Source organism: Cynoglossus semilaevis, chromosome 9, assembly GCF_000523025.1.
Source record: "Cynoglossus semilaevis isolate Cse_v1.0 chromosome 9, Cse_v1.0, whole genome shotgun sequence".
Classification (NCBI taxonomy): domain Eukaryota; kingdom Metazoa; phylum Chordata; class Actinopteri; order Pleuronectiformes; family Cynoglossidae; genus Cynoglossus; species Cynoglossus semilaevis.
The window spans coordinates 9,679,817-9,751,905 of record NC_024315.1 but is presented as its reverse complement, the minus strand read 5'-3'; the positions used below and the strand labels follow the sequence as shown (position 1 = coordinate 9,751,905).

At 40.1% G+C, this 72,089-nt stretch overlaps 3 protein-coding genes and 1 long non-coding RNA gene across 5 annotated transcripts in view; 1 reads left to right on the top strand and 3 right to left on the bottom strand.

Annotated features, from left to right (window-relative positions):
- Positions 1 to 30,407: 30,407 nt before the first annotated feature.
- Positions 30,408 to 47,320, bottom strand: ugt8 (UDP glycosyltransferase 8). Its single transcript, XM_025058511.1, has 7 exons — positions 47,194 to 47,320; positions 46,916 to 47,032; positions 40,459 to 41,288; positions 38,483 to 38,625; positions 35,198 to 35,274; positions 33,463 to 33,682; positions 30,408 to 33,181 (listed from the first exon to the last, which is right to left on the bottom strand). The coding sequence occupies exons 3-7, from the start codon at positions 41,284 to 41,286 to the stop codon at positions 32,800 to 32,802; spliced, it is 1,650 nt and encodes a 549-aa protein (XP_024914279.1). The 5' UTR covers positions 41,287 to 41,288; positions 46,916 to 47,032; positions 47,194 to 47,320; the 3' UTR covers positions 30,408 to 32,799.
- A 5,686-nt stretch (positions 47,321 to 53,006) lies between these two features.
- Positions 53,007 to 65,858, top strand: spock3 (SPARC (osteonectin), cwcv and kazal like domains proteoglycan 3). 2 transcript variants are annotated; one of them, XM_008317110.3, is made up of 12 exons: positions 53,007 to 53,117; positions 53,297 to 53,413; positions 58,972 to 58,980; positions 59,066 to 59,105; positions 59,951 to 60,059; positions 60,781 to 60,889; positions 61,027 to 61,135; positions 61,498 to 61,611; positions 61,717 to 61,938; positions 62,838 to 62,900; positions 63,356 to 63,493; positions 63,710 to 65,858. In XM_008317110.3, exons 2-12 carry the CDS (start codon positions 53,297 to 53,299, stop codon positions 63,865 to 63,867), a joined length of 1,188 nt encoding a protein of 395 aa, XP_008315332.1. In that variant the 5' UTR covers positions 53,007 to 53,117; the 3' UTR covers positions 63,868 to 65,858. The 2 variants fall into 2 exon arrangements, with proteins under 2 accessions (XP_008315332.1, XP_008315333.1); XM_008317111.3 differs by lacking the exon at positions 58,972 to 58,980.
- On the bottom strand, positions 59,140 to 59,995 carry LOC112487473 (uncharacterized). The gene is made up of 2 exons (XR_003050572.1): positions 59,910 to 59,995; positions 59,140 to 59,712 (listed from the first exon to the last, which is right to left on the bottom strand). It is a non-coding gene; the product is annotated as an uncharacterized LOC112487473 (long non-coding RNA).
- A 2,990-nt stretch (positions 65,859 to 68,848) lies between the features above and the next one.
- The window catches only part of slc44a1a (solute carrier family 44 member 1a), a 7,679-nt gene continuing 4,438 nt past the window's right edge, over positions 68,849 to 72,089 (bottom strand). The window contains exons 9-16 of the mRNA XM_008317113.3: positions 71,851 to 72,037; positions 71,069 to 71,237; positions 70,818 to 70,974; positions 70,637 to 70,720; positions 69,907 to 70,044; positions 69,594 to 69,830; positions 69,413 to 69,487; positions 68,849 to 69,320 (exon numbers count right to left, since the gene is read on the bottom strand). Coding sequence (XP_008315335.1) covers positions 69,300 to 69,320; positions 69,413 to 69,487; positions 69,594 to 69,830; positions 69,907 to 70,044; positions 70,637 to 70,720; positions 70,818 to 70,974; positions 71,069 to 71,237; positions 71,851 to 72,037 — 1,068 coding nt within the window. The 3' untranslated portion in view covers positions 68,849 to 69,299. The remainder of the gene's footprint in view (positions 69,321 to 69,412; positions 69,488 to 69,593; positions 69,831 to 69,906; positions 70,045 to 70,636; positions 70,721 to 70,817; positions 70,975 to 71,068; positions 71,238 to 71,850; positions 72,038 to 72,089) is intronic.

Below are 72,089 nucleotides of genomic sequence, written 5' to 3'. Positions count from 1 at the left end.
TACCCTGGGAAATAGGTGACAGAGTAATGGATCACCACTTGTACCAAACAAAAACACACTCACTCTCCCTCCCACTCATTCTCTCTCTCCTCTCCCTCGTACACCCACTGGCACACCAAAACCATCGGCCGTTTCACCGCCTCTGGGTTTTCCACTGTTTGATGTGTGTGTGTGTGCACGACTGTTTGCGCCCTCTCATATATGTAAACGCACAACGGCTTCTAATGAGTCAGTCGTCAAAGTCCAGCACTTCTTACACTGGCGAGACGGTGACAAAAGCACATATGGTTGGAAAAGAGTGAGTGCAGAAAAGCTGCACAGCGGTTGCTGTCTGTCTGGATGAAGACACTTGGCCTTCCAACATCACTAAATGGATGTGATGGAGTTTCAAAGCACCTTAAAGCTACTGTGTCAACCCCCTGAGGTGCAGCCTGAGGTGTGGAGCTGCAGACTTCGATCCCTCTCCGCACGATCCCTGTCTCTGCAGACTCATACGAATTGTCTTTAAATTGGAGATTATACGTGAGCAGATTCTGTAGCTCGGCAGAGTCAGCTCGCAGCAAGGTTTGAAACACAGCTTTCGTTTCATGTGTGTGTGTGTGTGTGAGGTTTGTATGTTTACACACTGAAAACATCACGCTGTGCTGATTTGAATTTGCTGCTGCTGTAGCTTTCAGTTTATCTGTTTGAATTAGCCTGCAGTGTAAACAGGACTGTCGGAGGTGTTTTTCCGCCTTCTTGAGAATTGGCTCAAGAGCCCCGGTGACCTTTAGAATGAATAAAACACTATGCAAAAATGATTGTTGCCTTGGACGGACTGTCGGGATGAACAGCTCTGGGCTGCGCTGTAATTGTTCACTCTGTGCTGTTGCTCTGTGTGGATACTTTTGACCTATTAGAAGGCCGGCAGCAAATATAGAACATACTGTAACTTTCTAAACAATGATAGCTGCTCACGGGCAAGATGTTTTCCTGTCTCTTTCACAGAGTTTCAGCTTTTACTACTTTAAAACAAGAGTGTTGTATTGTGCGTGTAACAAAACTTTTATATCCAAGTATCTAGTTGTATCCATTTAGTTTGAAAGCATAAACAAAAGGATATTTAAAAATTAGATTTTTACATATTTTCTAATATCAGAGTGCCTTCATGTTATGACAATTATTTATTGTCATTTTTTAAAAACATTTCTGTTGGTAAATCTCATTACACATGCAATGCAACAGTAGATGAACGTCTGTAGATCCACCTTATATTAATGAAGCACAACAACTGATATATGATATCATTTTGTGCATTTTCAATGTATGTTAAAATAACATCATGACCAAGTATTTTCTGTTGCTAAAGGTAAAAATGAATGATAATCATTTTTGACATGAGAATCTGACTGGTGATCATTGTGTAAGATTCCAATTTTTGTTTTGTATGTGTTGATATGTTCTACTTAATGATAATGATAAATAATGTAACACTTAATGTTAATTAATGTTTATGTTACGTAGGGCCCCAGAAATCCTGGCTCTTAAACCATAAAACCATCCAGTCCAAATAGAGATGGTCATGGTACACAATAGTTCCAGTTCCAGTCAGGCCACTGTGAAAAACTGATATGTTGGTGGTACACAATATTTCCAGTCAGGCCACTGTGAAAAACTGAAATTTGATTAAGATGATTAACATTAAGACGACGGTGAGGGGAAGAAATAAAAACAGTTGAGATGAAACAGAGCTAAAAATACCAACATAATGGAAATGTGCTTTGCTGCTTGATTGCTCGCATTATGTATATTTGATGTTGGGAAATCTAAGGCTGCTGTGGTATACCATTTGTTTCCTGATATGCTTTTATATCCATTGATACAGCAGCGGCGTTAACCACTATGCAATTAGTATAAGCTGGATGAAGTGGCTATTTATTCCATACGTCAGTGATTGATCTTTGAAAAAGTAAAAAACACCACAGAGAGCCATTTTTACTGGCCATATTTATCACGACGGTTTCTGGAAATAATTAATCCGAGGAAATAGGCTAAATTGGCAGCCGTGGTTGAAGAGTCATCCGTTAAAGTGAAAGTAATGTTGCCGACTGCAGCCGAGTCAGTGAATTCAATAAGATTAGTGTGTTTTATTTGAGTAAGAAAGTTGGCGATGAACCTCCTGCATCCTCGTGCAGACGTTAGTTTGTCCTCATTGCAGGGCCCGGCTAATACAACCCAGAGAATTGAGTCTTTTCAGCTCGGAGTGTCTGTGGGTTGTCAGCTACGTTTGCTGAGTGGGAGGGAGCAGCCACATATAGACAGCAACCAGAATACAGCATGTAACTGACTCAGACGTATCCATAGCAGTATGTGAAAGTGACACCATTTACTGCATCTGGTCGCTCTGAGTATTAAACCAACAATCACAGCACCGCTCCTCAGGCTGACATGTGTTAATACACAAATATCAACAGGATGATTCCTTGAAATGAACACCCTGATCTCTGGGTCTTTAAATATGATGGACAGGAAATCCAAAATGAGGAATGGGGATTGGCATTTAAATTTAAAGACACATCACCAAGAATGTTCCATACAGACTGCAGCCTGAGCTGAAGATGCTGGAGGCAGGAGGCACTCACCCACCTGCCTGCTGTGGACATTTGGACAAATGTTCCTGCTCAGATGTTCTGTGTATGTCCAGAAGAGAAGGCTGGCGTAAAAACATGCAGATTTCTACAGACCAGACAGATCTCATGGACCGAGGTTTTTATGAAACTGTCTGGACCAACATTTGTGTCTGAATCACAGGTGGAGTCTGTATAAAAGACGATTGTTCCCAAATGAGTTTGTCCACAGTTTAGATTGGGAACCAGCAGGTGTTGCAGTGCGTTGTGACTAGGTTTTAAATTGGTCCAAAGTAGTCGAGTCACATTAGTGTAAAGTGGTGAGAGAATGGTCCTTAAATGTGGCTCATTGAGAGACTCTGATATTCATGGAAGACCAACCTGTGTGTCTTCAAGAAGGACAAGACCTGACTTTAAAGACAGACAGAAAAAGTGAACAACGTGAGTTCCAACTAAGTTTTTCTCCACTGTGTGTCCGACGTTCAATACTGTGAACATCTGATATACAGTCAGTGGGTTGTGAGGAGACAGTTGATCGGTTAATATTGTCGAGGACAACAGCTTCACTGATGTTCTGAAAGGAACAGTCATGAAATTTAATTTTGGGTTTTCTAGGCATTTTTCCATTTTTCATCATTTGGATTGTTGATTGACCTAGAAAAATTATGACGCATAGGATTTTGCATATATATAAATATATATTTATATATTTATATATTTATGTACAGGAACCCCTGTATATAGTGCATAAACATACTGTATGTGTACATGCATATGAAAATGATTTGATAACACACACCATACCGGACAGAATGATGTAAAACACTGAAGCACAGAAGGACACAACAACCTGGACTCAGAAACCGAAGAGAGGGCAACAGAGAAGTGAACTGTGTATGTTCAGTCCAACCAACAGATGGACCAAGTTATAACAGGCGGACAGCTAAACACATGGTGCCTCTATTAGGGAAAGTGGTTTCAGGGAGATGGAATAGCATACTATCAGTCTGTCAGACAGAAGTGCAGCCGCTCTGGAGGGAGGCTGTACACAGGCACAGTCCTGACAGACTGATGGGGAAATGAGGCCGTGTGAGGAGAGGCTGTTGTATCTTTTAAGACCATCTACTGTATATCTGAAAGGTTACATCTTTCATGTGTGGGCGCTCATACACACACACACACACTCTCCCCCTCTGTGTGTGTGTGTGTGTGTGTTTTGTTTCTTTTTTCCTGTGTGTACTCTCTCTCTTATAGTGTTGCCATTACAGCAGCGCTGAATAAATGTAGTGAACACCAAGACCAAGACAAGGTGCTAAAAGAGTTAAAACAGCTAATGGAAAGGGATTCACTTACAAACATACACACGAATCACGTGCGTTTCCAACACAAACACTCACACAGCAGAGGGACGACTGGGACACCTGCCCGCCACTTTTAGTTTCTATCCAGCAGAATGCTGGAAACGGCGACGCTTTCCAAACGTTTTGCTGCTGAAATATCTCACCTGTTCACCGAGGAAATCTATAAAAGATGACAACACGCTGGTTTGTAACTTATTTATATACCGCCGCGGTATAAGCGTACACATGAAAACGGCGCTAAACGTATAACGAGTTTGTCTTCAGGGCAGAAATACGTTCACTCGTGACCTTGTGCATAAACATCCTTTTTAAAGAGAACGTTAGAGCTAAGTACGGTGTGTGGTGTGTTTCATGCAGGTGTGTGTGTGTGTGTGTGTGTGTGTGTGTGTGTGCCGTGCACCCCCCCACAGGCCCTTAAGTGGTGTGTATTTATAGAGAGTGTGTCTCTTCCAGTCCCAGCGGCTGGTTATATGAGCTTCTTCTAATGGCTAAGAGGAGAAGGAACATCTAAAGCCATGTTCCCAGCGAGCAGACACACGTGCGTGCACATGCACGGACGTCAACACAAATACTCAGGTATTAGAGGAGGAAATTGGAAGTGATGTCTCACTGTTCTCCCAGATAAACTTTACTCTCTGAGAGCTTAGCTCAGACCTTCTGATAGGATGAAAAATGCAAGCAGACAGGACAGGTCTGTGCGGCACAAAGATGCATCCGCAGCACACCGCGCAGCTGATAAGATGTAGAATTTAATTTAATATTATAATTTAATCGTGGACATTCTTTCCTCATCCAGAGCAGCCGGCATCAGGGAGGAAGTGGCTTTGAAAAGCAGGGGAGCAGTGGACTGGGTTGACTTCCTGCGTGCTGGCTCGCCATTTCTGAAAAGTCTTCACTTTTGAAGACAATAACAGTCTCCAGGTTTACGATCTGCTGACTTCTTCCTGTCACTCTTGTGACAATAGTTTTGTGTTTTCTGCCGTTTCATCCTGGTTCATTTTTAGCTGATGAACTCTCTCTTCATTCGGTCTTTGCAGACATTGGCTGGGGTTAAAATATTTTAAAAGTAATTCCAACAAAGTTGTAGTGGAACTGACACACACAGAGAGAGAGGAGCTTCGAGCACGTGTCAAACTCAGCTACAAGCATCCAAACATCTTTGGGGGTCCACAGAAACGAAGGCTCTGGGATTTTCACAGTGAGTAACCAAGATGGAAGGATGAGAAATGAGCAGATTTGGAGCAGATGTTGGAGGTAGAGTTAATCAGACAGGAGGAGACAAGGACGACCCCAGAGAAGATTTGTGGATTTTGAGAGAGGACATGGAGATAATTGGTGCAAAAGCGGCTGAGGAAAGGGTGAGATGGAGGCAGGTGATTCCATGAAAAACAGGAAGAAGAAGAATGAGGATAATGCCACTATGGAATTCCTGTACAAAAACAAATTATTGGCAGGGAGTGGACAGAGTTTTCTGTCTCGGCTGTAATAATGTCTGGGTGAAGGATTCAGTATTTTAGTAGCATGAAAGTATAAAGCTGCATACTGTAACCAAATTAAATCTGATTGGAAAACAGAAGAGGACTCACTCGGTTCTGACAAAACTGTTCTCGTTTCTCAGGACATGATACATCAGTAAACACAGAGCTCCACCCAGGGGAGAGCTGTTCCATCAGACACGTGGCTTTGTCTGGATCAGAAATGAAAGCATCGGAGATCCTGCCCCGACGTGGAACCACAGACGGAGGGAGAAATAAACGGCTGCAGCGTGGACCTCAGCTGGAGGCCAGGATTTGTAGCTTTGCAGCAGCTTCATAGGTAACAGTAAGTATTCAAACTACACACAGAAAAACACACAAACTCTTCTTAATGTCCCTCTCCAAGTGTGCAGACGTGTGTGTATGTAAATGAACGACGTGATGATCAGCACACTGACCGGAGAAAACTTACAGGGAAATACTCTTCAACTGTGTGTGTGTGTGTGTGTGTGTGTGTTTATAGTGTGTGCACATGCGCGCAAGGGTAGAGACATTCTGTGGGATTCAGCAATCTGGGTGATTTATGTTGTGAATACTGCAGTGTTTTAGGTGGGATCTCAGGGAATTCACAGCCATATGTCCTCATTTCCCATCCTCTCTCTTTTACACACACGTAAAGTCTCTCTTAAAAAATGCACTGACATTCACACTCACGCGCACACGCTACTATTTTCAGCTATAAAGGGCAAGGGCAAAAAAAGGGTTGTGAGCACATTTGGGAGTGCAAGGTAAGGGGGGAGAGAGGGCTGTAAGGCAAACAGTTTGAATTTTCTGCTCCATTTACAGTGAAATTCTCGGCCTCTGCTTTGGAAGTCAATGAACAAGTGGGTTGATGAAAGAGTGGAACACAGCATAATGGACCTGGTGGAGTGGCAGCAAAGTAGCCTGGCTACAGCTGTATGTACATGGATATGGAACTCTAGCTACAGCTGCAGCTACACCTAAAAATACAATAATAGACAATTGTACTTTGAAATGTGTTGTTTAGTACTTTCGGAGTAGTATTATTAAAACCCATTTGTACAGTTTTTATGTTTATATACAGACTTAATATTAAAAAGAAGTTATGTGAATAAAAGTGTTTGTTTGTTAACACTATTACCATATTGTAACAATGTTGTATTGAACAGTCAGCAGTGTCTCTTGGTGTGGGTGTGAGCTGACTGGAAATAAATAAAAAAAAAACTTATTACAGATTAACATTTATTCAATTCAAAATAATTAAATGATCCAAAAATTAGCACTAGGATTTTTTTCTTCTAATGCGATCTTGTGTTTTCTCAGCAGTGAAGGGTCTTTCTCTCCCACAGACAGACTGAGGTCTGTCTTCATCTAACGCCTCTCTCTGTCACAGTTCTCCTCATGCTCTCAGCAGTCAATGCCATCAAAACTATGGAAATTCCGCTCTCACATAACATTACATATTTAATGACATCCCTGTACTGTATTGTAATTTCCTCGTAGAGGAAACGAGGCAGCCATTAAGAAAATGGTTAGAAATAATAAGGTCTGTTTAATGTTGCAGTTGAAAGTTTTATTCGAAGCTTTATTAAAGTATTATTTTTGCCTCTGTTTTACTTTTAAGGAGTTCAAAGTAAATCTACACATATTGATAGAAACATGTTAGAGTACCAAAAGTTTTTACAGTTTACACTGAGTTACCGCAACAATCCCTTATGTCAGGGATTTCCAACTTTTTCCACAGCATGGAGTGACTTTTAAATTCTTAATACCAGTTTAGGACGAGTCAGGTCAAAGTTTATAGCTGATATATATAGTTAACTCCAGCAAACTAATATACCGTATTTCCCGGACTATAACTTTTTCACTTCTTTTGCTGGGTTTGCGACTTATATATTAAAATATATAATTTCACATGTTAGTCATTTTCACACTGACAGCCTTTAGATGGCAGTCTAGGCTTGTGTACCAGTATCTGCTAGTTTTTTACCACTGAAAATTTACGTTTGTTATTTTTACACTGACAGCCACTAGAGGGCACTCTAGCTGGCTGGTGCGACATACTCCAGATCGACTTATCCGGTAAATACAGTATTTTCAATTATTATATTTAAAACTGTTACTTATTGACTTTCCTTTGTGACATTCAGTTTTTCATTTACAAATCTGCAACACAGTACACACCTGTCTCCTCTGAACTGATACAAAGTCTCCAGACCTCGCCCACGGTGACAGCAAGCAAGGACTCAGCAGCGATGGGTCATAAAATGATTGCATTCCCAGCCGTGAGCGTCTTTATCTAAATTCTAAAATGTGTTGAAAACGATAGGTGACACGTTGTGTGAGTGTCTTGAGAGCAGAAAGATGGATTAGTCCCTCTTTTAACACATCCACAGCCAGAACACAACATGACAGAGGAAGAGCTTCCAGGTCAAATCCCATTACTGGTACTCCATCCTATTTTATTGAAACTGTATCTATGTCTGAGACCTATCATCTTCCATCTCCATCTCTTATTCTCTCTCATTCCCTCAGCCCTTTTGTTCTCTCTGAGTGCCATCTGGGTGCTGACAGAAAAAAATTAATCGCTGGATGTTGACAAGGATAAGGAAAGACGAGGACTTGGAGGCGCCGGAACAGGAGAGTGAGAAATAAAAATAAATAACACAGACGTAGATGTGTTTCTGCCCATCTATCTTTTTGTATTCCCCTCCTTTGGAGTTGGTTCCACTTCCTCCTGCCTCTTTACTTCTTAGGTCTGAAATCCCAAAGGAAGCTCTCTGGTAAGAACTAATTAATATGCTACCACCGCCACCACGGTTAAACACATCGTCATTAATCTGCTGCTGTCAATTTTATGAGACAATCTGGACCAGTTTATACATAAATATATATGTATATTCCAAAGACGTATTCACTACGATTACCATCATCCTGACCTCATATGTATTTAAATCACAGAGACTGTACAGCAGTTCTACTGTATTTGCCTCATTTGCTACAACAAACTACAGCCTGAGACTAATGTGTTATTTTAATTTGCCTAACAAACTAAGTGAGACGACTCTTCATGCACAGAGACAAATATAAATCTCACTGAGCAGGACTTTTTTTTCCCTCAGTTACAATTTGCATTTACTTTAACAAACTTGTATAACGCTCACACACATGCACGCTCCATACACAAACGAATCAGAGAAACAATGAATTGTAATTGCAGACTGTTCAGTTCAAGTGCAGTTACAGGTGATGAAGTCAGGAGGGCGCAGCAGAGAAGGTGAAAGTCTTTCATTTTCCATTGTCTAAATCTTCACAACTGTGTTGCAGCAGTGAAATTATTACAGTGGAATTTCATCAGTAGAATAATACACTGGTGCTGTGACTTAATGACTGAATCACTGCTGTGTTTTTTCACATCAGACACATGCATTTATGATAAAGGCTGCATTAAAAGTTAATAGTATGTTTTATGGGATATTAATGCCACCAGGGTCTGTTAACAATATCTTTAGTTTAGAAACAAAAGTCTGGTTTAGGTTTTAGGTGGTGATGAAAATATATTTAATATATATAATATATATTTAAAACACATTTAAAGAAGTTAATCAAGAGGCAATATGGTCCAATAAATGAGGCTGAAGTGGGAAGAGGTAAAGACTGAGATCTGCAGCAGCAAACATCCATCCATCCATCCATCCATCCATCCATCCATCCCCACCAATAATACATCCATCCACACCAATAATACATCCATCCAACCCTCAAATCGATCAATCCAACCACCGTCAAATCTACCCAACCATCAGTCCATTAGGCAATCATTCTATCCATCCATCCATCTTAATTTGTGAGTTTAAAGAATGGGGGAAGAGAAAAACAAACCAAAAGTTAATGAATGGATGTATGATTGGTACTAATTTTATTTTTGATCAAACCCCTCAGTGTATCAGTGTATCAGATTCACCTGTACGACGTCCTTTAACCACTGGTTCTTCATCCAGCAAAGACAGCTGGAAGGAGTTAAGTGTTTCCTGTCACATCATAAGATCAGGAGGAAGAAGAAGAAAAAGAAGATTTTGATAGATTTTTAAATTAAGACTTTATTATCAGTAGGTGTAAAAAGCCTACATTTACATAATCAAGAGACAATCAACAAATGAATTTAGGAGCTGTGCAAATTGTACTCCGTTGCCAGTCACCTGGCACAGTAGAAGATTAATACCAGTCACCTGGCACAGTAGAAGATTTGATTTTTTACAGTTGGTGTAAAACACACAGTTACAATCAACAAATTATTGTAGAAGAAGAAGAGGGAGGAGGAGGAGGAGGGAGAGGATTTGAACCATCACCTACTGCTTCAGACTGCATACATCTGCCTTTTGGTTTAAGCCAATAAAACCCGATACCAAAGATACTTTATGAATTTAAAATGATATATTATTAGTAAATGATTCCAGCTCAGGTTTTTTTATTTCCCATTTCTTGTTGCCTATGAAGCATTTCAAGTCAACAATGTATTGTTTCTTGATTTAAATATATACAATGTAGAGTAAACTGTAGTTAAACACATGGATACACCAAATAAACTGTGGTAAACACATTAAGTTGGCCTGTATCATCTTTGCTCACGAGATCATTTAGATTCTATTATCTCGTTACTGATGCCGTCGCATTTACTCCACGCTGAGAACGATACAACGGGGACCACCGTAGTCTATGGGCCGAACAGTCTGAAACAGCCCACAGCGTTACAGCTGCTGATGCTCTTTGTTTGTGTGCGTGTGCCTGTGTCTCTTGCACGCATGCAGCTGTAGGGCCAGAAATATTATTATCGCGGGAACATTACGTCCTCGTGGGGACATTTTGCACAACTCCCCACAGTCAGACGGAATTTCGAAGATTTACTGTAGTTTGGAGCTAGGATTAAAAACAAGGCCTGAATAGAGTTAGGATGAAGATTAGTCACACATTTGTAATACTCCAGGTTAGGCTAAGCGTACGCATTCAGACTTTGTACGAGTTTTCACAACACATGTTGCCCAGCACCTGGTACACACCATGGTCATCTCCTGCTTCCACTACTGCAACAGATGCAAATCACTAATATACAGTAAGCCTTCAAGTACTTAACAGGTCCTACCTACTTAAGTAAGAAAGATATCCATATAATTTACACACATGGGTCCTACCTACTTAAGTACTTTGAAAGATATCCATATAATTTACACACATATACACATATATGTACATATATGTGTATATGTATATACATGTGTATATATGTATATGGGTGTTAATTATATGCATATATTTTAGAGTACTTTATATAAATATATTTATATATCTATATGTGTATATATATGTATATATATATGGAGCATGTACAGTACCTATCAAACGTCTGCATCTATAGTTCTGTCTATAATTAAAAGGAAAAATCTCAAGAAGGAATGTGACAAATTAACTTAGCAGCAGACTGCATCAACAACCACGGTGGCGAGACTCCAGGGTCGGAACAGCAGAAAGAAAACCTCGTGTCTCTGTGTCGTCCTGTCCTTTACAGTCACTGTCACTACAACAGCAGTGAGAGACTAATTAAACCAGTCAATCGCAGCCGCGCTGTGGAGACGGCTCTTCTTCAAGGTCGCCGTTGTTTAGTTGATCACTCTGACAAATCACTCTTTTACCACTCAGGTTCTCGGTGCTGGAGTGTAATCTACAGTTTGTCTCAATCGTTAGATTTTACTCCTTGTTAAAGTACTGTGGTGTTTTATTTTATCATTTGTCAAGTTTCCTTTCCTTGATTCTGAACATCAACTCACGAAGCTGCTGCGGGCCGTCTGAGTGAGACAGCAGTCAATACAGCCAGGCACGTGTGTGTGTGTGTGTGTGTGTGTGTGTGTGTGTCACAGAGGTGATTTACATTGTTGAACAGTGTTGAACTGAGAACGAAGGAGCGCCAAAATCAACAGCAACACTTTTAGTACACACAGATAAAACAGAAATAGTCAAGGATACACACACACACACACACAAACACACACACCCAACCACAGTATTCAATAAATATATGCATTTTATTTAAAAAAATAAATGTGCTCAGATCTCTAGGGACTTTCTAAGGTTTAAGACAAAGTTTACATAAAGGTGAATAAAGGGATTAATAACGTTCCATCTATCATGTCCCTTCAGTTAAGTATGTAAAATGACTATGTCACAGCAATTAAAAAATGTTTTTAACCTCGGAATTTTGCTCTTTGTATATAGTATAACATTATGTATGTAAGTATGTGAATATGTATTAAAGTTATAATTAGTTCAGAAAGTGTCGTGCACACGTGTTAATTAACGGTTGCATTTTGTACAATCCCATCAGGAAAAGTGAATAAATAAAGATAATAATAATGAAGACTTTTAGTCCAAGTCTAAAGCTTGTCCTCTGAGCTCTTTCCATGTCCCCCCAACCCCCTTCCTTCGTGGTGGTTGTTGACTTGTTTGCCGTTTGCGTGCAAATGTGAGTGTAGGTGTCTGTGGAGCAGACAGACTGATGTTGATAACTTATTGTATTTGGCATTTTGACAGTGATAAAGGACATTTGTTGCCTCAAGCAAAAAAAGAAAAAAAAAAAGGAAACACACATTGGCATAGAAACAGATTTCAGGACTCGACGTACAGCAGGCTTCAGCTGATAGCATCAGCATATATGTAAATAAAACTGAAAATCAACAAATGGTTTAAAATGCCACTTTACTTTGTCCACGGTTTATTAAAATCAGGTTTGGGAAGACTTTGACTAAACAGACACCAGAGTGAGTCCTCTCTCCGTTTGCGTTGAGCTTTGACACGCACACATGCACACAAACACAAGTCACCAATATGGATGTGCCCAAACACTTCATGTGGTAGCACGCATAATCGTCACCTCCTCGGGGCACCAGAACAATTAAACACGAAGGGAAGCTTCGTAGATCACATCTGCTCCTGCAGGGCAGCAGGGATGGATGGAAATAAGGCTCGCAGCGTCAACAGTGCACGCTCGAATGTATGTGCAGTCGGTGGACATATTTGAATGCCACCGTGTGCAACAAGGAATTAATAACTAGTGGAAGAAGCAGAGCAGAGATCCCAGCGCTCCGTGGTGAAAACAGCACCACGAGCGACGGAGAACCTGCAGTCGCAGCCCACACATTCACTGTATGTTTAACCTGAAGCACCTACGAATAATGAAGGAGGAAAATGCAAATCAGAAATACAGAGGAATGGACTGGAAAGAGGGCAAATCAACGTGTAGGTGTAATTTGTTTTAATGCCATGTTTGTGTAAGCAAAATATATTTTTCATCTTTACTTTACTTCCTCGTTATTGCTTTTGCCTGCCCAGCTTTGATCGGTGTTCACAGGCGTCCTGACACCAGCGTTCAGCCTCTTGTACAGTCATTCTATCTCCATAAAATCTATTTAGGAATTCACTGTGGAGGAATTTCAGGGTGTGCGGTTGTCTTTTTTGCCCTTTCAGTGCTGGTGTGTCTGTGTGGTCCTCTTATCCACATCCGTGTTGATTCTGATCTGGGATGAACCCTTATCTGATTGGATCTTTCTTGCTCCCAGAGGTAAGAGTCTGGAAATAGGCTTATCCTCTGATTGGATCGTTTGCCCCTGAGGGAAGGATACAAGGGAGGTCAAAAAGAAAAGCGTGTCATCCTTTAGTTGGGGGAAAGAAATAAATAAATAAATCGGGGGTCCTGCATTTACATACACACATCCAGATACGTGCGCACAGATCCTCAACACACCACAGTCTCCGGGGAGGTGTTGACTTCACCAAGAGAGCAGCAGAAGCATTAATGTGAGATATCTTACTAAGACAACAACATCTACCGTATACCAATCAGCTGACTGATGGCCAAAATAAAGGAACAGTTGTAATCACGCTATGTATGAAAAGAAAGAGAAAAACACCTAGGGAACGAGATGTGCATGCACCAAAGAATGATGGTCCGGCCAGGAGCAGGACAGATGAAACCGCAACTATTTCTTGATATCAGAAATCTAGCTGTTGATGGGACTTCAGTAGAAACATTTGGTTTTCCACTCATTATTAGATTAGATTCATTACCAGATTAAAAAAGCCTAACGGACCGTATCCGGCCCCCGGACCGTAGCTTGCCTATACTTGCTCTTGGGGAATTTAGAATTAAATAAAGCACATTGAGGAGAAGACACTTCTTAGCATCAAAAGTTGTATTTTTGTGTTTCTACGGTTCAACCGATTCAAAAAACCAGCTCCAGCACCATGTTCACATCATCACTTTAATGGAATGCAGTCTGCACTGGATCTATTTACAGATATGTTGGGATGTTAAAACCAAGATTTTTTCAGCTAAAAATTCACCATTGGTGTCTTCATGTCAAGGACAAGCTGTCAAGTCACCATTATCAGAATCATCGTCTCCAAACAGGCTGTTGGTGTGTATGTAACACTTGTCAGTGAGTAGACAGAAATAGATCAAGCTGCCAGATTTCATAGCAGGAGTCGGCCATAATGACAGAAGGTGTTAGGGGTGGAGGAGACAGAGTGAAGAAAAGTGGAGAAAGTTAAAGCAGAAATGGTTTGGAAAACGTAGAATAAAGGGGGAAAGAGGAAGAGGGAACGTGTGGGAGAGGGACTGGGGTGTAGAACCAGAGATGACGCCAAGAAACGATGGTGAGAACGAGGTCTCGTCTGCAGGAAGTGAAAAGACAAGGAGCTATAAGAGAGACAAATATATATAAATATATCTACAGCCCCAAAAATAGTGGCATACATTTTCAAACTAGAAATAACACTTTTTTACTGATATATTTTGGCAGGTTTGAGCGGGGGGGGAAAAAGTAATAAATCACCAGACTAGTAGAGGAGGGATAAGCTGTTGTGAATAACAAATGATCAACATTTACACAAGGCCAACTCTTTGACTTCTGAATTATGTGAACTGTACTTTCACTCTTGGGAAACCCTTTAAATGTTCCCATTTATTTATATATCGATATCTGAATCAATACAATATATACATATACAGTACATGCATATATAACTATATATATACATATATATTTATAATAATATGTATATATATACAAATACACTAAAGGTCCAACAATGTAAAAAACTGTTTTGTTAACATAACCTTTGGAGTTTATCTAAAACAGACGTCCATATGTTTATGTTCTATTTACACCGTAGATCTGGCTGTAGTAGATGAGATCTGAATAAGGTGAACTGCTCACTGCAGGAAAACTTTCAATAGGTTCCTAACTGATACTTCTCTATGACTCATTCTTTCAAATCGAACGACGGTAAGAAGTGCAACGCAGTTTTTTTTATTTCCTTTTTTATGTAACCACAGGCGATTCGATGTCTCTCCTCTTACCTAGCTCTACTCATCCATTCTATGACTCCTTCTCCCACTATTGTCATTTGCAAAGATCTAATTAAACTCGTAGAATTGTGATAATGTTTGCTGCCATTGTAAAATAATGAGGTCGTCTCCTCCGTCCTACAGAGCTGTCATCAAACCACTTTCCCCTGACTTCACCTTAACAGTGGCACAGCTCTGTCCATTTGATATATGTGGTCAATGGTGGGATTTAATGATGGACTTTTTATTTATTTTTTTTAATTTATTATTTTTTTAATGAAGAATACTGCTGTATTACTCCATAAAAAGTAGACTGATGGCCTCCGTCTACTTCTCATTTCTCTCTGGTGTGAGACGTTGCCTAATTAGCGAATGAATGATTTAATACCGCAGCATCAAGGACGTGTTTATCCCCACTGTGATTTGTTCTTTAAGGGATAGACTATTCAGACTAGCTTTGACTGCTCTTACTTGAAGAAATAAACAGTCTTCGGCAATGAAGCCAACCATATTTCAGGCACATTTGCCCAGTCAGTTTGTTTACACCAGATTTCTCTCTTATTCTCCTAACATTTGCAAAGGATGTGTCAAGTTGGCCCCAGGCAGGCTGCCAGCTTACCTGGAGAAACTGTCTCCCTGTTCACTGAAATAAAAATAAATAGCCCTGGTGTGTGTACGGAAATGCACTGGTTTCTGTGATGGATATCTCCTTTACTGTGCTCTGCTGACCTTCCTGCTTAAACTGTTGTTCTGCTGTTTAGCATCCCTGCAATACACCCCCCCCCCCACCCCCACCCCGTGCTCAGCCAGGCGTATGTTGCCAATAACACAAATGCTAATGCGGGGGTGCAGACCCAGGTATGCAAAAACAGACACTACACAAAAAAAGGCCTGGTATAAACAAAGTCCTGCATAAGGCAATGTGCTGTGACAGTTCAGATGTGGAGGACACCAGGCTGGTAAAAATAATTCATATCTTAGAACAAAATGGGAGCAGAAAGAAAGCAACAGCTGACATCCTAATTGAACGGTCTGAAGTCTGACCCCAAAACAAATATTAGCCGAGCAGTGAAATCTCCAAAAAAACGCATTGGATTTGATGAAGACAAACAAAATACAGGCAGGAGATGAAAGACAGAGACAGAGAGCGCCCAGCGTTTGTTAACATGGGGAGACAAAAGTCCACCTTAAGGCCGGGTGACACTTAATCAATCTGGAGAACAGAAGAAAATATGATAACGTGACGGTACAAAAAGAGAGAGCAACCGCTGCAAGTGGAAAAAAAGGTAATGACATGCACACATGCACAGTGAACACACACACACACACACACACACACACACACACACAAATACAGATGACTCAAAGGTCATCGGCAAGTCTGTCTGTCCAGAAGACGACCGGCAATCAATACAGGAAATAAGCAGATGAAAGGAAAAAGTGACGCTGCTGCTGCTGTTGTTTGGCTCTTTGGAACATTTGTCCACTTTGAGATGCAAACAACTTATTTATTGTTGTTTCTGTTGACATTCAAATGGCATAATTACAATTTTGCGTGACTTTAAACTTTTATCAAAATAAGAATCCAACATCAAAGCACTAGAGACTACAACACAACTGATTGGTATGAGCTCCACCAGTACCACCGCAAACAACCTGTCACACAGCAGAATAGTTTGCGTCACTTTGTGTGTATTTGTGTGTATTTGTGTCCACGCTACAGTCACTTTAACTCCGTGGTGGAGCTCTTATCCAGTTTTTTCTGGTTGTATTCACCTCAGCATTTTTCAAATCACTTTTTCCCTCCAATGTTCTGGTGCATTTCCTTTAATGTTATGAAAACCAACATGTGCAGCGTGATTGTTGATTTGAACAGTTTACAGGCAGATCAACTGCTGTCACTGAGAACTATTTACAGGTAAGAACTTTAAAAGAAAAGTCAGGTTAAAAAAAAACCCCATATTTGTGCATATCCTTGGGCGATAAAAAACCCATATTTGTGCATATCCTTGGGCGATCTGTTACAGCTATAACCACACGGGCTTGGTACTATTTATACAGCGCTGTATGATGGAAAGGCTAATCATATTTATAAAAGTTTCAGAGGCCGAAGTCTCTCTTCAACAGAACCTCGTTCCCACAGAAAGACACGGACATAAAAGAAGGGCGGTTCTTCTTGTTGCTCCACTGGCCAGCCTGCAGGATCTGGAGAAATTACCGACATGAAAATGTGGTAACTACTAACCACAATTACATTAAAAAAAAAAAAAAGAAAGAAAAAAGGCCAAGAGGTAGGTCCTGATGGCTTCTGAAGGATTCAGGGGACGGAAACATTAGTTTGTTGCCGATATTTGACCCTGAGTGGCAAGGATTTAAGAAGTGTCTGCGGGGGATTAAAGCCTACTGCTGCAGCTGGTGGGGAACTCAGTTCTGCCTCCAGGTGCTGAGAAAAAGCTGGTGCAGATGCTGTTGCCGTCTAATTAGTCAGGCAACATAAATAAAGAAATAAACACAATTTGCTAAATTTGTTTTGCAGCATGATTCCAACTAATTATGTTCATATTATTCATTCCAGGAAGTAACACACACACACAGAGAAAAGTGCATTCAACCACTGTTCTCCAGAACCTTCTTATCCAGGGCAGCAGAGTCAATGGTCGTCTGTGTTCTGTGTATAACACAGAGAGAAAGACGTTCAGTCTAAAAGAACAGTCAGACGTATCACTCAACTGAGACGAGCGTCTTGACACGTGTCAGGAGGAACAGTATGATGTCATTTGGAGAGAATTCTGGGGTTTTTTTAAATGATCAAATAAAATGTTATTTATTTCTACTGTGGCCAAAGCCTGGTACTGGTCCTGGTCCTGGTCCTGGTCCTGATCCTGGTCCTGGTCCTGGTACTGGTACTGGTCCTGGTCCTGGTCCTGGTCCTGATCCTGGTCCTGGTCCTGGTACTGGTACTGGTCCTGGTCCTGGTCCTGGTACTGGTACTGGTCCTGGTCCTGGTCCTGGTACTGGTCCTGGTCCTGGTCCTGGTACTGGTACTGGTCCTGGACCCAGTGGTTGTGGAACTCCATCTCTAGTTTTACTCTTTTGATATTGTTGATGCGTCAGAGTCGACCTGAGACGATTCCATTCATGAAGTTTGAGCTGCAGTGGCTTCTACAGTAGTTCTACCATGTCATTATCTCAGCCAGACTGACAGAAATGAAAACGTGGTTCGTTCTACCATGTCATTATCTCAGACAGACTGACAGAAATGAAAACGTGGTTCGTGGTCGCATGAAACAGATGTTAGATTCTGAGAGGCTGAAAAAAAAAAAAAAAAAGAAAGAAAACTGATAGACAAATTGGAGGAAGCTCTGATTCACTGACTGGTTTGAAAAAAAAAATTAATTTAAGTTTTAATTTTACTTCGTTCATGCCTGATACCAGTGATGTCAAACAAGCGGCCCGCGGGCCAAAATAAACATTATAAAAAATAATGTTAGAGAAAATTGAATATATTAGGAATGTATGTAAAACATATAATATATATATATATATAACTATATTAGGAATGTATGTTAAACATATAATATATATATAATATTTATACAAATAATAATTGAAGAAAGCAGGATTTATAGAACTAATCTAATTATCTCTCTCTCTCAAATTTAATCTTAATTTCCTGCCTCGACTCCCTCTCTCTCTCTCTCTCTCTCTCCTGCCCTGTCTTCTCAGCGCTTGCACCAGCTAAGCCCTTTGCAGTCCGACGTTTCTCATATAACCAGAAATAGATTGGAGTCAAGAGTTTTTCACACAATGAGCCCATAATACAAGCTTCTCCACTCTGTGACACAGCAGTTTCATTTCTGCCTGTGTCCGAGTCCATATCTGTTCTCCCAGTTGGCATGCATGCACTATCTGGAATGATGCATACGTGTGTGTGTGTGTGTGTGTGTGTGTCAGTGTGTGCACCCACACTCATGCACGCACAACACAAACTGTCCATAAACAAAAGTGAGGCGTTCAGTGCTCCAGAGACCACGGTGAATTATTCCCAGCGGGACATTTAATGGCAGGCTTGACAGGAAAACGTTGAACCAGATGCTCTTAATCCTGTAAAAAGAGAAAGAGGCAGCCACGTATGTGGACAAACACACACACACACACACACACACATGTGTGTGTATTGATTAATATCACACAGCCACACTAATAATCCAGATCCTTTTCTCTGTCATAACACTAACAGTCTCACTCCCTCAAACACAGACTGTCTGTGTGGAGACGCCTGAGCCAAACAAATGCATTGCTGATCTGGGCTCTGACCACAGTTGTCAGGTCCAGGCTCTGGAAAGTTAGCGTCACATTCATTAATGTTTCCAGGCAACACACATATTCAGCACTGAATCTTTTAAAACCTGAGATACTAATGTCACTGTTGACACCGACGACGGCACATGTGAACCTCGCAGATCCCCGGGTGGAAAGTGTGACATACACAGACTGTAAACACAGCAGTTCTAAGCTGCCATTGTTTCTGGACATATTCTTTCCTAGACGTCCAGGAATAGGTCTTTGCTGAGACCGTGAACAGACCCAGAGATACTACATGGGTGCTAAGTGAAAGACTAAGTGGACCGAGAGGGACACGTGTGGAGAGAGGGGTGAGAAAGGGAGGTAATCATAGTTCCACCCAAACAGATCTTTCTCTGGCATGGTTGGAAAACAAAATCAATAACACCTCTCTCTCTCTCTCTCTCTCTCTCTCTCCCCCCCCCCCCCCCCCCCCCCTCTCTCAATCTGTCACTGCCCAGAGCAAACCTCTAGACACACACACACACACACATCCACACACTGTTGGCAGAGGGAGTTAAAGCACAAACACACAGGCAGAGTCATGCATACACAGCAGATGATGCACAGATCACATGAACACAGACTGAGGCTCGTGGACCATTTAACTGCCACTGGATATGAGAGTTTGATCAATACAGTAATATCAGTAATACCCAACAGTCGCACTGCTGCTGTTTGACTTTTTTTTTTTTTAACCACCTGTATATGGCTGCATTGTTGTGTTGTGTTGTTGTTGTTTTTTTATTAATACATTATGTCTCTTTGAATAAATGTGAACAAATTCAAAATCAGAAGTGGGTTTTTTTTTTAATGCATTATAAAATGGTGAATCTTAACATAACATTTTACACTGACCATTACTTCCTCTCTGTGTTTGCCCTGCTTTTTGTTTGCACGCAGCCTGTTGTGTATGTATGTCAGGATAATGGCTTGTTTGTTTATTTGCTGTTTGACACCAGTCCACCCTCTCCTATTGATCGGTGTTGCTGCCTCTTTCTTTATATCTCCTCCCAGTTGGCTGGTTAAGAAAACATTATTGTTGTGCTCTGCCTGAAGCCTTCGAATTCTCAGTGCAGTGATTTCACAGGTGGTTATAGAGAACCACATCCCATATCCATGGATGGAATCGACCACTAAACAACATTTGTGGACACGCTGAACCAGAACTGCTTTTCGCTCGGATGCATTAGCCGTTTGGATTGTTATTGCCTTGTCTTTTTCATTTTTATTTCTCGGCTGCATTTATGCCTGTGTGCGTCCTGGCCGTCAGTCTGACAGATCATGTGATAGGTCCGGCCTCCGTCGGCTGGTTGAGTAAGTGACATACGGCTACTTGTCTCCTGAGTCTGAAACAAAGCACCCTAGGTGCCGTCAATAAATCTATGGGAACCATTAGAAGGTAGCTTGGGACTCGATCTCATCATTTAGGAACATACACGTACACACCGCGCGCGCGCACACACACACTGGTGCCACCAAGATTTCTGTAGACATCTTTTCGCCTTATACTAACTTCCTCACTTTAACCTTTCCTTGAACCCAACCATAAAACATCTTCACCCTAAAAATTCATGATTTATGAGGGCGTGCAAGTGCCTACATTGTGACTATCTGCACAGCATGAGTAATATCTGGAAATACACGCACACACACACACACACTGGTCTCTTTGTAGTTGTGGAGATATTTATAGACATAATGGATTAGATTTCCATTATTGAGACGTTATCCATCTCCACTGCGTTCCAAATGCCTACAGATGACCTCTAACAGAACCCCAGGCTCAATCTGAGCCTCTAACCTTAAAAACATCTCCTGAAAAATCACCACAATATCTACAAAACTTCTTTACAACATTTTTTTTTACAGGAAAATAGAGTCACAAACACAGAACGACCGCAAATCCAACTACCGATGTTCCATACCAAGGTATGATTGCTGTTAGCAAAAGTTCCATCTTGGAATTTTTTTTATTTCATTTCATTTTTAATACTATGAACATAATTTGTTGAAATCATGCTCCAAAACAAATTTAGCTAATTGTGTTTATTTCGTTATTTATTTTGCCAGACTAATTAGGCTGCAACAGCATGTGCGCTAGCTTTTTCTCAGCACCTGGAGGCAGCAGTTGATAGAATTGCTCATTTACAATAGCAATAGTTCCTCTAGACCAGTACTTCTTAACTAGTGGGGCTGGCCCTCCTGGGTAGAGGGGGCCCTCGGGGGGGCGGGGGCGCAGGGAATATGGCACGCTAGACACAATTCCAGCAGTGGTACAACTGCTGTAATGCTTGACTGATAACAAGCCTCCAGTCACTAGGTGGCAGCAACTCATACAGTGGTTTGTACAGAAAAAAATATACGTTATTAGGTTCTCAATAGTATTTCAATTCGTGGGGGTGTGGGTCTTCTGGCGGGGGGGGCGTTTCTGTATGGAGGGGGCATGACAGAAAATGATTGAGAACCACTGCTCTAGACAAAGGTAAATAATGGAATTCCCCAGGGTGCAACATGTTTTTGTTAAATGTAAATGTGAATTTCAAATCAATAACATTTTTTAATGTTAATGTTAAAAAAAGTGAAAACACAAAAACCTGTACATGTCAACTCTTCCATCTCTTTGTCTTATTGATGTACTTGATATCCTCCAACCTGAACTCTGTGCTATCAACATCCCTGCATCTTTCCACGCGCCCTACACTCTTTATCTCCCTATCCACTAAGCATCCATCCTCTTGGGTAAGATATTATCATCACAGCACTCCCTCCTCCCCCTCAGATCCCCTTTTGACCCATGTGAAGGACAAACCACCCACAAATGTGAGAAGGCACAAACGCTTCGGGATAACCCCGTGGTGTTTGGTGCCCTTCTTTGAAACATGGCTGTTTCTAACAAACTCCCATCACTCTCTGTGCACCTCTGGGGGCTAATCTTTGGAAGTCATTAGCATGTATTACTGTCTGTGTTGCCAGGAGCATCAAGGGAAACTCATCTGCAGAACTCCCCTGTCTATCAATCAGCCCGCCGTAAACACTTTAAACTGTCGCATGCTCTACAGAGGGTCATAATAAGATAAAATCAAAAGGTAGAATTGAGTCTAACGACTCACAGAAATGTGCAGTGGAACAGTTCACCCTCTTTGAGGAAAGCCAAACTGGGTGAAATGACGATGTGAATACTCAAAGTGATGTAAGACAACATGAACGCTTTTGAATATTTTAGGGCACAAGTGAAGGAGACTAAGAGGTTAAATGAGGAACTGAACCCTGTGGGAAAATAACTAATAAATGTGTTTAATGTGCAGCAAAAGAAATCTGCACTCATATAAACCCATATGCAGCGTAACTACTGTACTCCCACACTTGAGTGCCAAATTAGATTCATGTGGAGGCACACACACACACAGAGAGAGAGAGACACGCACACCCAAGTCAAATCACACAGATAAACCACAGCAACTCAATACTGTGGAGGTGAGCACAGAATGGCAGCATTATCATTCAAAAGAAAAAAAAATCATTTGCAGCGATGTCGTTCTTCAGCTCTGGGTACAGTAGGTCAACTGCTTTATTACAGAAATCAGCCTGTTTAATATTTCATATATCCACCATGAATATTTCAGTCATAAGCAGTCATGTTTCTGTCCTGCCTGTAAGACTAAATCATTGATGGCCAACAGGGCGACTAAAAACAACACAGTAGAAACCGGCCTTCACTGTGTGTTTGAGTCCGGACACATGAGCTGCTGACCCGGGACACGACCGCGTCCCCTCATCACCGTATCTCATGCTCTCTCCCTCCTCCATGATTTGTGAGCTCCAATCCATAACAGTGATTTGACACTCGGCGCTGTGCAGTCCATGCTGCTGATTAAAAGTAAATTAGTCTTTATTTTTAAACTCCATCATCAGTTGAGACTTATCTCCAGGCCGTTGCTGGGATTCTCTGTGATTTCATGCCTAAATTGCTCTTTTGTCCAACTCTATGCTTTTCAAAGCAATTTCGAAGGGGAGTTAAATGACATTCTTCAGAAAGAAGGTCCGACCTGACTCAATGGCAAAGTATGTCCTAGAATCTTTTGCTTGTATCTCTAAATTCAGAGTACTTTCTACTCTCCAGGGGGCGCTACATGTCATTTGAATTTACTTGTCAGAGAACATTGACTGTACAATAAAAAGGTACACGTCCTGTCAGACTCTAAAAGCAAGTAGAAAAGCAAGGGTTTACTAAAAAAAAGGGGGGGGGGTATTTTTTTATATTTAGATATTTTTAATCATATCTGGGGCTGGACCAACTGTCTCAATAAATCAACAACAGTCTGGAGGTCATCTGAGGTTGGCTCCACCTCACAGGGCCTGGCAACTTCTCAACTGCCAGTACTGAAAACAAAGTAGAGATTTTAAAAAATCTGGGAATGTCTAAAAAAAATCTGTTGTAATTTCACCCCCGGTGAAAGGACCGGGTGACTACTGGACCACTCCTACCCACACTACTGGACCACTCCTACCTACACTACTGGACCACTCCTACCTACACTACTGGACCACTCCTACCTACACTACTGGACCACTCCTACCTACACTACTGGACCACTCCTACCTACACTACTGGACCACTCCTACCTACACTACTGGACCACTCCTACCTACACTACTGGACCACTCCTACCTACACTACTGGACCACTCCTACCTACACTACTGGACCACTCCTACCTACACTACTGGACCACTCCTACCTACACTACTGGACCACTCCTACCTACACTACTGGACCACTCCTACCTACACTACTGGACCACTCCTACCTATGTGAGGATGTGCAATAATGTACTAGTTACAATCTGTAAACACAAAAGGACGACCTTAGAAGTGTGTTGTCGTCTGTAACAACACAGGAGAGACTGTACAACTGTGGTTACTTTACATATTAACGTAAGAAATAATAAAAAAACAACAAAGTAACAAAGTTAACTATTAACCACTGTCACCAGGTCCATCTTGTTCCAATTCTGACTATGAATCAAACAGCAACAGGAATAACTGTTACCATGGTTATATGAAGCCATCCACCCCCTCCCCCCACCCCACCTCCTTATGGAAGAGGCAGGCAGAACACGTAGGGTCTAGAAAGTGAAATCACAGATCAGCGACCGGTTGTTCAGAACAGTGTTAAACAGGTGTTTCATGAAGATATTTGACATATTTGAGTAGGCAGTTATTCAAAACATGACTCATCAAGGTTAGTCAGCCACAAACCTACTTGATTACTACATGTACTCAGTGCCCTGTGATCTGTGTAGCTGTACACGCGTATAAGTATTTTTAGGTTTAAATCAAATATTTAAAATGTACATCTACATACCTGTCACGTGTCAGGTGCAAGGACGTTTGTTGAATCCGTTCAATTTATAATCCACCAGGTTTCCTTCAGTCCTAAGTCACAGAAACCACCGTCCAGGACAGGACGACCAGGAGAACAAGAACCATAATCCAACACAGAACAACACTGCCCAACAACGACCCAACAAAGTCAGAGTGAAGGAGACAGGTATTTTTACCCAGGGCACCAGGTGAGAGGATTGAAACTGATTAACAGAGTCACAGCACACAGGTGAGGGTGATTAAACTAATTACCCCAGGAGAGGCAGACAGAAGGGCAGACAGACCTGACAACACCAACATGCAGTCAACTTTAAACTTTGTTTTGCAATAAAAACTCCAGTGTGAGCTGATGCTGACCCTCCCAACAACTCTTGATTGTTCTTTGGATTTCAACAGCATCTTTTTTTATTTGTATTTTAACAACACCTACAGAGATGTGTCATTACACAAAATCAATTAATTTGAACAGGGCTATAATGTCCATTAATGGAAACGACGTAATGTCACACGTTTGTTAAATTCTTCTGGACAGTGAATTTACATTGCGTGAAAACCATACGAGTGTCACTAACACAAGAGCTTGCCAAATTTCTTCATAGCTCCCTGGTTTCATTGTCATCAGAATTCACTGACCAGAATGGATGGGAGTAATGGCTGGCAAAATGGCCTGACTGTCACGGAGCAAATTACTTCCATTTCGATGCAGCGCCATCAAGCAGAGAGAGACACTGACATGTAAATAGGAGACAAAAAAGAAAAAGGCACTTATGCAGAAATCATTGACATGTAAATACCAGAAAGATGAAAGAGAATGAGAAAGAGACAAAAACACACTCTCACACACACACACACACAGGGAGTGTGTGTGTGTGTTAGGAGAAAAAGCAGAAAAAGGCTTTTGAGTTCCAAAGTGCTGTAATGGTTGTCGCTCTCCTTCAGGTGTAATTTAAATGAATAGGCGGGCAGTTTGATTGATAGAATCTTAAATAAGGTTTTCACTCTGGACGTTTCTCATAAAGAATGGAAATAACATTCTGCTCTTCATAAGTATTCCTCTTCAAATCCCTATCTCTCCTCTCCAGCCGCGCGCCGCAGCCGTGACTTGAGACGGAGTTGAACATGAGTCACATAATATCCGTTCCTTGCTTTGAAATGGCTTCCTCAGTGCATCAGGCGTGAGGCTCTGTGCACCAATGGCTGTCTCCATTGCATCTCGGCCCCATGCTCTATGAGTGATGACAGGGAGCAACTGGCTTCCGTTGGGATCTAATCAAATGTGAGGCCTGTGCGGCTGCAGCCTGATAGAGGAGCACTTTAACAGAGATGCTCAAGGGAGGCTCATCCATCAACCTGCAACCAACCAAAGAGCACCAGGCTCCTGCTGGCAGTGATGGAGAGCTCACTGACTAACTCAATGGAGGTGTCTGTGGGTTACTGTCCATCCGCACGGGGACGTAGAACCTAAGATAAGCAGATGCAAGTGATACCTCTGGTAGGAGTTAACCATATTATCCTTCACTATAACCTGGAATTAAAACTGGGTTATGTCGGACAGCCTGGGTATCTGATATCTGACAAGTGTCCTAACAAAGTTATTGGACATCGGCTGAGGCTTTCAGGGAAATGCCTGCAGTCACTTTGACTCACTTATCACTGACTCTGTTACTTAATGAGACAGTTGTTCAACATTGTAGCCTCTCTCAGATCGCTGCCAGCATGACAACCATCATTGATTTTTTTTTTCTATTTGTTGTCCTTACAGTTGCACAAGAAAGTGACACCAACACAATGTTTTTCCACCACTGTTCCACATTTGCTAAAGGCAGAAATGACCAAAGATGTTTTAAAAATGTATCTAAATAAATGAAAATAATATTTGAGCAAGAGCAAGAAAGGAAATTGTGAACGATATTTGATTGTAAATTTGCTTCTAGGAAATAGTTCCAAAATTATTGAATCTTGAAAAATAAGTGTACGCTGCTCTCCCCCTTCTTCTTCTTCCCCCTCTTCTAACTGGTCATTCACAGTAGAGGTCAGGTATCTATCTTGACGCTAATGTATGCCCCACATCAATACATTAATAGACACACACACGTATAAAAGTAAGTTGGCTTTTCAGGATTGAATTATAGGTCAGCTGTAGGTGTTACCTTTCTAATCAGGCATGGCATTGGCTCTGTGTTTATTTGGGGCTTATTTATTGTTTACTTAGTCACATTACCTCAGTGCCCTGCAGCGACACAGCAATAATTCAATCCCATAATGAAATATCTGGCTGAAAAGTTAAAAGCCTGATTTTCCCCAATTGAATTTCCAATCCTGCACAGATATGCTGCATTACCTCACAGACTTCGGGTTGGACGATGTTTTTGGGGCATGTTGAAGTGAGAAAATCACAGTGTATCAGAGAGTGAGGGAGAGAGACTGAGAGAGAACCTGGAAGAGGTCGATTTTCATGCCAGAACAACATTTGGTCAACTTCTCCTCCTGGGTGTTGTCCAGGCATTTCAACATGGCCGACATGCACTGGCATCTGTCATTTGTGTGTCAGTGTGTCGTGCGTGTTTGAGTGTGAATGTGTGAATTTTTGTGTGGTCACTGCAGTTCAGAGATTACGGCAAGAGGCGAGGCCAGTCTGACAGCTGTTGACATGCACACCACATGACATTTATATTTGGGTCCAGCCTAATATCCTTTACTAACCCCATAACGTTATAAGTCAGTGTGATTGATATAAAAGCTGTCATTCTCTCTTCCTCACTGTCAGGTTTTCCTTATCTCCATGGAGACACAGTGACAAGACTCCATCTATCCTGAACAACACACACACAGATGCTAACACTTTAGGCCTGCATGCACAAATATAGCACATGTCACTGATTTATTTTATTTGTTTATTTATTTATTTTTTTGGTAATGCCTTATCTTAGTGGACTCTAGTGTTTTTAACCTAGTCAATATTTTGACAAAAATATTGAAAAAAAGGTCTGTGTCTCCCATAGGGTCCACAGGTAATGCAGGGGGTGGTGAGGGTTTTTAGTTGAGTAGACATGCATTCTTCTATTGCCGCGTCAACCTTTTCAAGGTTATAGCAGGGGAACTGGGGCAAATCACAGGGGCCATTTAGCAAGGGCACAATACACCATTGGCAGTTCAACAGTCCATTCACGGGGCCATTCAAACTCACATTCAAAAGTATAGTGAATTTAAATAGAACTGTTCACCTTACTGTGCATATTCATTTACACTGGGGAAAACACAGGGAGAACATCCAAACTCCATAGAGAAACATGGAGGCTCGGACTAGTAAACCGGGGATCTTCTGGTTCTACAGAGAGCAGAAAAAAGCTAAAGTATTGTTGTTTATTAGTGGCAGTAACAGGCCATCAGACGATGTTGATTGTGACACTACGTGTTCTTTATACAGGCCTCTAGGTCCTGTTTGATATAAAATAAAATAAAAATATATACCCCGTTCCATCTCTCCAACAGTTTGGAGTCTAAAATGATGAAATACCGCTGCTTTACGGTTTTGGTCACATCCGTCAGAGCGCAGACATTTTAAAGTGGGGAGGAGTTTGATTAGTTTTTATTTGCGCGAAATTAGAACTACATTAAAATAACCGATCGCGTTTGGACCGCAGGAAACCACAGACGCATATGAGCTTGTATTCGCTGTTATAACAAGCAAGACAACAAGTCAAAGAGATGTTGGTTTTAACAGCAGCACCGGGGGAAACTGGTGGAATAAAGACGAGCTGCAGCCACACTCTACCGCTGACTGTAAAACACTACTACCCTCTACTGGTCTTAAAAGTAAACTGCATGGTGATGTTTCTTTTTCCCCGTCAATTTGCAGACAAATAAAACACTTTATTATTTATATGGCCGTAATTCAATCTAACCGAAACTGTCTTTGTTTTTATCGATCTGCAACTTAAAACACGTGACTTGGAATAAACCACAGTAGTAGATTTCAGGGCCAGTGAGGGAGGAAGTGTAAAACTACGACATTAGTTTACTCTTATATCACTACGACAAAAAGGGGTTTGGTTAAGAGACTAAAACGTGGTAAGTTTAAAATGATAGAGTTTTAACATTACGAGTTTTAATATTATCACATAACTAAAAGTAAAACACGAATGTTAAAGAGGGTATTATTGGAATAAGAAAAGTAATAACAATTTAAAAAAGCAGTTCAATCAAGTCTGTTCAATGCCGTCCCTTATTTGAAAAAGCAGTTCAAAGTCTGTTCAATGCCGTCCCTTATTTGTTAAAAAGAATGCTAAAACGTCATTTCAGAAGATTCTCCAAATTTCGCATTTTACATAAATGTCTCTCTCCTTACTCCAAATGTGTCTCCTTGTAAATATGAGATTTTATTACAGTATTTTAAATATTTTCTAATAATATTTTTCGAATGACTTACACTTTATTCCATTTTATTTTCAAATGTCTTTCTGGCCTTAGTGATGTGGAACAGGTTCTTACCGGCCACACCTTTATGTTTGTCTCACTCTCACTTTGTGCACACTGCTGTCAAACTGTTAGCAGATGAATCTCTTGGATTTCAAGTGGGATGAGCCATGGTTAATGCAGTGAGCTCACGCAGTTCAACACAAAATGGATAATTGCCTCCTATAATTAACCTTTGCAGTGAAGGGGAGATGTAAATAATAGGCACTCACTAAGTCTGAGGAGGGAGTGGTTAAAGGGCCATGTAGACAGAGGATAACATGAGCGTTATCCGATGCAATATCACATTTCCTTATCAGCGCAGGCCTGTCCTCCATTTTCTACACCCTTGCTTGTCCCAGTGAGAGGATGGCTGCCCGATTTGGCCTCCAGCAACAACCTCCGGAGGAAAACAGCCCCAAGAATGTAAATTAAACATGGCATGGAGACGCTAGCAAGTCTCTGTGTCTGTGTTTAAACCAATGGGGAGTGTGGGATGGGGTTTTACAGACTCCCGCAGGCACCCTGAATAATTGAGAGGGCCACTAGCAGAGGTAGGACACAAACCTGGGTGTTGTGTTTCTCCAGCCGCACTCAACAAGTGCGGACAGCGTTAGATAACCCCATCTGTCCTCGCAGCGTGTGTTAATGTGTGCGTGCAGTTGGCTACTTTAGATGATTCCACCATCTGATACCTGCAAAACCTCTTGCTGCCTGGTAACAGTGCCCCACAGAAAGCCTATACATCCCCTATCAAAGTGAGGCCGGCAGCATCAGCTGCTGTAACCAGCGTCGGTTCCGTCAGGTCTCAGAACCTGCAGCAGACGTACTGTACTTTATGGTAACAAAGCAACAACCCTGTTCAAGCCACACCCCCACTGTTAAATTCAAATGCACCAGAAATGTCACACAGAATATAGGCCACATCCTGTTTTTAATATATTTAAATACATGTATATGTAGACATATTTATAGATTAAAAATTATTTTATATTAATATTAAATAGAATATAACTTATACACTTTTGCATATTGTTCAACACTTTTCTAAGCCATCACCAATAAAAACAGGTCTGTACCTGCTGTTATTTGCCTCTCTGACTCGAAAACATCGATCCAGATTAATAATGATTAATCCTGATTAATTGTTATCACAAAGAATTATGATTACTCCACAGCTAACCTGGGATTAACCCGATTTACTTTTAAACCGTTGGTTAAAACCGTTGATGATGACACCCCTGATCTCGCAACTGTAACGAAGTGTATGCCATGCATGTGTTTGTAAAAAGCAGTTCTTTCCCTGATAAAATACATGAGATTCAAAAAAAAAAAAAAAAAAAAAACATTTCTTGACATGTAATATCAGCTTTATTCAGCATTAGTGTTTTGTTTAGATTTTTTTTTATTTACAACATGGACACGCGTGACAAGAAAAATGAAGAATTTGTCATTTTAAAATCAAGTAAAAAAATTGACATGTCAAATGTTTAGGGGAGGAGGGGGCAAGATAAGAACATGCAAGGAGAGAGCAAGCAAGTTGACATTTACAGTTGACAGAGAACATAGAACATATTCAACAATATTCAAGCTAATTTAACAGAAGCGTGACAACATCACTGAGTGCACAGATAAGTACAGAAGACAATAACATAATTAAAGCCATGGATACATATTAATTTATGGGTTTAAAAGAGATTAATACTGAAAATTACAAATGGATATTTCCATGTCTTTTCTTTTACTTCCTCCTGACTCTGTTCATAGCTTGTGAAGCACATGTGGACCAGCCTGTATCTGACAGCTATGGTTTATTTATTTATTTTTTACTAAAGATGATGATTCAAGTATAAAAGTCACTGTTCAACCAAGGCTGGGTTGTGCTAAGTGCTGTGACAGCTCACAGAGACAGGATGATAATGAAACTTGAAAAAAAAAAAATCATGGATATTACATTATTGTTTCCTGTTAAATGTTGTGTTTAAACAAACTTTTGTTGTCTGTGTGAGATCATTAAATGGTTGGTAAACATTTTGTGACACAAATAAGACCTAAATTGCATCCAATGAAAACAACCCATAGAATCAATGCGACGGGAGGAGAAAGTTACATTTCACATCTCATGTCAAAGTGTCCCGGCCCTTCTGAAATGTCCATAACCAAGATATGTACCAAAGATTCAAACTTCACTGCTGGAAAGAGAAAAACGTTCATTTTGTATCATTATTCACTGAGAAAGTGATGGGTTTTAACTACTGTACTGTTCTGCAGGATGGAAAAAAAACACCTAACGAGAGCAAGTTCAGTCTTAATGGGGAAAAAACAACAACAAAAAAATAAGAGTCCTGTTTCTGGGCAGAGATATTGTTTGACGACTGAAGTCATCCTCAAGTGTGATGCTACTATTTTGTACTTTCATCTGCCCTTTTTTTTTTGTATACACTAAAATGTACAATTCACAAAAAGGCTAAAAACTACTAACCCTTTTGTGTACATTTACACTCACACACACTGATCACACACACACACTCACATTACAAAAAGGCCACATACAGAATGTGAATCATCCAAACTCAAATAGTTACGTTTTTTAAACTAGTTTTTACACAGAGCTAAAACCTATAGCAGTGTCGCTACAAACAAGCATATCGAACATGTTATAAATTATCTAACAAATAAAATCGCAGAGGTATGAGGTACAGAGTCACACTAAAATGGCAATCACGAGTTATTCGTTTTCAGCGGTAAATCGAGGGGAAAAAAACTAAAAGAAGCACTGATTTAACTGGTAACCGTTAATGGATAAAGTCCTGATCTGTTCTGGATCATATGACCGGATGGACAGGAGAACATTCCCATCTGGACTTGTCCAACCACAGCTAGGATTTTATATGTCATACTGGAACTGTCACACGGAGAAGCCCTACTGTCATAATCTGTATGAGAAACATCTGTTAGTCACAGGTTGGCGCCACTGTGTGGAAAAAAGAAGCATGACGTTGTGATTGGACATTGCAGATGAGGTTTTGGGAGGTTTTTTTATTGGTTTGTTTCACTAATATTAAGGACACAGTGTTGGTACTTTGCATATCAGATGTGTTTCAAACCACAATACTACCACAACCACCAACACAGATAAATCCTTGAACCTGGACAGACAGGTTCAAAAGGTTCTCTGTTAAAATGTTTACAGTAATAAATAGATTTGTCCTCCATTTCCATTTTATCAGACACATCTTGAAGCAGTTAAAAAAAATATTAATTTCTTAATAATTTAAAAGTTATTTCTTTACTTTCTTGCTTTGATGTCTGAGGATTGGACAGTTGGCGCTCAGGTTTTCTTCTTTGTCATCCTTCCATCGCTGAGGAAGACAGGAAGACCGCGAGGAACATGCAGCAGAGAAGATGCCCGTGTCCTCCCGTGTGTCTTTCCTGCGAGTCTTCCCCAGTGACACCAATTTGGTTTTGTGTTGTGCTAGCTGCGGTTGTTAAGTTCTCAGTAAATTTGCCTCAGTGCACAAATACACCTACACACACATCCATACGCACACAGATTCAGAGCACCAAATTCCTTCTTCTGTCCCCACAGTGTGTATTTGTGTATTCTTCCTGTCGCTCGCTCTGAGTAGCAGTTGCCTCGTGACGCAGACTTTTGAAAGCTTTAATTTTTTTAAGCTTGTGCAATATCGCTGAACCAAACCAAGAGCAGAGTCCTGAGGGCAACTTCCTCATCTATCCAGAGCATTTAAAATATTAATTTATCTTCTTATCGGTTTTCAAGGAGCCATTGCCTTTGTGCTTCCCATTGGCCATGGTCTCACTGTGGCAATGTCCGTTCGCCGTGACACCGTCATCCCTGGCGGCAGCAGCTTCTTTGCTCTGGTGCTTTGATTTCCCTCGCAACGACCGTACCAAGTGTCGCAGAGCAAAGACAGCCAGAGCCACGGCAGCCCCCACAGTGACGATCACGTCCAGCAGGAAGTACTGGTAGGTGGACACCTCGTAGACAGTGGAGCGCAGGTGGCTGGCACCATTGTGACGGAGGATGTAGCTGATCCAGTAGACAGCTCTGCTCACAGGATGGCCAGGCTGGTCTTTGTGAATGTTTGACAGCAGTTGTGCTTGTTGGCGGTACCTGTGCAAGGGTACAACCTTTGAATATCAGAAGAAGGACAACAGCGGCCCAGTACTACTAAAAGGTTAACGACATCACTGTTTTTTTGTATCAATCAGTAAGTCAGTTCTTACGAGGCAGTACTTTTGAGTTTAGTTTCCGTGTGCAAAGTAAAATGAGTTAACATCTAATGCATCTAATCTTCTCTGTAAAAAGCTGTATATGTAAAAACATATTCTTATATACTGCAATATAAAAAAAGCCAACATAAAGCACGGAGAAGAAACGTGAACAAATCTTACTTGCTGTCTTTGATGACACTGGTCAGGGCTGTGTACAGGTCTTCCTCTGTCATGTACCTCCAGTGGAGCATGACACCCATACCTTTGGCAGCCACACGTGTCATGGTGTCGTAATGGTCACCAAAGAGGGGGACACCTACCACCGGAACGCCATGGTACATGGCCTCATAGATGCTGTTCAGACCACCGTGACTCAGGAAGGCACGTGTGTTGGGATGTCCTGTGTGACAGTGAGATGAGAGGACGCTGTCTTTGTGAGCCAGGTGTAATGTGTGTTTGTCCCAAGATCAATCAACTCATGTAAAAGAATCAATTTATCCGAGGAATACCTCATGCTGGTTTAATGCTGTCCGTCGATACACTGAACCTATATGGATGAACAATGGAACGCCAAAGAAACTCCCAGATAAAACTAGGAAGTGCTGCGCTGCATTCAAAGATGACTTGGTACAGTATGTGAAAATCAAGATACATTAACTTTAATTGTTGTAAAATTACTTTTTACACAAAAATAATGTAATGTGAGCCTTGTTTCCTATACATGTACATTTTTTTATATATACAGAAAAATATTTATACATTTTTTTATATATTTTTTTATATATACAGAAAAATATTTATATACCTACCTTTGTATACCTAAAAATAATATACATTATTTTTTAGGTATGTGCCGACCAAATCTGTAAAAATTCTAGACTAATCCACCCTGCATGGACAGAGGCCTTGGAGATTACACTGCTAGTATTTCTTCAACACCAGTGTATTTAACAGTCAGCCTTGAGACACTTTGCTAAACCACTCTGCTGGATCTGCAATAACTACCTTCAACAGTTGAGGCTTTTCAGCCGTTGTTGCAGAAGAAGAAAAAGGCCTTGCCCTTTTTTTAGAAGTAGTTAACAGAGGTCAATGCTAATTCTCCAGCTATACGAGGTGACATCCTCAATGAAGCAATAACAGTACGATTTACAACAATTCTGTTTTATTGATAAAGTAGGATATAGTCAAGCTTATCAAGCTTATGATGCCCTGTTTAGTCAAAGAAAGGGAGGAAGAAGGACAAGGAAGAGAATAAGAAAGACCGAAAGAGGATAGGAGAAGAGAAAATGAAAAGATGGACAAAAAATAGAAAAAAATAAGAGAAGAAAAAGAGAGAAGGTAAAGATGGAGGAGGAGGAAAAAATTGAAGGTGATGATAAAGAGAAAAAGGAAAAAAAAATGTTTTTCTTCAGTGATGTAGAACCAGTGACAACAGAGATAAAGGTTAAATGTATCGTTGTTTTGTAACCTGTTTTGTAACACATCCAAAAGCAGGCAAGCGAAACGTTGTTGCTGTCCTGGTAAATGACAGTATTACTTAACTGTTGCAGAATACAATGGTATCTACCAATAGGAGTGTGTTGCTTAATATTTCTCATTCTTTACTGGAACAGAGTGGCCAACATGTCCACATTCTACCAACTGTCGTTGTTTTTTTTAATACTCTGGGTACGACAGAAACCCTCCTGCATAGAACCTGTCCTGCCACACCCAAGAGAACGACTTGCAACAGAAAAAACAACATGGGATCAGCAATGTGTCAAAACATGCCTTCAATCAGAGGGCTGAGACATTTCAGGTTACACGTGAAGACACATAATGGTGTTTGCAGTTATATATTGTGTAATAAATTTGGTTTCAAAAAAGCTATTGCTGCTGATGAGACAAATAGTCATAAAATATTTAATGTACCCACCTAATAAATCATTCTGTGGCATCCAATCAACGAGCTTGGTGTTGTTGCCAAGATTACTGGGAGGAATTCCAGAGAATCTAAGGAAAAAAGAAGAAGCAGAAAATTCAGATTTTTTTTTAAGTTGTGTTAAATTTGATTAAACCAGCTGGTCATGGACTACAGAAATGATACATGTATATTCAGCACATTTAGTATATTTACCTTTTCGGTGCTTATGCTGATGTTCTCAGTTTACAACTATTTGGTTTTAATCATTTAATGTGTTATAGATGTATGTGGGTCAGATTTCACACATCTATTAGTTCCTGAAAGTAGATACTACTCAAAATATGACTTGAGGAAGTCAATAACACTGGATAATGCCTCCTTTCATACATGCTAAACTATTTCTGCTTTTGCTTCAAAAAGTACTTTTCCACAAAGTCAACATAGCAGCAATACCTTGACCTGTTATTGGAAAACCTTACCACAAAACCCATAGAATCATGTGAAAAATGTTTTTTTAGAGTTTCACAGAGAGTGTATGGGCAGCGAACAGTGACAAGGCTTTCACCTTTACTCTATATTTCCTTGTTTTTCCAGAATGTCCTCTATGTTAAATATTTAACAGTGGGGAAAAAATGATCCAATAGGTGGCAGTAATGCAACCTACATGACTCAAATCTGCTGTTATAACCCAAAGACAAAGCAAGGAAGTAGGTTTTAGCAGGGTTAGATTTGCCTAGCGTTGGCTCTTGAATTAAAATGCTACATGCTAGTGCGTTACTATCACACTGTATACGTTGCACCTACTAGCTAACTACTTACATTCTTCTAATTTCGACATGCTAGTATGCTGCTAAAACAGGACTTTCCTGCTAAAGCTTCTATTGGTAACCCATTTTAAAAAAAAAAAGGATTAACTGAGTTTACAGGATGATATAACCACCACCTTTGTTAACACTAATTAACCTCAACAATTAAACAGGAGCTTCAGATGCATACTTAGCTCCATCTATGGGCCAGGAATGAGAAGTGGCATTCTTGTTGTTAACACCAAATACTATTTCAAAAGTACAAACTTAACAACAAACACCATTTTACCAACAATGACCAACTATCAACTCAGGTTTTACTTAAGTATTTATTGCACTTTAATTATTAATGATAAGAATGGACTGTGATATAAGTCATGATGACTACAGACTATGATATAAATTATGACCACTATGAACTCTAAACTGTCATAAAATACAATTGTCTACAAGAGGAAATTTGTTCTTTTCTCCTCCTCTTAAACTGTTTAGAATTCATGTTGCAGCCTTTTTCCACGTTATATGACAATAAGTGGATATAAACATATCCCCCTCACCCAAACCCTTTCATTTCTTTCCCTCACCAACAAAGCCACAATTCTTTGTGCTGCCAATCAAAGCCTACATTCATGCAGCCAATTATCAATGGCACGATTCATTTGGCTTGGTCCCCGTCCCTCATTATCCCTCTTCCTTTTCCATCGTCTCTGTCTGGAAGGGCCACTGGGGATAGATAAGTGTCACCAACAGCTAAGTCTTAAGGTTTAGACCATCTAACCTCATCTCACCTCACCTCACCTTTCTTGACCTCACCAGCCAACCAAAAACTTGGATGCTCTGAAGCAGAGTAACAACGTCAGCCTTCAGCTTTTGATTTAAACTACCCTTATTTTAAAAAGTTTGATGTATTAGAAATCAATTCACCTCCCAATTGAACCCTAAATTACAGTAGACTAAATGTTGTACCAAGTTGTCCCAACCATTTCAAATTCTTGCACTCTTTAGAAACATCAGCGACCACAGACAGACTTATTTCCTGAACTTTAATATTTCACAATCACTCTCATCTTCTTTGCCCTCCCTGATTTTGGCTGTGTCTAATCAGAAAAGATAATCTGACCTAGGCACTAAAACTGAAAACCCTCTGGCTGTATAACACAATAAACTTTAAGAGCTTCACAAGTGTCAGTCTCTAAATACAAATTTCACAAAAACAAATTACTTTCTCACAATTGCTGATTATAGAGTAAATACCCTTGACAGTAATATCAATCCATTTAAATATTGGTCAGCACTAAATTATTACGATTAGTTGATAAACTATATAATTCAGCCCATAACAAGCACCTGTGATGTGGAGCTTTATTCCTATTGTTAAATGAGTGGCCTAACAAACCAATGATTGCATTCCAAACTAAAAATGATTGTGACATAAGACTTTGATCAGTGACATATTAGGTTTCCACTCGTTCACTCCTGGCCTTGTTGTCCGTACGACAACATCATAGTAAACCAAACACCATCAAATCAACCCATGGAGATGTTAACTATTAACACAATCCAGCTTAGAACATGGGGGAGGTCAGGGGCAAATAAGAGAGCAGATATTTGTGTGTGAACCTGCTTGAACTTGCTCTCTGGTGTTAGCGTTATTATTCCATAAACATATTATTACAATTGAAACAATAATTTACGTTATTGCAGTCAGTAAATTACAAACCAAAACAATTTGAAAAGGAGAGTTTCACATTCACACCTAGATTAATTGAATACCTAAGATGGATTCTCTTAACTATCCGTTACCTGAAGTTATTTTATGTTACTTACTCACTTACAACAGGAATAAATGTGCTCTTATAAAAGCCTAACTTTATGGCCATAGTGGAGTACACATCCACAGAATACATGTGTGAACTGTGATTAAAAGAAATGTCAGCATTTATGTACAAAGTGGGAAAGTGCAGTAGAAGAAAATTGTTAATGTTTTCTTAAATGATCTCTGAGCAGCACGGTGCTACCTCCTGAGCCAACATTTGCATTTGCGTGTCATAAAAGAGTATGAGCTCATATACTTATCTGGGCTTTCCTGAGGTTCTATTGTAAATGTTTACTTTACTAAGAGCTAAATCAATAACACAAAAGGTGTTGTCACTGATTATACACAACAGTTATAGTGAGCAGCTAATAATTGAAGCAAATGACATAAAAAACAATGGATGCACCATAATGAGTTTTCTTATCTGTAAGTGCCCAGCTGTCACTTAAAACAAAATAATAAAATAAAACTATTTACTTGATAACCTCAGATAACTTGAGGAAATGTTAATGGAATGGGAGGACTTTGGAATGTAATCCAAAAGGAACAAAGTGATTATTTCAAGGTGACTCACTGATTATAAATAGTACTGCAGATATTCCTTGGTGGACAAACTTAAACAGTGTCTTCGTGGACAACAATCTATGAGTCAAAGTAAGAACAGAGATACTTTACCTCCAGACGACTCTTTGGGGCAGCCTGGCGAGGGCCCCTGCCAGTTTGTGAGCAATGTCATGAGACAGGTACTTGACCCCAGCCCCAAATGACACAACCACGAAGCCGTGCTTCCCTGTGTCATTCACCCAGGTTTCGAAATCCTGTAGAATTGACAAGAAGAACATGACTCACCATGTAGATAACTGCGCGTTTAAATTTAGCAACTTGATATCATGCGCACACTTCATACAAATGGGCAACAGTGACCTTATGTCAAAGATATATTACTCTGTTGTCATGGCTACAGACCCTGAGTGACGCCTGTTCCACAGAATCGAATAATTTACTATTTTATCGTGGTGATGTCATGTTTTTTTATTAGCAACTTGTGATTAGAAGGCCTGCTTATAGGCTGCACATCAGTCATATGACAGGCTCGTTCCACTGGATAAATAAATAAATAACTTTGACACAGGCCTAACCCAGAGGACGAGAACAGACAAAGACAGAGGAGAAAGGCTAACCAAAAGACCTTTAAGTATGAAATATATGGAAATGTTTCTCCCGTGCCATTTAGTGTTATTGTACACAATCACTTCCTTTTTCAGCCACCACCCAATAAATGTATTTTTAATACTACTTTCATATACTATTTTTTCCCAAATTACCATTTGGGAACAAAGAAAATTAAATACTTCATTAAAACATGTAAATTATTCTCGTTTTTCTCATCACAATTCACTAAGTAAAAGCTACAATTAAAGACTACACTGTAAGTACTTGAAGAAATAACCTTGGAGTGTAAGCAGGGGGAGACTGGCGAGGGAGCAGCCATGTTGGAGTGACACAAATGAACCAGCATGGGTGGCGACCAATCGTCCAGCTGTGGTGGACGATTGGTCGGTCCTGGCACGAACAAACATAAGGCCCACACTGGGGCTCTGTGTCTCAGCAGCTCAAGCCTACTGTCCCTACAACACAGCCTCAGTGACCCACAAAAGAGACACAGTGTCCTGAGCACTCTGCCTAAAACAATGGCCTCCTTCTCCCGTCACTTCCATTATAACTCCTTCCACACAGCATGGCACAATGCTCCCTATTGGCAGGAATGGCATTCCAAAATCCTCCTCAGTGGATACCAGAGGCCTGCGCCCTCAGCATTCGAATGCTGGGCTCAGCCCTGTCACCACCCGCCTCTGCTCTCCATGACCCCCTCCCTCTGCCTTCAAAAACCCTAACATGTTCATTCAACCCAGGCCCATCCCCATCAGAGATCTACCATAAATGGTTGCTTTGTATTAGAATATAATGATACCAGAAACAAAGCGATAACTTAAAAATATACAAAATCATTTAAACTCTTAACTGCCATACCTGTAGAAGCTGGGTGTAAATGACTTCAGGTATCTACTATTTCCTTTTTAAATAAAGTTTTGCAACAATAGAAAGGACATGCTTCCGTGAAAGCCATTGAATTGTCGTTACGTACATGTTATCAGGGCCACTAATAACTGACAAGTTAAAAGGAAAATAGTATTTATAATTATTTAATCAGCAAAGAACGAAAACTGATGTGACTGAGAAGCATGACAACTGTTTATCAACAAAAATGTACAAAAAGAAACAGAGATTAAATAAATATATATAATATTTTTAGATATATGCAGAATCTTCTGTTGATGTAAAAAAGAGCATACTAAAAATTTAACACACAAGAGATTCACAAAAATTAGCGAGACATTAAGTGCTAATCTCACCACCTCAAAGGAAATTATACAACAAATTTCATCACATAAGTGTCAAAAGTTGTATTAGTCACTTTTTTGTCACCCTGTCACATCGATTAAGAGGATAAATGATGCTGCAATGAATCAGGTATTTACTTTAATGTAATATCTCAACAGCAGACATTTCATCTTAAGAGAGAACCAACAAAACAACATGCACAAATAAATCAGAAAATATATTTTGTTAGTGTATCAATTAGTACTGACCTCTGGAAGTGGGTTGGGGGGTTTGGTGAGGATACCTCCAATGTACACCACATGAGGCAGGGTGGGTCTGGGAAACTCCAGGGCCAAGTCAGTGCAGAGCATCCATAGCCGGCTGCCTTGTACCAAGTCAGCCATAGCTACCTGAGGCTTAACTCCATGTTTCTTCATAATCCGGTCATATTTGGGAAGTGCAATATAATGGACGCCAAAACGCTGGACCAGGTAAACAGCAGTGTTTGTGATCCTCTGCCACAGTGACATGCGGTCTGTCAGCAATGAGTTGAATTCTGGAACATAAGATAGTGGGGCTGGTGCACCGACCTCTGCAGGGTACCAAAGGCCTGTGCTGAACACGGCATACTGCACACCCAGAATATGGGCTATCACAAACCCACACATCTCATTAGGGTCCACCAGCAGCAAGTCGAACTTGGCCTCTTTGAGGCGTGTCATTACCTCAACGTTGCCCACGACAGCATCACAGTTTTGAGAGTAGTGGTCAAGAATGTCAAAGAGTTCTAGAAAGGTGGGACGGCCCGAGAAGATGTTAGTGACTTTGGACTGGAGGAAACTGTCAGCTGTGCTGCTGTTAAAAATCCCTGGGTAGCGCTGAAAGTGATAGTGAGGAGAGTGGGGCACTTCACGACCTTCTGATACCAGAAAATGGCTCTCATGGCCCTCCTGGAGTAGAGCCGTGGCCAAAGTCTTGAAGATGTAGAGGTGTGATTCAAACATAATGGGTGGGACCACAATAACTTTAGCACATGATGCTGTGTGACACCATGTTAGGAGGCCGGTGAAGAGGAGTAGATGTGAAGGTAGCAGCATGGCTGAAATGATAAAGACAGTCCAGAGTTAGCAATGCATGGGCACAACTGTTACACGATAAACACTGTGAATGCTTATTAGTGGTAGCATTTCACATTGTACAAATGTGGAAAAAATTGAATCCTATTCATTAAGTCACATTCCCTCTTGAACACCATAAACTGTGACAAGTGCAGGTACGTTAGTTTATGTAGATGTAGATGATGCAGATGACACCAAATTGTTTGTTAACTTACTTTTCTTCTAACGTACAAAACAGATTCATTATACTTGGACCCAGGAGAAATGCTATTCAAGACTATAATCACTTCAAATCACATGACTTTCACAAACCATTATATGTCTTTAATATTTTGACCAACAAATTTCTTTTCCTTCTTCAATCTATGCAACATTATGGTAATTTGTTTATATTTGTTATGATACATTATGAATAAATTATAAATACACTCTTTTTAGAAATAGTTGTAAAAAATAAAAATGTCATTTTGACAATGACCTAAAAACTGAGGCTACCTTTGGTTTAGTAGTGTATAAAGGGAGGACAAAGCATATAATTAGGGTTGCCTCAAGTGAACCTGACCTACACTCCTTGGATACACTCCTTGGAGTGCACTGAGCACTCCCTCATCCTGCATCTCTCTCCAATAGTTTTTGTTTTCCCTCTTTTCTCTTTCCTAATGTCTACACAGTAAAGGTTCTAGTTACTACAAAACAGTTGGACATGCTTTAGATTTGAAATGGAATATTGTTGCTTCAAGCACCATGATGCAGCAGAGCCATTAGCATATAAGCTAAAACAGCTAACCAGAGTTAAAACATAACATGTCTGACCTGAGTGTTTCTTATTCTGTGAGGACAACAACAACAGTACTAGACTGAATGAAATTATTTTAATTATTTCACTGTGTGCTGATTCTGATCTATCTAATTTATTAAACTCTATTCCATGTGATGTTTTTCACTGAACGGTGTGGGCAGCACTCACGTCACTCAAAACCTTTAAATTCTTTTCACCAACACAAAGTCCCATTATCTCGGCATTGTGGGTCCAGGTCATAGCCCATGTGGTATTTGCCAATCACCATTCTTCTTCTGACTTTGTTAATTATTAACACTGAAAACCTTTTTACCCATCAATTATCCATTTTTTTAAATCTACAATAGCTAACTGCTGGACTTCTTTCACAATGTGTCATAGCCTCTAGAAAAAAATTCCACACTCCACAAGAGAACTGTGAGGGAAAACTGTGGATTACAGACAATCACATTTAAAAAGGCCATAATAAAATATAACTTTTTCTACCATGTTAAAACTCACTAAGAATAAAAATGCATTTTATAAACTGAGAACAATAAAATACATTTTCTTAACTTAAAGTTAAAGAAAGTAGTAAACTAAATTTACTACTGAAAATTTGTATACTTAACTCTTCAAATTATATTTCAACTTGTAGTTATCAACAATAACTAAGTTAAACAAATCTCCTGCAAACCTGAGTAGGGCAAGGAAATGCTTCTCCTCATGTTAGTTATGCATTACGAACGATCATAAACCAACTCTTCTAAATTTTAGATAAAACAGTGACTTAGTCAATAAGAATGCTTGTTCCAACTGAAGTTGTTCAAACCTGTTAGAAAACAACATGACCCGAATGATCAACATGTGATCCTGCTGATAGCATGCTAAAAACAGGTAGATCTAGTTTATCTGTTGGCCCATAAAAAAAAAATCTATACAAATAATATGCCACTTTTCCAACCTGGCCTTGCACTAAAGCTACTATGTATAATATGATACTTATGATACGGCTCATTGGCTTACAGGGTGTATAAATATGATAGATGTCAAGGTCCTGTCAGGTTATTTGTTGTTAATGGACCTACAAGGAACAGTTGACTTTCTGAATTGTGTTACTTTTAAAAATTGGAAAAACCTGGATCTCAAATGTAATATCTTCCAGTTTTTTGTTTTAAGTTAACCACATGGGGAAACCCTACGATATCTGTTGACGCCATTACCATTACTTCTGAAGCTATATCAAATGACGAATCCTGTTGTTTCTCCTGATAGCATCTACATATGTTTGTACAGTATATCCACCACCTGCTTCTACACAATAAGGAGTTTTATTTGAAAACAGCTGCGTCCTGACAGGAAAAAGACACATTGTGGTCAGCATTTAGTTTAGCGTTGTCCTATGGATACTGTTACCAGCACTCCTAAGGCCAGACTGATGATGGTAACTATAGAAACTGACCACTGTCTACTGAAGACTGCATGTGTCATGACTTAAGTTACTAACAATGGAGTCTGGTTACTGTGCACAAAGCGAGACATAAGTAAATTATCTGAATTAAGAGGATTAAAGTATACAAAAAATAGTGTACCTAGGTAAGACAAAGAGACAATTCCAAAATACTGTCATTAAGAGTAAATTGAAAACATATATGTGTTCACTAATAAATCAATTAATGAACACCTGCAGACCTATAGAGTTAAATACTATAAAAATGAGTTTAACTGATGCAAAGATGAATTCACCAACATGGCAAATAGACATTAACTTGATTTCTTAAAAACAGATAATGGTAAGTGTTGTGATTGTATGAGGAAGGAACGTGATATGGTAGCCTTAAAAAATAGGTTCCTAATTTTTTTTTGGGCTGAAATGTGAGAAAATAGTACCAGGGATTATTAATTAATTTAAAATAGAGGAAAGAATGCAGAAATATAAGACTAGGAATGATGTTGATATAAACAATAAGGGCTACCTTGGTATTACAAATGACGACGAGTTCCATGACTAAGCAAGTCTGGCCAGATAAAACTGGACTCAAGTAAATGTGGTAGACTGACTGAACTGAATTTACCAAATTCAGGCTACAAATCATTGTAAATAAAGACAAACGATTGCTGTGAGCTAGTGTGTTTACGCTGGCAATGTCCTTTGGGTTTTTTCAAAGGACAGAATTGGTTTTGTTGACAACACACTCCATGATCATGCAGGTATATTGCATGCTCTAAGGCACCACTGCCACCTTTTTTGAATATAAATGGGGCATTACAAACAAGATGGCCACCAGACGAGTACAGAAGAGTAAATAAGATAAATGAATTACTCTTCTCTGCCTGTAGTTGAAGAAGACTTGAGTAAATTACCATTTCAACTAAGATACACACATTGATGATGCCAATGTGTTTCATCAATGTTTATTTTGTTATTTATTATTTATTGTTCTTATGATTTACAGAAGCTGTCGGTGATGTCGCACAAAGGTGTTCAATTTAAATCAATGAAATCTAATATTATGTTTTATTCTCTAATGTTTGAAGCCTGGCTTGAATACGAGCTGTGGTCCAAACAAAATTTCTGCCCACTGAACTGTTATTAAATTAAGATATCACTAGTCCTGTCATTGATTACAATTAATGCAGCACACCTTACCAACACCGGAAAAAAGAAGCAAACAAGATTTTGCCTTCATTTCTTGGTTCTCTTAGATGTCAATGATTCCATCATCAGCAATATAGAAGCAATACGTTTTGCCGTTTTGTTACTTCAGCAAGTGTCAACTCTCCAACAGAACAATTTCACACAACAAACAAACCGTGTAATCCATCATCATGACCTGGACTTGACTGTAACAGGATGAAGTTATTGTTGGAATGCAGGTATTGAAGGGCATATATCAGCTTCAGTGACTTACTTTGAAAATACAGTTTATAAAAATTTGGGGTTAGCAGGTCAGTGTTTTTACATTTTCATTGCAACATCATATGTCAATGTACTTCTTGAATGTAACATAACAAATTGAATTGATCTAGGGTCTTGAGAAGTTGCATTTGGAAAAACACAGGCTTCACCATGCTATAGCACATGAATAGTTGTTTATAATTGCAACATGCTATCTTAGCACACCCTTTTGTCTTGAAGCTGGGTCAGCAACTGTCAAAATGTATATCGTATATCCTGTCTATAGGACTGGGTTTTTTATAACTTTGATCGATATTACCTTGAGTCGTATAAAGAAAATCACCCCAAATCAATTTTTTTTCTAATACATCCACACCCTATGAACAGAACAAACTAATGTGCAATCCAGTATAAACCAAAAAAGTTTTTTCCCTTTCAAATGCTAGCACAAGTCTTCCACAAAGTGTCTTGCCTCTTTCACTAGCTACTTGCTGCAGCTATCAACACACAGGAACAGGTCAGACAGGCTATGACTTACCAAATGTAAACAGCTGGTTGAGCTGTGATCATTTTATAATAGCACAAGAATCCCAGGCAATAGCCACAACGACGGTCACAGACAAACAAACAAACTGTATAAGCAAGGAATATTTACACACACATTTCCATCTAAACAAGAAAACACTTACAAATGCATGTTTACAATCCTAAAAAGACCACTTTTAACGTATACATTTTTAAATTGCAACCCATTGTGCATGTAAAAATATATTTTTACAGTATTAGGCTGCGTTTTCCAATCAAACCACTTGGCTTTCATAGCTACTCTTTTTCAGCTATGAAAAAACACATGGCATGTTATAAGGGTACACATTTTAGGCAGATTAATTTAAATACTAGAAAATGTTGGTTACACATGTTCCTATACTTTGTGAATTTAACATTAAATAATTTTATCTGGACTATTTAAACAATTGTCAATAGTTGACTTCAAATTATTAACATTTTAATTGATTAAAATTTAAAGTTATATTTTTATAATTCTAAAAAATAAAATACTCTATAAACATGTCTGTTTATTGTAATCGTAACAATCCAATAAAAGGACAGATGTGATTCAGAATCTTCCCCAAAATAAACTCAGAGTGATTGCACACAAAAATAAAGTAGCATGTTGGTGAACAGGAATAAAGTTGTCGTAATGTTTTGCATGTTGAACCATGATTTAAGATAGTAGCAGTGCAAATTTCCTGTTTCCTTCAGGTTAGGGTTCATGTAAAAATTATGCTCTGTACGTGTAGTGTGACATAAATTATATCAAGTATATCAACTGGACACATGAACTTAAACGTTATGGTTAGACTAATTAAATTATAATTGATACCTGAATTACCTTATTAAAATCTGCCTGAATAAATGCTTGTGTTAGCACATCTTGTCACAGTGACTATTTTAACATCATTGTTGTTTTTATTGACAACAGAAACCTAGATAACAAAAGAAAATGAACCATTTTAGTACACTTAGGTCGTTTTTACAGTCTCGCATAATGTCACGATGTAAATTACAGTTACTGGGCTGACTATAGGGGAGACCGTAATGCCAGAAAATTCGCAAATATAAAATTAAATGACAATTTGAAATACGTTGTGCCACCACACGGCACAATCGTGGCAATTCACACTGATCTTGAACGCAACACAGCGATTACACGACACCTGACTCTTAACAGGTTCCGACTGAGCACAAAAAGTTAGACGTTATCGAAAATATTCTCTCCATACTGTTCAAAAACACCACATAACTGTGGATTACATTTTACCACACAAATAAGGACAAACAGTCCGTTTCTGTTGAGTTAAAATGTTTCAAATGTGTCCGTTACTGCGGCACCTGTCGTAACTACTAGCTCTCGCTTGAATTTAACTTACCTTACAAGTGGACCGGAAGAGGTGGCAGAGTTTGAATATGGAGTAGTCCTGATTTCTCCGAAGACAGTTTTATAAGCGACGGCGAAGACGACAATGACTGTGACGGTCCCCGTGTTCCTACGACAGACAGAAAGAACATTAGAGTCGGAGAACGAGGTGAGAGGCAGGACAAAGTGCGTTTGCGAGATGGAAAAAGTCAGGGAGTGGCAGAGAGAGGGGGAAACCGAAGAGACGGTTGGCTGAGTAACACAGAAAGGTGGGGAAGAGTACCAGCCCACATTTAGGTCCTGCTTTGCCTTGGCTGTGACTGGCTTCATCCGTGTTGACAGTGTCAGCAGTCAGGGATGTGCTGATGTAACACCGGACTGATAAAAGGTCAACACCTATGTGCTTGACACCTGTTTGTTTGATTGGGAGTGACTTTAATCGATTCAGACAAATGAAAATAATCTTTATAAAGTACAGAATACTCCAAACCTCGTCTGTTTAATTTAGATGAAATTAGAGTAAAAAAAAATTACCAAAAAAGACGACATTTTACTGCAAAGGTTTTGCACTGTGCAGAAGAAATAGTTGTACATTTAGAAGAAAAAAGTATTAAAGTTTGACTTCACAGGAATATTAATAGTAGTGGTAATATTAGAAGTGAAAAGTCAGTCATTACAGTACTTCACAGGGATAAAGCCATGGAGCGCCATGAACTCCCAAAAGAAGAGTAGAGAGAGAGAAAACAGGGAAACATTTAAATATAACTCAAATATGTTACCACATAATCTGCAGAAATGAGAATGAGACAGAATCACTCCACTCTTTTTATTTGTGGAGTGAGTTATCACACCTATTCCCACATCTGTGACACCTGATCCCACGTGTGCCTTATATGCAGAAGGTCTTGGGTTTGAGCCTCAGAAGAACCACATATTTGGTCCCTTTTTAAGAGCAGCTGGTTGCAGCACATGGCTGCTAAGTCAACTATTTCCCCAGTGTGGGATCAATATTCTTATGATTGTTATTAGTACCATGGGCGGTACACGTTACATAGTTTGAGAAGCTCTGTACTTAACCATTCCGACAACTCAAAGCACCAACAGCAAAGCTTCGAGCCAACAACAAGAAAGAGCATTTGGAATTGGCCTTGGGTCAATAATGGGAAAAAGGATAGATTTACTACCCACTGTCAAAAAGACACTGGAGGACTGATGGTTATCAGTCGTCTGATTGCTGAAGAATAGACGGTGATAAAGACTTAAAAGAGTGTGTTTACTCTATTTGTGCTGACACAGCCAGTGTTTATATGGTAAACACACTCCTGCAAAGACACACTTGAGCTGAAGGAGCTCAATTGTGGGTAGGTGGGGGTTGGGCAGCAGAGTTAAACTGTGAGACAAATGCATGGTTTTCTTAAACAGTGATCTGATTGTCGACAGACACACACACACTCCTTTCACATAAACTTCCTTCCTATTCTGTTACCTTTCCTCCACTATGTCCTTAGTCATCACAGTACAATAAACCAAACCTCCAAACTCCTTAGGATTCTCTCCTAAATAAGTCACTCTCACTCACTCATTTTATATTTTGTCCCAAATCCTCCCCGTATGGTATGGTTCCAGTACTTCTCCTTTCCTTTCTGCTCTCTTTCCCCCCCCTTCCCTTCCCCTGCCCCTCCCTGCCTTTCTCCCGGTCTCCATGCAGATATCAGGTGTGTCACCTGAGCACCATATGAATAGTTCATCACCCTGGGACACCCAATCTACACACCATGACAGAACTCTCCCATGGTGCCTTGTGGTGATCATGACGTGTGTCTCTACTGAGGGCTGAAGGTGAGAAAAGACTGAGACCATGGTGCAAACATGATCATTCTGACATTAAAAAAAGAGACCAGATCCAAAATGGCAACAATGACGTGAGACAGTGAGATTTGTTTTATATATTAAGTACATGAATATAAAGTAAACGTTTGATGAGTTTAGAGCATCATGGGTTTTTTTCTCTGTAAACCATTATATAATATAGTGTCTGTTTGAGTTTCATGCTCTCTTCTGCCGTCCAGTGGCTAAAGGGAAATATTGCACAATAGCTCTAAATTAGCGTTTTATAAAAATGTTCTATATTCAGTGACGAGATGTTTATCATGCATGGGATGTATTTCAGATTATGTATTTAAAATGTATCGTCAGTTTTTTTCTTCTTAAAATGACAGGGTTAATTCTAAGCCCGTAGTCAGTAGTCAAGACAGGTGGACACGATGACATGAGTGCATGAAAACGACAGCTAAGTTTAAAAGGTAATCTAGCTGCCATGTTTGCTTTGGGATATTAAATACAATATAGGTTTTTTAATAACAAAAGAGAATATTTTTCAAGAAACATTGAACTACTGCAGGTACAGCAATCGGCTCACTTTTGATCTGACTGGTAGAGGAATCCAATAAAGAAAATGGACAGTTTCGGTACTGTAGATGTCATATCAGTAAGTCAGGCAAAAACTTCAAAAGCAAACTTGAATGATCAGTTGTGTACCAGACGTCACAAAAAACATCACCATTTCATATATTAAATAACAGCTTGTCTCGTCTTGTTTTTTTTTAATTATTATTTATTACGCAATAACGTTATCGCTTAGTTTGGACTGTTTATGTACTTCTCTTTCCTGGAAAGGTTGCCAAGTATTGACTGGGATGTAATGCGCAAAAATAACCACAAGATGGCAGCCAAACACAGTTACTATTAACTGCAGCGTGTGCTAATGAGATTATTTGTAGAATTCCAGTTTTCACAAGACAAAACATCAATTCTGGTTGTTGATGTTGTTGTTTCTTTTTATTTTTTTATTTATTTTTTGTTCCTCATGTTTATTCCCACAACATACAAAGAAGCTCTGTCTTCGAGCCCGTTTTAACTAATTTCATGTGACTCTGGTTCCTCCAGCTGCAGATCAAAGACTTCCTGATCGGTCCCTTGACAAGACCTTAAATGAGTTTCTAGTCATGAGACGATGGAGGCAACATGTGAATGCTAAAATGAAGTTAAGCCCTAGAGGTGGGAAATTGGTGTGGACACTGTATGTTTGAAATTATAAAAAAACGAAATGACAATATGAGTCTTTAACATCCACACTGACAATATATTGTCCTAGAAAAAGTCGATTCCCCGTCAAAAAGACCATCAATCTTTCTCTGCCTCTCTCTCTCTCCTCAGTGCTCACTGGTGGCTCTGTAATCACCCTGTCAGTGTTGTCCATTTTGTTTCAGTCAGCCTTATCTGCAGTTTCCAGTTTCCTTCTCTGTCATTATTGCGCTATTAGCTTTTCATCCTGGAGCTAAAACACAGAACTCACACTGACCTTGTGTTCTTAGCTGTGCTCAAAATGCCTGCTTTGCCAGATAACAACACCCCCCCCCCCCCCCCCCAACACACATGCACACATGCACACAAATACAAGGTTTGACAGAGAAAGAATAAACCACAACTGACAAGTCTAGAAAAAACAAAACAGCATGCGTCAGTTTCTAGGCACACCTGTGTTTCTCTTACTTCAGTTTTTTTTTATTATTAAACATGTTTAGTTTTTTTTCAGTTCAGCTTTTTATCAGTACAGAGCTTAAATAATACAAATATTAACGTGGAAAAGGGAAGAAGTGCTTCAGAATGTTCCACATTATTCCTCTGATGTTCTCAACAGTGCCAACGTGCCACTTTTTGGTAGCATTGTATACATCCATTGGAATATAATATATATCATACAATATATTTTGGCTTTTGAAAAAAAAAAATATATATAAATATATATTTATAATATTTATGTACAAAGTAGAGCAAACGTATATCTGTCTATCCATCCGTCCACCATCCAACCCATCCATCCTCCCTCACTGATGGGATCACATGACACAACAATAAAATTATTCTAAATATTTTTAAAGATTTCTGATGGATTTCTAACATGACACAAGAGAAAGCCTTCAGTACAGAATGTCTGACTCAGCACTTTGACCATCATAAACACTTTTCTTTTCACCTTTTTACTCTGTTGGGCTGAGTTCTCATACATTTTGGAGAATAAAACATGAAACTGATCAGAGGAGAATATTCATCCTCGTGTTTGTTTGACGTGTTGTACCCTTTTACAAGTGGTCAGAAATTACAGTGGAATTTCTGAATAACTAAAATGATTTTAGCTACAAAAAGACAGTTTGTTCTTCTGGGTTTTTTTGGAAGACTCAATTTAATTATGTGTTTATCGCTGTTGAACTTTAGCACAAGCGTTTTAAACTCAAAACTTGTGGGCAACACTTTACACTACAACATTCAAACCGTCTTCACAGAAACAAACAAAAAAACAACGAGAGAGAGAGGGCACACAATGCTGATAGAAGATCCTGCTCTGTAACCGCCATAGAAACCGTTTCCTGTTTACATTTTGCACACTTCCGGCTAAAGCGAACACAGGACTGACACTGAACATCCTCTGCCCATCATCTGTACCCACACATGTTGATATACTGTATGTGCTGCTCACATTTTTCCGGGGCATATTTGGTAGCTGCACGGTCCGCCTCTGTACGTGAGTGTGATGCACTCGTTCCGTGTATATTAGCCTCATCATTTTTTCCAAATGCCAACAAATATAAACACACCCACACAGTCAAGTCAGACAATCACTGAAACTTCAGACATAACAAGCTCCTTTGAGCACCGTGAACCTGAGCAGTATAATCCCTCCACCGTCTGTGAAGTGACGGATGATGTTTTTATTTTTTATAATAATTCTTACTGTCTTAATTGTTTGCCATCTCTTTGTTTGGAAGGTTGTGGGTTTTTTTATTCCCACCACCACACCACACTAAAGTGAAGTGTATGCTGCCACATATATGTTTGATAATGTCAATCAGAGGATGTGTTTGATGAGCAATTCACAACTAAATTTTTAGATTTTAAAATATCTTTCAGTCTGTGTCAAACACATCAACCACAACTTCCTTTTTTTTTACCTGCAAATACAAGATTTCTTCATGATTCTCTGTAAATCAACCAGAGACAGTCGGTCATTTGGGAGGATTTTATTATCATACAGCATCGATGGTTTCAGCCTTGGAACCAGTTCTTCCAGGAATGTGAGCAAATCTTTCTAGAGACTGAACCGTTGTCACGAGCCTCATTGCTCTGGTTTGGTAATTGTGTGAAAGACATTCAGCATTCCTAGTTTGGCCACTGGGACAGTGTGAGCTTCATTGAACGTGGACTACATAAAGACATAAAGACCAAATGAATGTGGGCTTTTAGATATGCAGGCTAATGTTGGTTTTCAGTTTTATACAGCAACAGCCACGGCCACAGTAACGCAGCAGTCCATGTAAAACGTTTTTTGTTTTTTTTTCTTTTTCAAATAATTTGTCAGTGAGGACTTTTATAACACAGCATGAATTCTAGAATTAAGAATTATTTTCTTTTCAGAAGGAAGTTTAATTAAATCTAAAAAAATACCAAAAAAGTTTATAGCTAAAATAATGGACATTTTTTCACCAAGAATCCCAAACTAATGGAGAGATGCATGAACTATATGTATTTTGTATTTTTTCTTTCATATAAAGTGAGCCTAGTGCCTAATACAAAGTACAATTCCTTGTTATTTTGCATCCAATACTAAAATTATAGTACAGACATTCCTTGTTCATTTATGTGCTAAATACTGTATATATGTGTATATATATATATATATATATATATACACATACATATATATTTAAAAATTAAATCAACAAAATATTTCACACTCTGGAGTACCATAATAGGCCGCGAACCTCCTGTTGAAGACCTCCAGAGGAACTAATAAACTGTTCCAATGAATTGTTTGAATATTTTGATTTCTATTATTTTCAGACATCGTTTATCTGAACAGGAACGCATTGAATATTTAAAATAAAGCCATTCTTCTTCTTCATTATTAATATTTTCTTTTCTTTCATATCACATGGCACCAGTAATAAATAAAACATCTCTCCACTATATGTTGTTTTCTAGCCGTACTCTCTCACGGCGCAGCGGCGCGCACAGTGCCGTGCGCGTTCCCGGTTTACTGCTGCGCACTGAGCGATGGAGAGAGGGAGGGAGGGGGGAGGAGGAGGAAGGCTGCTGATAAAGCGAGAGAAAACGGCAGCGAGCACATACAGTCTGGAGAGAGCAGCTGATGCGACAAGGTAGGAGAGGACAAAAACCCCTTCTCATCCTCAGAGCTCCGGAGCCGGTGCTTTGTTCTCATCGCTGACGTGCTGTAGTGATTGATTTTTGTCCCAGCAACCCTGACCCCTGTCCTCTCTCCCTGTCTGTCCATGTCTGTGTTTGTGTCCGTGCTGCTGCTCCGTGTTTGTTTCCGCAGATGCTGAGCATTACCCTGCTCTGTGTGTGCGCCTTTGGATACGTCTCCGCTCGCTCCGACAGCGGCAATTTTCTGGATGATAAGTGGCTCACGGGGAGATGGGACAGATTCCGGGATGTGAGTAATATGCACGTGTCTTCTTTATTATCCCACGTATACTCTTCCATCCCCCATTTTCTCCCTATGCCCCGGTGTGTTTTTTTTTTCTTCTTCTTCTGTTTTTGGTCATGCGCTGCTCGTTTTCCCCTCGTGTCCACGGGCGACGCGTCACAGGCTCCGTTGTGCGGTTTGTTATCCTTCATCCTGACTCTTGTCTGTAATGAGTGGTCATTGTAAACGCCTCTGAGCAGATACACACACACACGAACATCTCCTGGATGCCCGAGTGGCCTTAGGTCTCCAGCAGCACTGGGCCTGTCTCTACAGGCAGGTACAGTCTGCAGCAGAGAGGCCTGCAGGGTCTGAGTGGTCAGGATTCAGACCAAGGGCAGAATAGAATTGTGTCCTGATACCCAGAGTGTTGATGTACAGCTCATTTAAAAAATAGCCCACATGGTAACTCAGAGAAGTAGAGCAGCTCTGTTATGAACTCACAGACATCCTTGTATCCTGAGGGCACGTTAAGAGGAGGTGTACGGTGTCTCTGTGAGACATAAATGTGTCCCTCCAGGTTGTTTTCACTCTAGGTGACGGGAGTTAGAGGTTGGGTCTGAAAAGTCATGAGTGTCTTTGTCCTAACACCGTCAGCCACCACTGCCATGATGAGTTCAGGTAATGTTTTTGTGGACTTTCATGGAATCTTCCAGACAGTCTTTGATCACGTTGTAGAGTTTCTAGGCTTTGAAGGGTCATGATTTGTTTTGCAGTATTTTAAAGGATAATTTAGTGAGTATAGTGTCTCTGATCGGAGGAGTGTTTAGAGCATCAAAAGTCTGATCCCCCGGTGATGAATTAATATAGTGCATGTTGACTAAAGAAATGGGAGAAACTATTGGTTATCATTATTTTTGGGCACTTATTGTCACAGATTTATAATTCAGAGAATGTTAAAAATGTAGCTTTCCAACTTCCAACCATAAGCAGTCCAACACTTTTACTATTTAGTTAGTGTTGTCACATCCTGGGTGAGGCCATGTGGTGCACACCGCGTGTTATGATATGATTTTTGATCGTGCAAATATGGTGTTGTGTGAAAATGTGGCTGGTCGTACTTTGGTCCAAAGGTAGACACTGTACATCCCAGTACAACAAGTCACAGTTTCCACAGGAGATTTGAGGCAGAAGTGAAACCACAATCTCAGTCACACCTTTTGTCTTGGTTCCTCACGATGTCTGTGTCAACACACAGGGCTAAGAGTAAAGGAATGGTGCAAGAATTCACAACCAACAGAGAAACAAGAGAATAAAAAAGAAATGGACCAGTGTCTGTAGCTGTTTGTTGAGGGATTTGATCTGCTCTCCATCAGTCAATAATCTGAAGTTTCCTTGGCCTTATGTTAAAGGGTATTTGGCAGATTGTCTTTAGGAGTATAGCTTTGTGCTGTTATATACTGTTAAGATATTATAAATTATACATATATTGCATTATATAGCTATAATTCTTTTTTAGTTTTGCTACAACCTTTACATTTCTAGGACCAGACTAACAGTACAGGATGTGTCAGAACACAAAATCAATCTTCAGCTAACTATAGATGCATATGCGTATATGTGATGTTATTCTGACAGATGGCGCCACACAGTGTGGTGAACATGCTGGCCCAGTGTTATCACCTGCTGTGGAAGCTCAACAAAAACTTCTTTCCTAAGAACACTTTGCACAAATATAGTTGTGTGATGTGTAAAATACATCGTGGTTACTGCTCACAATTACAGGTTAACAATTACGTTGTTTTTTAAGACCATCGTTCTTTTCATTTTGACATCGGAGAGGTTAACAATTACGTTGTTTTTTTTAAAGACCATCGTTCTTTTCATTTTGACATGGATGTAGTTGGTCGAGTGCTATAACAACATCAATTCATCAGATAAGGGACTGTTTGAAACAAGTGGCTCTGAGCTTGAGTTACGGCGTTGCTTTTGTACTCGCGTGAAGTCTGATGCAAACTACTGGCAATGATTTCACGATGTGAGTCAAAGCGGTTTGTAATTTGATTATTTGTTGGAGAGTTAAAGCAGAAATCTTAGAACGTGGGATGGAAGTGAAAGACTTCATTAATATGGAAGACTTTGAATCTATCCCAGAGCACCGCACTACTCATCTGCTGTTTCTGTGTAAAAACTGGCAACAAAGTGATTTAAGTTTAGCATGTCCAGCCTGAAGGCTGCTGTTGCTTTCATCTTTCATCTAAAAGCCATAAGTGGGTCTCCTGCTAAGTGCCCTAGCTTCAATCTTGGCCACTGAGTTTTGTCAGGTTAGGTTGGACCTTGACTTGTCTACGCCACTAGGGGACTTACCCTCTCTTCCTCTTCTCTTTCTTTCTACTATTCCCTCCTCTCCTCTCCTCTTTTCTCACCTCTCTCTGTCTTTGTGTTTTCACCCTGCTTATCTGCTCTGTGGTGTTTGTGTTATGGAGGGTAAACGACGTCGGTGAGGTAGAGAGCTTCAGGCCTTTTCCACTTCAGTGTGGATTTGTGTGTCGGTGCATGCATGCATGCATGTGGCAAGCTTGAGCAAGACAAAGCGAGTACAGTGAAAAACATGCACATATTTCTTACGTTAGAGGGGAGACCACAAGGAGCCAGGAAGGGGAAGGAAAACATTAAGACACAGGAGGATGGAGAAAAAGCAAAATTGGTGAAAAGCCCAAGCCAGTGTGGGAAAAGTGAGTGACAGAAACGTTATTTTCACGGGGGACACATTTCCGAGGACATGCAGCCTCACAGTGGCAAATTAGGACATTAACCAACCAAGCTGATTGCATGTTACAGTGTGTGTATGAACACACTGGGAGAGAAGTCTGTCATTACTAGGACGGAGGGAGAGCAACAGAGGTGGAAAGAGATGGGGAGATAAATTGAAATGTGTTTATTTTTAGCACACTCTCGAGGGCCATTAGACCTATTGTTGAGAGGTAGGCTTTTCAGGGAGTTTTTGGAAAATTGAAGGCTGGTTGGCTGTGCAGTGAAGTGTGTATCTGGTTATTAGATGTCTTGCACTGCCGACAGACTGGGTTTGTTTTTCAGAAAACGTGTGCTTCTGTGTGTTGATTCCATTACAGATTCTCCAAAACGTTTGTTTATTACCGTCCTACAAAACATGACCCCGTAACGAACTCTCCAAATAACTGTTACTCGGTCTTGCAGTGGTGTGGAAACAGTCCTGGAACAGAACCAACACCATTTAGCTTTCAGCGTTGGTTAGCTTTGAATTCACGTCCAATAAGACATTTAGACTGCTAGATTTAGGGGAAGATTTATGGTCAGCAATGAAAAAATAATTAAAGCTCAGAAAAGCAACGCTTGACCCTTTGACCTCATGGAACAGGTGTGTCAAACTCAAATTCACAGTCGGCCAAAATTATAAACTGGGACGAAGTTGTGGGTCAAACTTAATATTTATTAAAAGTTTTTGGCAATTGTTTATGTTTTCTCTTCTCTCCAGATATGTAATGTAGAATTAGTCATATGGAAATAAACTTTAGTTTTGTGTTGACTCTAGAACAACCAAAGCTCAATATTATAAACATGGGAAATTAAATTCAAAATAAAACACACATCAGTGATTTTTGTTATGTCTCTATCTGTAGCCTTTTGAATTCCTTTTGAATGTTTTCACAGGTCAACCTATATAGTGGCGGGCCAACTCTTGTACACTTCTGAACTCTTGGGCCAAATATAATAACACCTTGGGCCAGATTTGGCCCCCAGGCCAGAGTTTGACCCGTGTGTTATAGATCATCACAGAAGCAGAGCTACAGGGACATGCAGACAGTCAAAGCCTCTGGTTTAGACATAAAGGTCATGTCACATTTAGCAACAATCTAACATGACTTTATTAGGTGTTAAGGCTACATACGGCATGAGTAAACAGCCGCAGTAATTCTTCACGTCTTTAGAGCACACTGACTGGCTGAACTCTAGATTATTTTAAAGGTATTCAATACACCAAACAATACAGTGACGTTCACAGTTTGCCACATCATTTGATGACCTCTCTGTGCCCTTGAGAAATGTGCCTGTCATCCAGAGAGAGAGAGCCGTCCAATCAGGCTAGAAACCTTTTATCCGAGAATAAAGGTGATCTCTCAGATCATCTTCGTTTGATTTGCAGCGTCTCTCTTTTTGAAGGCAGCCCAGCCCGTGCCAGCGCGAGAATGACTCATCTCTGCTCAGTGCATGTGGTTTTTGCACCACTGAACTTTAAAGTGTGTGTTCATCTCAGTAATGAGGGGTTTGTGCGGTGTGACCTTTTTCGCCCTCTTCATTATATGGACGCAGCCTGATGGTATCTCACGCCCACATTCGTGGTCATGTGTGGACAACAGCTTCTGTGGTTGGTGCCTCTGTGTCACCGACACATTCGTTTTGTCAATGCTTGATCGAGTGGTAGATTTCTATTAGGGAAGTCGTCGTTCAACAGATTAATAAGCCAGTGGAGCTGTAGCTCATGTTGTCTGTTCTCTAACTTTGAGTCTCTTTCAAAGTCACCGACCAATCACTTCAGGTTTTTGATTTATGTGTTGTTTCATCCAGGGCTGGTGAAAAGCTGGCTGCAACAGATCAAGGAGAGACTGTGCAAAAAAAAAAAAAACCACAAAGGGAATCTTTTTTAAGAAGAACACAACAGTTACAGCTAGTTTGACTAAGAATGATTACAGCACGTCATCCCAGCCTCCGCCTTCCATTATTAGTCCATATTAATTTCACAATAAAACAACACTATCTTACACTGTTAATCAGTTGTTATGCAGTATAACTACTGAGGCTCTCTTGAGGAACGGGCTTTAGGATGGTTTGAGCAGGGTCTGCAGCTCCGGTTTGAGACGGCACAGGGTGGCCAATCAGATTACGGGGGTGGGGTGGCACGTGCCACCCCATGCCACCCTGGAAGCCCCGCCAGTGGATAGCGGGTGAGTTAAACCTGAGTGTTCTGGCCTGTGTGTGGACAGATGAATGTGCTTTGACATATTAACTGGTATGAGGTTTAATCAGACTGTGTTCTAATAAGAGCAGGGAACGCTCCCTGCTGCAAATGTACGCCTTCTATATTTAGACACTGTGAGCCATTGATCCTCCAGACAGGGTATAACAACAAGTGTTCTAACAGTGCATGAAAGGCTTGATGTATGCACTGAACGTTATACTTAGCACGTGGGGTTTTTGAGGTACTATCCTGAGGCTGATATTGGAACTCATTCAGATTGAACACACCTGTGTTTAAAGTTTTTTTTTTGCAATCGCAGAATAAAAACCTTACACTGTCACTAATGAAATTTCCAATACAATGCAAATTTAATACAGTACAAGAGGGAAGCAGTAGCACACACAGACCCATCTTCCCCACTCATCTACCTTATGTTGACAGTACACATGCATGCTCCTGTGTGTTGTTTTTGTTGTGTGCGTGACGTATTTTTTACTCCAAAGGTTTTCTAAAAAAATTTCACTTAGAAGTTCTCATCTTAACTCAACTTCTATTTCGTTCTATGTCCCTGTAATGCTTTCTACTAAAGGAAGTGGAGGTTTGTCTGACTGCTTTATAATCCACTTACTGCCAATCTGTGTAATTAGTAAACAGTATGACTGTAATTTCTCCTGGTGTTTCAGGAGCCCGGAACGTGGGCCACGTCAAAGGCCTTCGATCAAGGTGGGTAATGATAAGAAATTGAAATCAAATCAAATGATGTTTCACCTGTTTTAATTCTCCATTCATTTAGTAGGAGAGAGAAACTCCAGTCACATCAGGACATGAACATATACACTTAGTCACACTTACTAATAACTTTATCCTCAACACACATAATAACACATTGGTGAAACAATAACACAAGCTTAGTGCGTTGGTATGATGGAGGCAGGATAATCCTCCAAAGCTGTTCTGGGATTACTGTAAGGTTCTTTAGAGAGGAGGTCACTGACGAACTGCACTGAGATCAGACGTTGGTTTTAGCTGGTGCTGGTGGATGTCGCTCTGAACGCTGCAGAGACGCAGACGTGTAGCCTCAGTCATTACAAAGTGCTATCACACAATCGGGTTCAGACATGGTTCTGAAACGTACCACAAAGTGACAAAACATATGAGTCTGTGAGGGCGAATCTGATTCCAGATCAGTTTGAGATTGACATTGAGTGCAGTGTGATGTAAGAAGTGAGAAGCCTCCGTCACCAGGCCCATCTGTTTTTAGCTGTAAGGACATTTAGTGGCTTTAAGACTTCGGTGATGAGCGTGAGAGAAACATGGTCCGTTACAGGAGCTGTAGGAGACAGACGCTAAATTAACACACACCATCAAAAACCTCTGCGTTTACCTCAGATCTTAAGACATAAAAGGATGTGTGTATGATGCAGGCTACCAGAGAAGAAGGTGGAAATTTGATCCCAGGGTACTGGCTCAAAGGCTCCGTCTTTCAAGAAAGTTCAAACAGAAAGTCTGGGTTTTACCTGTCCTCACCTGTACAGTTCACAGACCTAATGACTGCTTCATGTTCTCAGGCCTTGATCCTGCCAAGGACCCCTGTCTGAAAATCAAATGCAGTCGTCACAAGGTGTGTGTGACTGAGGATTACAAGACGGCCACATGTGTGAGCAAAAGGAGAGTTAGGTAAGAGGACGCTCACTTTCACGCAAACATCCTCGCACCCGCAGCCAGGCTGCAAACAGGGTTCTCAATATTCCTGGGGGGAATATTGAGACCCGAAATGCCTGAAGGAGCGGCACCGAAGACGATACCATCTCTGAACAGACTGGAACACCCAAAATGCCTGAAGGAGCGGCACCGAAGACCATATAAATAGCATTACCTTATGTGATAACAATAATAGGTGCAACGTCTACATTCTCAATTTATTCCTATAGCACTGTGCTATACTTTGTACTGTACTTCTAAATGTCCTCACTGTGGGATGAATTAGGAACTTCTGAATTAATCTTATTTTTTAAAAACACCGTATACAGTACTGTTACACACGTCGTGTAAATGTCTTCAGCTCACACGTGTATTAGTATTGTAATATATATATATACGTGTCTCTTGATTACTGCAGTTTTTCTACCAAGCTCAGTGTAGCTGCTGAGGGTAATGATATTGTCAACCACCCTGACCTCATTTCCTGCTCTCAGCACCAGTCCAGTTATAACTGCACTGTGAGCAGGTCAGAAAATAATTCCAAACAAATCCTTGTCTCGTTTTCAAATTCAAGGTTGAAGCTTTGGATGAAATACAAACTCGGTGCTTCGAAAAAAAAAAAAAAAGAATGAACGATGTGTCATTTTACAGACGGTGAGAGATTTACTGTCTCTATTCATGTCAATGTCTGTCCTAGTTTTAAAGACCCCACTGTGGACCACAGCCCAGGCTCGAAGTGCAAACCCTGCCCTGTGGTCCATCCCTCCCCTGTCTGTGGAACCGATGGCCACACGTACTCCACCAAGGTGTTTACACAAACACACACAATCACAGCGACTGTTACAACAAATAAAACCCAAGTTACTATTTCATTTCCTGTTATCGAAGCTCACTTCCTTCTTTTACTTCCACATTCTGTCTCATTCTGCCTGTCTGTGGTCAGTGTAAGCTGGAGTATCAGGCATGCATCACAGAGAAGAAGATCGCGGTGAAGTGCTCAGGCATGTGTCCCTGCACCTCAGTCCCTGAACAAAGCTCTGCAGAGGACAAAGGTACGCATTTCTACACAGAAAAAAAAACAGCAAATCCTTCTGAGCAGAAGAGTACGTTTGAAATTCAAAAATATTAATTGCAGTCATTACATAATCAAATTTAGATTTATATCTGTACATATTAAAATTCTTTAGAATTGAAACTGTGTCCATGGAGAGCTTAAACAGCAGTGGGAGAATATAAGTTCAAATGTTTTGTTGAGACAAGACCACTACAGATATAAATATAAAGAATTAAATAAAAACTGAAAGAACTGCAGGTGTCCTCTGTGGAAGCTGGCTGATCTCTTCAGTTAGAATTCTAGAGAAAAGCCATTAATGTTCGTTTGTGTTTCATTGATCATCAGTGCTTTAATTCTCAGTGTGCAGTGAGTCAGACCTGAAGGAGGTGGTGGGTCGTCTGAGAGACTGGTTCAGAGTGCTGCACGAGAACAGCAACCACAAGAGAGTGAAGTTCCAGAAGCCCGAGAAGAGCAGTGAGTCAGACTTTCATTATCCTGGATCAAATCACACTGTTGTGCCTGACCTGACCCTCCCCTCTCGTCCCCTCCTCACCCCCTGCACCTGTTCTTTTGCTGTAGAGTTTGAGGTTGGGGCTTCACCTACTTGTAAGGAGCCGCTGGGCTGGATGTTCTCCCGCTTGGACACAAACTTCGACCTCCTGCTGGAGCAGGCTGAGATCAAGAGCCTGTACCTGGACAGGAACGAGCCGTGCTCCGATGCCTTCTTTAAATCCTGTGACACACATGCAGACAGAGTCGTAACCAGCTCTGAATGGTGCACATGCTTCCAGAGCTATACAGGTAAGGTATCTGCATATTTGTTTATTTGTATATGTATTCACAATGATATTCAGTTCAAGTTTTTGGAAATATTTACCGTTATCCGTACGTTAAAAACATCGCTGGAGCCAATCCCAGCTGTAAACAGCAGAGGGCGGGGTAGACCCTGGGCAGTTCATTAGCCCACTGCATGTTTCCTCCTCCAGTCCAAAGACATTAGGACAGAGTTGTTTATCAACATGAGGTCCTGTGATGGACTGCAGAACTGTACAGGTTGTTCAGTACCTGGCCAGATAACTGCTGGGACCAGGTCCAGCGCCCCCACGAGGCTGAAAAGGATTAGGTGCACAGTTTCAAAACAATCTGTCGATATAATCTTAAAATGTAATCTACCATCTGGTGTATGGTAAAATACCAACTGTGCCAAACATACAGTCACGTGTTTTACATAGATCAGATGGATGCTCTGGAGCTAGCCAGCTACATTTGATCTTCTTGCTTTAAAAAGACCATGAATATGTTTAGAAATGAACCCCCAGGAGGCAGAGAGTGGTGTATTTTAAAGTAAAAGAGAGGGCGGCCATCTTGGAAAGGCCTTGCCTTTATAGTTCAGGCAGACAGGTGAGGTGGATTCCCCCCAACGAGGTGGGAGGGAACCAGCAGGGAACACCTGGGAAGGGTGGAGTGGAGGGAAGGCAGCAGGAACACAACATGGCCGAGGGCCATCACAGCATGTACTGTAGATATTCTATATTTCTGACTGTTTCTGACCCAGTATTTCTAATTTTAGGCGCAGCACTGAAAGGTTTGCTTTTATTGTGAATTAATTTGTCAATTAAAAAAAAGTCCCTGTCTATACATATATGAATCCCTAAAACAGTGCATTTTTAAAGATCAAAAAATTCTTCTTTTTTTTCCAGATTCGCCTTGTAAAGCTGAGCTGTCCAGTATTAACAAGAAGCAAGCAGGGAAGAAGCTCCTTGGTAGGATGGACACACACTGTTTTCTCTCTCTCTCTCCTTATATATATGCTTCACGTTTACAGCGGTAAAGTTCTTAAAGCTATTCCCTGCTAATGTGCTTTAGCATACAGTATGTTAGCTTTTAGCTGACAATCTTCTGAACGTTTGAATGTAGAAAACGTACTTTGCGTAGCAGCGGTCAATAACATCTATTAAGTACACGGGGGGGGGTGCTAAGCTGTTACCTTCATTGTGCTTTGCTAGCTAAGTTGCTAACTGCTCCCTTGTCAAACATAAACAGAACAAATTAAGGGTTGAAAGAAAGGGGATGTGATCCTCACCTGTCATAGTAATATGGTCCATATTCACACTCTAAATAAATATGCTCGTCCTCTGAGCCACAGCAGCTGCAGCTGTAGTTGGACTAAACCACGTGTAAATCTGACTGTGCTCTGTGTTGTGGCTCGCCTGCGTAGGCCAGTATCTGCCGTCCTGTGATGAGGAAGGCTACTACAGAACTCATCAGTGTCACAGCAGCAGCGGTCAGTGCTGGTGTGTGGATCGCTACGGCAATGAGGTGACCGGTTCACGCACCCACGGCCCAGCAGACTGCGGTGAGTAGAGCACTGACGTGGAGGAAAGATGAGTTTTTCTGGTTTTGGTTCTAAAAGATCAAGATATTTACTCTCAGGTGTGTTTACCAAACGAAACTGTTGTGTGTTTCATGTTGCTAAATTCACTTTACAAACATCACATTGGTGTTGACCCTTTAATTAACCAAAAAAGCAAATATTTGCGGTGTAATTTGTCGTTTAAAATCCGCCCACTAGGAGTGGTTGTGGAATCTTCTGGAGACTTCGGTAGTGGAGACCTGCTCCTCGCTGACGACGATGAAGACGCATTTGTCCTCAACGACCAAGAACAGATGGATGATGAGGACGCTGAAGATGAAGACGATGACGACGGCAACGATGAATATCTGTCATAACTTTTTTTTTTTTTAGAAAAAAGAGAAAAAGAAAGAAAACCTTTTTCATCAAAATGCACGTTTCTAGGTGACTCCCCAGGCAGATACTTAATTAAACTAACGACCCATGGACTACTTTCTGTGTATTGTTTGTTCATATGTTTCAATAGAAAAGAAATCTCATGCAAAGATCAATAGGTTTCCTCTGTGTAGGTGTACATTTGATTGAACAACGACACTTGTTCATCTTTGAGACAACCAGAAAAACTATAAAGTGAACTGCACTGCGTTTGGATTTGAATTTGGACACGTTGAAAAGGCTCTCCTTTCATCGGACATTTGATGTCTTCTAGTGTGTCTTGTCTAGTGCGGCGCTCAAATGTGAGTGAGTCGGTGCCCGAGGGTAAATGTTTAAGAGATTTCCTGTACTTCATTCCATAATTACTCTGAGAAATCCCTCACATCGTCAACCAAACGTTCCTGTGTATAGTTGGGATTTCACTGATGCAAACAAGATAACGTTGTACTTTTTTAAGGTTTCTTTTGCTCTTGAGTTGTAACTGTGACAGTAACTGTGAGGTAACACATGACTTTGACTCGCTTCATATGGAGAGAAAGAGGAAAATCTGTTGTGTGGCTTAGGAAATAACGAGGCGCAAATCAAGTGAAATCATCCGAAAGACTGGGCGACACGTGAAGACGATTACTGCCTGGTTCGTCGTTGTTATGGGGCGAGGGTGTTATTAGTGTCTATTTTTCTAATCCAGGGTTGAATACAGGAGATGAAACTGATTTGTTGCTGTGCATTTATACCGTAGAATTGATGGCTAAACCTTTGTTGAAGACCAAAACAGAAGGGTGAAAAAAAAAAAAAGAAAATCCCCTTCAGCGTTTCCAGTTGAAACTACACCTGTAGGCCGTGATGAAAACGTGCCGGGGATGTGGTGGAGAAGGCACAGACACAAAGCTCTGGACTTAATGGGATTGAAGCACACAATACCAGAGCAAATCACCCGCACAGGAATCAAACCGCAGAGTGATGCAGACCTGATGATGATGTCTCCATAGGGATAAAGGGTAGAGGGTTAGGGTGTGCCTTGGGCCGGTCAGGACAGATGGCAGTAATAGTTAGTAAAGCATGCTTACCTTACTGACTTAAGCTCTTAATTATGCTCAATAAGTGTGGCTTCACTGTCAAGCTCAGACACTTTTGGTATGGCTTATTACTTTGGACGCTTCAGTCATGTTGTTATCCCTAGGCCAACTTTTCAGAATCCCTCTGTTGTTTTATAGATAGCAGGAAGGTAAAGATACATTATAGCAACGACCTGACATTTAGTCACTACTGGATTTACACTTTTTTTTTTGTTTTATTGTATCCCAGACTAGAGAAAGCTTTGGTAAATACGTCTCCATCTGGGGGGGAAATATCATCATCTTATTGTGTTTTTTTGCAGTTACATTTTTTTTAATGGCTAGATTTGACTTGATCTGTTACTTCTAGTGTATATCTGCCAGGGATGAAAACTTCAAACGAGATTACCCAGATATGTGTGTTCTTGCTAAGTGTCGTGACTGCAGACGTGGGACATGCTGTGCTATAGTTTCATTTATTATTCTGCTGTCTGGCTGTGTTTTCATTTGAAAGTTATGTTGTATCATTAGCTATAAAGTGCCATTCAAAAGCCCAATAGTCCTTTATTATTGTTATAATAATAATAGTAACAATAATAATAATAATAATAATAATTATTATTATTATTATTACTACTGTTATTATTTTTTAGCTTGCTTCTTTTTTATTGGATTTTATCCCCTTTTCACAGTGACAATAGGAGAGGCGAGTCTTTATCTGTGCTGTTTTCTAGGTGTGATGACATCATCATAACGACCTCAGACACTGTAGCCACTCTCAACCAATCCCACACTGTCGTCACAGCTCTGGTATTGTTTAAAGGTGCATTTTTAAAGTGTATGTATGATTTGCTGAAAATAAAACTATATTGACCAATGTTAGCCGTGCAGCGTGGCTTGATTTGATGGCGTACGTATTAGCGGACGTACGAATGGATTATTTGGCGACAACTTGACTTGAAATTTGACCTGATTTTTGTGGATAAACTTTTTTTTTTAAATTTGGACATTCAAACTGATTTTTTTCACCATTTTCTACCTTTGGTGGACCCATTTTCCAATGACTAAATAATCCATCTGTTACTGCTATGGAAGTGGGCGGGGCTGGTGTCAATCCCAGCAGTCACCGGGTGAAGCAGGGTCGACCATGGACAGTTCCTCAGTTCATAACAGTTAAGCCACTCAACAGGAACAATCATCAGACTCAAAGCTGTAGCCAAAGTAGTGACACAATGACATAACCGTGCATGTTTTGGGACCACGCCCCACACAGGAAGACACATGCAGAAAAAAAGGCTTTTGATTGAACCAGCAGCCTTTGCTACCGTAAATTAATTAGCAGTAATCAGTCATAATCAGTGTTAAGTATACACAAGTATTTTTGCCTGGCTGGAGTAAAAAGAGAACAGTAGCTCTGAGAGTGGTGAGGAGTGACGAACTCTGCCGCTCCGACAAGAGAGTTGTGTGCCAGAGCATTACTGCATTATGCAGGAGAAAAGGTGAATATTTTATGAGTCACCGTCAGACCCATCTAAGCAGCAAACACGCCAGCTCATACACAAACATAAGCACCGATATGAGTGTTTCTAAAACATATGATGAGCAGAAATAATAATAAACACTGCAAAGAAACTGGTAGAAAAGTTTGTTTGTGCTCCTCTCAGTCACAGTTACGTTACGTCTGAAGGAACTTCCACGCTGTGTGTTCTGGCACTGAGGCCTGTCTGCACATCCAAAGGAAGGAAACAGTAAAATCTCCACCCCATGTGCTGACCATGAGAGAACTGTGGAGTGATAATATCTTGTTGGCTAATTTCCACACCGTAGAGCCCGCTGTTGGAACCACACCAACAATAAAAAGTGATCTGACAGCATACAGGGAGTCAGAATGACTGAGTGCTGATGGGAAAAAGCAATTACAGGAAGCACATTTGATGTTGGGAAATCAGGTTTCTTGGACAAACAGCACTCTGTGACGCAAGGTTGTTTTTTTATATACCGTATATCACTTTCCACACTCTGGAGGCATGATGGGTAATCTCTGCCCCGTGTGCCCACGTCATACTTACATGACGTCTCAACATATTGATAATTTGTGGAAGAAGTATCGACTGTTGACTGTTGTCTGTGGTCGCGTCCTGTTTATGGGCCCAGTGTAAGTACCGCTAAAAAGTTCTGAGCTAAGCGTCCAGTGTAAGCTGCTGAGAAGGCACTGTGGCTCATCTTGATGGTTCAGTCACTGCTGCTCAATACACATGCATGATCCCACAAACACACGTTGTAAGCTCACGTTACACGCCCCAACAGCGTAACACAAAGAACGTCTGAGGCTGCACTGGTTTTATGACTCAGGACTATTTACTGTAACTGTTCATAATTAGATATTTTTAGCGACCCCTTGTGTGCTTCTAGAGATAAGAACAATAATCACCAGGGCAATTGAGTGAACTAAATTGCAGCAGGCATTTCCTCCAGTTCTGGCTCTTTTCTATGTAAATCTTTACCTGTAATCATAAAGACCACAGTCGTGTTGATTCAAGTGGTAAAAAGAGAGAAAATTACAGCTCATATTTCCTGCTACCCATCCAGGGAGCTTTTAGCTGAAACTTGTTTCCCAGTATTTTAGTGCAAAGATAGAAGGGTTCCTGGAGGGATTAGTGGTCTGTGAGGACCACAGAAATCACTTAGGTGTGACTCTCGACCAACAATCGAAGCATTTTCCTCTAGATTTCTGTTTTTTATTGAGGCAGGGAGCCGTAGGCAGAGAGTGCTCTCCCATCGATAACCTCTGCTTAATGCCTTGATTGTTGCCTGCTCAATAGTGGATTGGGAAGAAACTGGAGAGAAAAAAAAAGGAAAGTCTTCTGTACTCACTGAGAATTCACTCATCACATGGGGAAACCAATTTCTGGTTGAATACTTGTACCTCCATGGTTAATTTAAACTTGAAAATACAGGACAATACATGTCTGTGAACTCTGAACAGTTCACCAGTCGATCACATGGCTACAAATGGAGACCAGGAACAACACTCTATACACATCTATACCTATGCTTGATATGGAGTACCTAACACTGCATGTTTTTGGAGCGTGAAAGGGGATCAGGAGGAGATGCACACTCAGACCTACAACAAGGCTGGCTTTCTTTAATTGTAAAGTGTAAATAAAATGCAACTCCAAAGTCTACCTATGAGCACCGCGTTTTCACAAATGTTTTTAAGCTGTTGTTCCATGTCTGCTTGAATGAATCACAGTGAGAAACACAGGGTCAACAGGCTGTATTCAATCAGAATCCTCGGGTTGCTGTTTCTGTAATGTAATTTTTATGGGTTCCTTCTTCAGATTTTAACAAGAGCAGTAATCCTTGTGTTCACTACGTCGACCCTCAATCCTTCAACTATCAAAATTTACATTATTTCCTAACATAATTTACCCATAATTTAGCCTAAACATTCAAAATAATAGTAAAAACAACGTGGTTGAGAAGACTGCTCGATGAAGGACGTCGTCATTAGTTGAAAGAAAGTGAGCTAATATTGCCATCTGGTGGTTCAAATACAAATATACAGCTCGATATTCGGAGACGTTTGATTTTGTTTAAATGTTTGTAGTAGTTTTGGTTTCTTTTCTTCTTTCTTTACACAAAGCTGTACAAATCTGAATTGAAAAACAGTACTACCTTTTAGCACTTTAAATGTTTGCAAAAGCATCAGGTTTTTTCTGTTATGACGTGACGTCACCTGATATATCTTTTAGGTAAATGACGACCTCGACATTTACACGGAAGAGGAGGTTCATTTGCTCCCTCTATCGATAAGAATTTGGAAGTACATACGTTAGACCACAGAAATCCAAAGCAGACAAGGGCGGGAAATGCTCAATAAAAACAACAGAACCGTTTTTATTTTATTAAAGAGGCAAATGTATACTGTAATTGACAGCCTATATCAAAATTGAGGCACACGTTTCAAAAATGTACAGTGGACCTTGTGAACATGACAAAAATACAGGAGCAAACATGTTAAACCATGTTACAATCACGCCAACATTTAAAATCTAACAGAAACGTGGAATAAGGGTAACCTTAACTCATCATATCAACCATTTTGCAGTAACAAAACACACTCAAACGTTATTAAAGGCTAGTGTTATATTAAAAATAGCAACTCCTGTTGTTTCAAAAACAAAACCTTGCTTACTGTTATGCTTCCACACGAAGCTGCTGTTATCTCATTAGCATCCCTGGGGTCAAACGCTGACAAACTCTGAGTTAAATTTTAGGATTTATCTTTGTTTATTCCACCTAAGGGTGATCAGTCAAGCTACTGTTCCACGTGTCTGCAAAAAAAAAGATTTATGATTTAATTTAAAAGCAAAAAAATCAAACACATTTAACATTTTGCATAAATTACAAAGGAGTTTCAGCCTACCATGGACTTCATCTCTTTTCCATCTCCAACCTCTGACTTGTGCCGCAGCATTTTCTTACTGTTCTCAACAAATTCCTGGGAAAAATAATTAAACAAAAATATTATCATTACTATATTAGATATTAAATCTAATAAGGAGAACATGTTGAAATAAAATAAACACCAATATACGAGCTCTCACCATCAAGGTCTTGTCCATGAAGTACTCCCGCCCAGGGCTGCCGTCGTTATACTTTGTGTCCACAGCAAAGCAGAGGAAGAGGACGTCAACCACATTCTCAAACACAGACAGGAAGCAGTGTGCCACCAGGAAGGCAAACAGACAGACGATGAGGAGAGGCAGCACCCACACTGTGTAGTCCCTCTGGTAATTCAGAGCCAGGACGCCAGCAAACGCCGTACAGGAGACGATGAGCACCTGACAGGAAACAGTGACTCTGGTTGGTTTCATGGTTACTTCAAGAAGACACTGGAAACATTTCCAAGTTTGCTACCTTTCCCAAAAAGAGCACAAAGTCTCCCACGGTGTTTATAGCAGCCACTCGGAGGGCGTTCTCCACCAGGATGAGGAAAGCTTCACGAGCTGATGTGCAGAAATTGGTGCTGTTGATGGCTGTGGCAGTGTACGCATTCTGGAATATGTGGCAAATGTGTTTAATCAGCATTAGGAGGTGTTTAAACAGGAGAGAAGATTATAACATTAAACACTTTATTGTAAAAAAACATGATTACATTATCACTTTTTATTAAATAGAAACCAAATTTGTTCTAGGATAAACTCTGCTGCCCTCTGGTGGCTAGGCTTCTTTTGAAATAAAAATATGGCTACCAAATTATTCAAAAAATGTTGATTAATTACAGCTGTGGTTTTATTATAATTAATTATTCTTAATCACAATAAATGACCTTTAATTAATCATCAAAAGCAGCTAGACTTTTGCTTTATTTAGATTTTATTAATATAGAAAAGAGTAGAATAATAATATATAATATAGCTTCATAGAGTCGGTGGATTAAAGTCACTACTGTGCATCTTAATGGTGGTTTGCAGAACATGTACAAAATTATTAAAGATTATAATTGAATATTAAAGGAGTAAAAAAGTATATTTATGGATTAAGGTATAGAAACATTTGAATCTATTCATGTGTTTCTGCTAGTACAGATGAATTTTAAAGAGGTTAAACTTTGTAAAACTACTGTATTTAAATTTCCCTTACTCACCTGGTTTAGGTAAGCTAAACACTTCTCCAGACACCACAAACAGCAGACACAGGCCTTCAGCATGCAGCGAGCACAGGCGTTTTCCTGTCACGGAGAAATGGAGAAAAGTTGTTTTAATCGAAGTATCACATTGTCAAAATATGATAATAACAATAATAATGACAATAATTTCACATCTTACTTTCCCTTTGAGTTGGCTGTGGATGTACGTTAGGATGAGACGGGGAATCTTCACAAGTGTGATAATGAAGGAGCCCTTGGCCAGAGTTCCCAGATGGTAGCGGACGGTTCGAGCCATGGAGGAGAGGATTGGAGTAATTGGCATCTGGGATTTATTCCTGAATATATCCAGACCAAACAATCAAGACATGCTTGAAATGACAAACACATCTGTAGTAAATGATAATCCTCATGAAAATCATTGTTTTTTACCTGGTGAAATAGTAGGTGACGACGGCACCGGCGATAGTCATTTGTTGGAAGGCGAGAATGAACTCACTGATCCAAATAAGACCCACAGCGTGATACCACACCACATACTGAAACGGTTCCGGCATGTGGTACTCCACCACACCTGTGATGTTGTTCTTTACAGGTGTTCCTGTGTGGAGAGAACCCAAGTATGATCAGAACAAATAAAAAATCCTTAACTTTTGTTTTTATTTTCTACAGTGCAACAACTTTACTAAATAGATCAAATGTACATAATGGAAAATTTCCTGAAGTAGTTGAAATGAACTTTAGAACATATCTTATTAAATATATTTACTATGAACGCACTATATGACACTACAAACATTATAGTGTAAAAAAAGGTCAAAATATAAAATGTAATCGCTTATGTTTTCCTGCTTCCACATTTATATAAGAATTAGGAAACAGGAAATGAAACCGTAAAGTACTTAAGAAATACCACTGTGGTAAATTTTTACTTCAAGCAGTAGAAACTGGAAGTAGGAGTCAAAGAAAGAAGTGGTTCTTCAATTCCATCCTCCTACATCACAACACTGGCACGAGTTTTCAGATGTGGGAGTGAGGTCATGCCACCAAACCAGGACAAAATGTCACATGTCTCAAAGTCTACATTCTACTTTGTGTAGTCTTGAATCTAATAAATGCTAAAATTTGGTCTGTACTACCGTAAAGCTAAACAACAGTGCAGGTGACGAACATCCATTAATTGAGCAATTAATGGAGGGTTTTGTAGTCCAGACCTGTAGTGCCGAGGAAGAGTAGCACAGCAATCCAGTAAACCCAGAAGAGCATGAGACAGAGGAAAGTCCAGAAAGGCTGCAGGGCCAGCAGAGGAAGATGGATGAAGACTTTTCCAGCCACGTGAAACAGAGAGATGGTGAGGGCCACTCGCTTCCTCATGAAAAACATGACTAAGAGGAGGATGACCTGTAAGTTCAACAAAAACATTTCAATGACTCAACTGTGCAATAAGTTGTAC

Bases quoted from the DNA above. Each gene is read 5' to 3' on its own strand.
- ugt8 (XM_025058511.1), bottom strand. From the start codon at position 41,286: ATGCTGCTACCTTCACATCTACTCCTCTTCACCGGCCTCCTAACATGG. The intron at 33,683-35,197 runs GTGGGTACATTA...ACTGTCACACAG, and splicing joins GCCACAGAATGATTTATTAG to GACATCCCAACACACGTGCC. The intron at 33,182-33,462 runs GTAAGATTTGTT...ACCCTTGCACAG, and splicing joins AGTGTCATCAAAGACAGCAA to GTACCGCCAACAAGCACAAC.
- spock3 (XM_008317110.3), top strand. From the start codon at position 53,297: ATGCTGAGCATTACCCTGCTCTGTGTGTGCGCCTTTGGATACGTCTCC. The intron at 59,106-59,950 runs GTGGGTAATGAT...TCATGTTCTCAG, and splicing joins GTCAAAGGCCTTCGATCAAG to GCCTTGATCCTGCCAAGGAC. The intron at 60,890-61,026 runs GTGTTTACACAA...GTCTGTGGTCAG, and splicing joins GCCACACGTACTCCACCAAG to TGTAAGCTGGAGTATCAGGC.